The sequence below is a fragment of the Gopherus evgoodei genome, chromosome 2 (assembly GCF_007399415.2).
Source record: "Gopherus evgoodei ecotype Sinaloan lineage chromosome 2, rGopEvg1_v1.p, whole genome shotgun sequence".
Taxonomy (NCBI): Eukaryota; Metazoa; Chordata; order Testudines; family Testudinidae; genus Gopherus; species Gopherus evgoodei.
This window is the reverse complement of record NC_044323.1, coordinates 272,548,752-272,620,840: the sequence shown is the minus strand read 5'-3', so window position 1 is coordinate 272,620,840 and position 72,089 is coordinate 272,548,752. Positions and strand designations below refer to the sequence as shown.

Here is a 72,089-nt window from a genome sequence, read left to right as displayed (position 1 = left end):
CACTATTGACAGTGATTCAGTTGCACATGTCAAATGAGTTAGGTTCCCAGCAGAGATCCTCATGCATCTTCAGCACCAGCACCATTGTTGGCATGCTGAGACTGCGGCCATGTCTGCATTACAATGGCACTGCTACAGAGCTGAAGCTATAGTGTAGACCAGAGGTAGCCAATTGTTTTTCCATCAAGGTCCAAATTTCTTGGTCAAGGTATAGTCAAGGTCCAGATTCCAGAGAAAATAATAAAAAATAACAATAATGATAATAAGTAAATACAAATATTTTTCAATCTGTTCAAAAGCATCTGGTGATCTGGATTTGGCCCACAGTTCGCCTATGATATAGACACTTCCTACATTGATGGAAGAAGGTTTTCCATCAACGTAGGTAATCCACCTTTCCAAGAGGTGGCACCTAGTTTGTCAGAAGAATTCTTCTTTTGACTTAGCTGCATCCACAGTGGGGGTTAGGTCGACCTAACTATACTCCAGAGGGAATTTACAGCCCTGAGTGATGTAGCTAGATGAATCTAAGTTCTAGGTATAGACCAGGCCTGAGTAGGCAAGAAAGTGTACTATCCTGTCCACTTGCAAGTGGTCTCTACAGAACAAATGCAAGGAGGGTATTGTAAGGAAGCTTACATTGTTGCTTTTCTATTGATGACAAGGGGTCTTCAGTCTCTGAGGCAAAAGTGCCAAATTGTTAGCAAGAACTAAAAAGTTATTACGTTTTTTAAAAAAATATCTGCTAAATAGTGATAATGGGGGAGGGAAGTGATATGGTGTAATACATGTTTGTTAAGTTAAGTTTGGTACATCTATATCTCTACATAACTGGGATATTCAAAGCAAACTTGATCAGACTTCAACATTCCTGCAAAAGCATCTCCCTGGGTGGATCCTTATAGTCCAATGGTGTCCCACTGACTTCAGCAAGACTGCAGTGGCATAAGGATCTGCCCATGCAAAGATTCCTTTGCAAGACTGGGGCTTTAGGATGCAACAAATAAACCACTGCAAAAATTCAGATCAGAGAGAATTCAACATTCTGTAATACTCCATTCAAATGATATTGACTCATACAGTAAACAACAAATGTACCACATGAAGTAAAAACTGCACTTACGGCAAGATGAAACAGTGCAAATACTTTGTTTTAAACCAAAACACACCACAGATATACACAACACAACTGCACTGTTTACATTTTGCAATATAAATAGAATTGACAGAACTAAATCTGTGAATATAGGAAACTACAGACCAATAGTACTAAACAATTTGTATTTACTAAGGAATACAACACAATTATAGAAAAGATCAAATCATCACTGCCAGATATGGCTGTAAAGGATTTCACAAGATTGTACTGGAAGGAAACTAAAATAGTTTTTCTTTGAGTTTTGCTTTAAAAATATTAAGACAATCTCACAAAAGTCAAGCTAGGCCCTCATCCTGCAAGAAGCACTGTGTGGCAGATGCTTGAATCTGTGCAGAGACCCAAGGATTCTGCCTACTTGGAGCGTATTGCAGGAGTGGGGCTTTTAATAATAATTAACCATAGGCATTGCAACTTGTAGCTTTTAGCTGCCTTGCATATAACACATTTGTTTACCTTCCACTTCCTCCCTCCTAATTGTTTAGCACCAAAATTCAGTTTTCTGCTAATGATGCATCTATTTCTCACTAAACTGTATAATACTATATAGATAGTAGAATGCTTCTAATTAGCATACAAGTAAAAAACAATCACAGATTATTTCAATTAAAGTAATTCTAATATGAGCTTATCTGCATTTTTAACATTTTTAAAATAGAGTTTATACATAAAAGCCTTTTGGAATTCTGTTGTAGTTTGAAAGACAAGTGTCATTTAATTTGATCTTATACACAAAATTACACAAACTAAACTAGAATGTTGAACCATTAACCTCTTCAAGTGCTATAGTTTCCATCTTCTTAAAGCAAGGGCTGTGCTACAACCATAACAGATAGTGGTTGCAAAGGCAAAAATCTGCAGAAGAAAACAAGATGAATGACACATGAGATTTCTATTACACCAGTGCTCCCCAACTTTTCCCATAACCACATTTTACAAGGAAGCTTCAGAATTTCCCCCCAGTTAACTCAAAAGCCATAATGAAGATTGGTTGTGAACCCCTGTGACACTATCATGACCCTCAGATCGAGCCTACTGCTATGGCTTTGACAACATTGTGTCAAAAGCATCAAATCCTGACATCACTTTGCTACTTTGTAACTACAGTAGATCTTTTACCTAGGTCTTGGTGCAACCCTCTAAAATACTTATTTTTATATCTTGTAATTAAGTTTCTTCTCATTATTAAGGATGAACACAGTCATTTGGCTTTTATTTGTATTTTTATTTAATTTCATTCATCTCCAAGTTAATGCATCTGCCTCCGGCAAACATAAGCTGAGGCAAAAGCTCCCACTAAAACAATATGGCATCAATATTTATTATTTACTTGCAGAAATAAGGAAATGGGCACAATTATTTTTTTTTTGGTCCTTGAAGATAATCAGCCACTGAAATAAGTTACCCAGGGATGTTGTAAAGTTTCTAGCACTTACAGTCTTTAAATAAGGACTGGATGTCTTTCTGTAAGATGTGCTCTAGCTTAATCACAAGTTATTTCGCTGCAGGGATCATAAGATGAAATCTATGTTTGCGTTCATCCTAGAAGTTATACTAGATGGCTCTATGAATTCATTTGTGAAGAACTAGGGAGGATGGAAACTAGAAAGGGATTTTTTTTTTATTAAATTGAAATACTTTCTGATGTGTTCCAGGTCAGAATGATGGAGGCCTAACTCTTCCTCTCTGTACTTGGAGTCACTTAGATTATTATATCCTACCCATACTACACATGCTTTGAGTGAGATGATGAATGTCTGGAAAACAGATGCTAATAACTGCTGGGATTATTACTTTTTAAAAAAGAATCTACACACATGCTTTAATCAATAATATAAACAGCTAGAAGGTCATTGTCTTGACAGCAGATATTTAGCAGGGCTTTAATTTTTCTGTTTTCTCTATGCTGTCTTTATTTAACACTTTCTTGGTTAATGGCAGCAAAAATGAATGTGTGACAAGATGATAATTATTTTCATACACACTAAGTTTAATTAAGACACTTGGGGAACAGCAGTGAAGGAGCTAGGGGACAGTGCTCTTCTGTTTGGCTTTTCTTCCCCATATCCAATCAGCACTGCGAGGGGCCTAGAGACTGGAGCTTCTTCCCCACCTACAGTCTGGAAGAATCCAATGGGGAGCTTCACAAGAGCCCCCCAACCCACTACAGCTCAGCAGAACTATGAGAAAGGCAGGAATTCTGCATACTAAGTGGAACTTTACATCAGATATCTAGGAGCAGTAATGGCTCCTCATAAGTTTCTGGGTAGAATTCAGGATGCTGACCTATTATACAGACCTGACGGATTTGGGACATGGTTAATCTCTATTCCCATGCCATACTGCCACAGCTAGGATCAGCTGGAGCTGCCTTGTTATAACTGGGAGGATGCTGCTTGCAGAGGACTCTCAGTGAGCTTTCTGGACTTTGAAACTAATTCTTCACATCTAGACCCACTGCAGCCTGCATTTGTCTAGCTGCAAAGCTCATCCATATTTTTATTTTTTTGCCTTTCAGAGAGGATGGGCTATGCACTGGAGCAATTTATTTGTTTTATCTTCATAACAGCTGGTAGATATTTATGTCTAGGTGGGCTGAGCAGTCCTTTCTCATTTCTGCATTGTATATTTTAATTTTTATGATGGACACAGAGGTTTTTAACAAGCTTAAATAAACGTCTATGATCCCATGATCTAAACAAGACACTGTTAGAAGGTGTAAAAACTAAGAACAGTATTTCCAATCCCTTGCGCTAAACCCACTGGCACACATCTATGGAAGAGGCAGCACAATTAATAATTGAGCCCTTATTTCCACCGACTAGTATGACTAACTCTAAATGATCCCTTATAAAGAACATTATTCTGTAGTGAAGTAAATACCTACCACACAGTAACAACTTACTGGGGTGGGGGAGAAATAAAAAATTAAATCATCAATATGTGACTATTCTGTGCTGTGTAAAACACAAAAACAGAGTCCCTTTCCCGAAAAGTTAACATTCTAGTTAGCCATTAGATTAGCTGGGTAGCTAAAAAGGGTTAAAACAGACTTCCATCTCTTGATGTACATCTACAAAATACTTACTGAGGCTGCTATGCTTATGTTATACTCTTGAACACCTAGCAACACAGTGACATTTGATGGAAGTCGATAATTATGCAGAGATGTTGTTGCTGCTTGCAGTAAAAAGGCTCCAAAATAAAAGACAAAAGTAGCTGCATGGAAAAGAAAATCCTGAAAAGAAAGTGAGAGATTTAATGTGTGTTGTAACTGACTGGATATGTGCATTCTTCCTAACTAATCTCTTGAGTTCACTGCAAACAAAAGCAAGCTTAGAGGTGCCACATAGAAGACGCTCAGATCATTCATCTAAAATTAATGGCATCAGAGTGTAGTCATATTACAATGAAACACACCATAGTAAGAAACTTTTTTAATTTTTATATCCTAAAAAAGTATACAAAGTGAAACAACTCAGTTATGTTACTCTGCAATACTATAAAAACAAAACAACAAAACCCACACCTTTAAAATAAATATAGCGTGACCTCTTAAATGATCTAGATCAGCAATTATGTTGCCATGTTTTAAGGCACATTTGCAATAAATGGCTATAATAACCCAGAAACTTTGTTACTAAAAAGAAATAACAACTAGAACCACTATTTCAAAGTAGCATGGTGCATACCATATTTATAGTAAAACACAAAACACATCCTATTACTTATATCTCACACACACACTATTTTGTGCACATTTGTGTATACAAACATTTGCTATTTACATTCATTTAAAGAGGTGTTTTAAGTGTTAGTTTTAATTTCTCTCTCCTGAGTTCTGTACATTTCAACTCCAGGCCCTAAGAGTCTGACATTCCAGGCTGAGGGATACAATAAAGCTTTTAAAACCTCTCTAAAATATTTCTATTTCTATTCTGTAAAACTCATAGTGTACAGAATCAGGGTTGATTTGATTTAAATCACTAGTCAGGAAGACTCGATTTAATCATGGATTTCTACATAAAAGTGCATTCTTGTTGGTTGTTATAACCTTAATACATATTCTTCAAACTCAGAGACAGATGTAGGTTTCATTTTTAGAAGGTACATGCTATATATTTTTAAGTGATTTATTTTGAAAACATTTCAGATTAGTTTTACAGCTATATTAGAAAATGAATGATTGTTTGTTCGGTTATTTCATTTACCAAAGGTAATTGAAGCAGATATTTATGAAGTCACTGGGAGGTGAACTATCTCCAATTCAACAGGTTAAGCACTAATATTTGGAGGATTTTCCTACCATGCTGTATTAGGAGGAGAACATCACCAGACAAACAGTTAAATTGGTTTATTTAACTAAAAACAACAACGTTATGTATTTTGGATTTTTTTCTTCAACAGCAAACATAATATTTTAACAAAACATGCATCTGAAATCTGAATTTACTTAAACATTCAAGTTTTTTAAAATCAGGTTTGTGTTAAAATTGTTTTTAACTAATATAGTTAAATGAAATATTAAAAAAAAATTAAATTGATTATGTCAGCCAGGTCAACATGAGAAACTTAAAATATTGGCTTCTGCAGATAACTCAGTCATCTTCACCTTCGTTTTCCTGTTTTTTCATAATCTGGAAAAGAAAAACAAGCTTTCCTGCTTTTTCAGGTCCCAAACGATTTGGAATGAATTAGTCCAAAGGAAGAAAATATTCTTTCTATGACAGCAGAAGAAGCTACTGCTGTTAAAAGTGAGATTATTACTTCAACTGTCTCTGAATCCAAGTGCTTAAGTGACTTCCACCAGTTCACCGGTACGACTTTCTTTCAAACATCATCAGCAAACATATTTCTTGAATGGTTCACCCTTAGCTCTGAAGTTTATTATAGTTGGCATTATGGAGGGATGATTGCTGGATGTCCATGTCATAGCCAACTGCTCTTCTTCAGCAGTTAAGGTTTGACCCTCATACCAATTATGAGAATATTTGCAAGAAAATGAGCTGGAAATAGTGCTTATCCTGCTCCTTTTTTTAATGCTTGTAATTTACTTTGTCATTGCATATTTCTCTTTCTAAGATCTCACTCAGTTCCTTCCAAATTTCAACAGCATCAGCAATAAAACAGCTATTTCCCTGCATTTTGTTCAAGATTACAGAAACAGACTTCAGGGTACTCAGCATGTGTTCAACATTTCTCTTAAGCCCAATGTTGAGAACTTTGGCTGTGACAGGGCCATTTTTTCACGATTTTGTTCACAAGCGATCATCAGATTAGGCCAGTTCTTGATATAATGCTCAAAACAGTTCCATCGCACATCTTGTGGGAGAGTTAGCTTGGTTCCTCCCACTTTTTTCAGAGCAGCTGCTGCAAAGTGGATGTTACAAAAGTATTTTGCAATTTCAACAACATTAGCCGTTATTTCTGGAACACTGAACTCTTTGGCTAGGAGGTACATCAAATGAGCACTGCAACCATATGTTATTAGCTTGGGAACTCTCTTCACTCTCTTATAAATGATTTCTTCTCATCTTGGATGCATTTGCAGCATTGTCTGTGACCAAGCTGCGTACTAGACATTTGAATTTTTTTTCAGTTTGTTCTAGCTTTTACTGCTACTTCTTGTAAGAATTCTGCTGTGTGCATTTCCTGATGTATCAATTGTTTCTGTAAGGAAGACATTTCCTTCTTCTGTTGTCACATAAGTTCATACAACAGGACCATTGTGCACATTGCTCCACCCATCAAGACTCAGGTTAACAATTTTACCCTCTAGACCTTTTGCACACTGCTCAATTTCTCTTTCATACACTTTATCCAGCAATTTGCCTGCAACATCTGCTCTGTTGGGTGGACTGTATCCTAGTGTTAATGACTGAACCATGTTAATGAAGCATGGGTTCTCAATCATACGGAAAGGACAATTTGTTGCATAAGCAAACCAGGCAATTTTCTCATCAATTACCTCTTTTTGTAATCTGCTGGTTCTTATCACAAACTTAGCTATGGTTGTTTCTGGATGATGGAGATTTTTTTTTTGCTACTGGTGATATCCTGTGGCTATGTGACATACATGATGGGACTGAAACAAGTTATTGGCAGATAACTCTGAAACTATGATGGTGATCTTGAAGGTGGATAGTCTTCAGAATCCTGTATGTTGAGGATGGATTCTCCTAAACAAAGTAAGTCAAATGCAGTTATGTAATTATTATTGCCATACTGCTCATTTACTATTACTCATTGCATTCGCTGACACACAGTATTACTTTAAAGGTGAAATTGTAAAAGGAAGTTCTGCCTATTTCAGCTATTTATTTTTTATCACAACTGCATCTAAAATGATAGTACCATAGAGTAATAACTATATTTTTTGCTCAAACATGAGAATTCACGAATAGTCCAGAAGGAAGACAGCCAGTCCTTAAGAAAGAAGTATGAAATAAAAAAAAGTTTACCAACCTGAAGATCCTGCATGTTCAGACATGTTCCTTTCATCATTTTCAATACAGCTTCCTCCTGAGAAGGAATGCGTCCAATGATGTTGTTTCATTTGAGCAACCAGGCGTTGCATTTCTTTGTTGCACTGTTTGCATTTTGCACGCATGCCTATCTTACCCACAGGTAGAGGAACTTCATTAAAATATTTCCAAACTGGGTCTCTTTTACGGCCTACTATCATTATAGATTTTCCCTTCTAGTGAGAGAATGATATGGTAGATCTCAAATCAATGAAAGCTACACTCGGAAAGACCACAAGGCTTCTGGAATATGTTGCTCAGCTTCACTTTTGTTTCTACTGCCTGTCCCTCCCTTCTCACATTTATCGCCAGACTTCTTCTCCTTGTCAGATCTATTCCGCCCCCAACAATCTTCCATTCATTGAACTTTTTGAAACTTTTCATTTTTAGAGAGCGGTAAGGGACTGACTCTATGTACACAAATTTGCAGAGGGACAATAGGGTTGAGGTCTGTTATTTCTCACCTGTATATATTATTTATTTAAAAATATTTTTGCTGTTAACAAGCATGTTATCGTTGGAGACACAAATCCACAGTTGGAGAACTGCAAAACTAAGCATCTCTGATGGTATCTTCTAGACTGAGCACTGAGTCCCATTGGGTAGATAGAAAGATTAACCTAAATAATCTATGCAGAAGTCCCTGGAACCCCATGAACTATTGGGACCCATTTACAAAACTTTTCTTAAACATTACATGAATATATTGTCTCATACTATAGAATTAGAATTATAATCCCTATTCCAAAATGCCCAAATAAATATTTTAAGGTGCCACCAAACTCCTTTTTGTTTTTGTGGATACAGACTAACACGGCTACCCCAATACTGTTCAGTGAGTATCTTAGTCCTAGCTGTACACAGAAGAGATATTTTAAAAAGAGAACTTGCCATTTCCTCCATCCACATGCCGACCACTAACTTACCTGGCAATAGGTACAGTGAAGATACGTATCAACAGTAAAGTTCTAACCAGGACATGATGCCTGTGATACAAAACCTAACTGTTTACTCTTAGGATTTTTAAATAAAAAAGGATAGTGTCCAATTCTCCACTGCCTTACACCTTGCACAATCACATAAATCTTGTGCAAAATGTGTGTAAAATACCACCAGATCAGAATGGAATGGTAGCTTACATCTAGTTTGTGCAGATGTAAATGACTACACAATATGTAGGGCAGCAGAGAATAAAGTCTATGGTCTTTGTCATATCATCTCATTCAGTATAGAGCAAGGGATCTCAAACTGGGGGTCGGGACCCCTCAGGAGGTTCATAAGGTTATTACATGACATGGGGAGGTTGAGAGCTGTCAGACTCCACCTCAAACCCCGCCATGCCTCCAGCATTTATAATGGTGTTCAATATATTAAAAAGTGTTTTTAATTTATAAAGGGGGGGGGGTCGCACTCAGAGGCTTGCTGTGTGAAAGGGGTCAAACAAAAGTTTGAGAATCACTGGGAGCAACGCAGCTTCCTTACTCATGCTGAGTTAGTGTCTTACTCCCACGAATAATCAGACTAGATTGAATAGGGCTAAGCAGGAAGTAAGGAAGGAAGTAAGGAAGCAGGAAGTAAGCTCGGCGTAAGATTGGTAGAATCTTACCCTAAAAGTGCAACTCATTTGCAGTGGAGTTTTGGAGGTTTAAAATGGTTTTAAAATATTTTTCTTTTAAAATAAAAGATATTGAACTCTTCTTATAATTTTCCATGACAAGCAATAATAATTAAAATAATATGCCTGGACTTTTCCCATTTTTGGCCTTCTCAAACCACTAGCCTTAATTAGCCATTCTGAATTCCATGCCAAATTTTAGTTTCTGAAGCATAAGGAATAATACAAAAATCTTTTTCTTCAAACACTTTCCAATACAAGTGTTAGATCAAACAACAACATGGTATACTATCTTTTTATTTAAAAATAAAAAAAAATAAAAAGTTTATGTAACCAGATTAAAAAACCCTTGTTTTTTCAAAAGTCCTCCACAAAATTTGCCATTTGCAATAGATTTCAGCAATGGAGAAGTCATGGTATCTTGCTGAAAAAATCTAGGTCCAGCATACTACAGGACAAATTTAGGTCCAGCAGGTACTATGCTGAACTGTGGCCAAATGGTAATTATCTTTCGGCCATTAGTGATCTGGACTGGATTTTGAGCCAGTGAACTAGGTATAAAAGGTTCATATCCCATTTCTTTGGCCTATTAATCACGGGGAATTTTTAGCAAACGTCATAGGCATGGCTTTCACAGATGATGTGCACCTATTACTATTTTTCTCACATAAGAGAGGTTCCAGCAGCAGCACTCAGTTTATCACAGAGAGGTGTCAAAATTCCTTATCCTACAGATATAAAAATACCCAACAAGCATTTGATAGGACAAAGTCAATAATGTATAATGCATACTTATAAGGAGAATTATGGGATGAATGTTTGTGTACTACTTCGAACATGCAAAAAACCACTATGGCTCCAGTCCAGCAAAGCACTTAATTATGTGCAGAACTTTTAAGTCTGTGATTGGTTCCACTGAAACCAATGACACTATTCACTTGCTTAAAAGTAATGCACATGCTTTATGTGCTTTCCTGCATATTAACTGATGTGACTGCCACTGAACAACACTAACCACCCTCTGGGGAAACTGCAGGGAATTTCACAACATCCAGCTCACAATCCCTGGATCATGACTTTTATTTTGTGTTTAAAGCATTAAAAAGTCATTAACAAACTTAACTTGATTTGTGGTTTAATTCCATTTAAGAGCTGAAGTTGTACTTTGTTTGTATGTATAGTGAAACACTGGTGCTAAAGTCTGTTTGGACAGAATCCAGACTATCACTGCTAATGGACTCATTACACAAGTTTAATCTTTCAAACCCCAAACTTATGAAGTTCTATGACCTTTGATTCAAGATTCGCGCAGATCTAGGGACTCTCAACGCAGTTACTTGGATATCAAGGGAAGCACAACCATGGAGGTTTATACTGAAACATACAAATCTGGCTAAAAGCAGTATGATTGCCAGTAATAAAAATGAACCACATGGAAAAAAGGTTATTTAATGAAGGTGTTGACAAATTAAGAACAACTGCATTTTAATACCATAAAGATTGTTAGAAGGTCTGATTCTTTGTGTATTTTCTCTGCCTGTTATTGCTCACTCAAAAAGTCTCACAATACTAAAAAATAGAATGACACAGAATTGTATTTGACTACTTTTAGGCTGTTAGAAACTCCCCATTCTGAGCATACACCTCACAAGAACACATTTTTTAGGTAATAGCACAGGAGAACACAAACTATAAGTCATTGAGGGATGCACTTGGTAACTTTCCAATAGTTTTAGATAGGCATATAACTTGCATAAAATGGATCAGATTACTGCTGTTTTATTTTTTATTTTTTTAATATGGAGGCATAGCTTGGGAGGACTACTGGTTTCAGCATGTAAAGCTTCATGGTAACTAGCAGAATCTTGCTATGTGATTGCATAAACACTGAGCACTGCATGCTGGGACCTGTAGTTCCACAGGCTGCACCATCAAATTAAAAGAAAAGGGCAGACAAGAGTCTCTGAAGAACTCTGAACTATATTTGTGCTGCAGGCCATGCTTTGGCCATTCATGATGTGAAAGCCAGGCACCAACACTAGCATAACATTTAAGGACCTGATGCAAAGCTCATCAAAATTAATTAGAATTTCTTCAGTAACTTCAATGGGCTTTGGATCAGACCTTAAGAGTCTTATGAAGAGTAAGATCAATTTGTTTCTTCTCGTAAAATCATGCCCACAAGGGAAAAAACTTACCACCTGGTTCCAGTCCACAGCAATTCTGTGTGTATAACTAAAAAGGAACACGCCCAGGAAGAGGATGGACAAAAAACAAGCAGTCACTGACACAAACATCACCCATCCCTGCAGCAGCGGTAGTGGAACTCTAGTGGTAGCTATCAAAATCCAGACGAGTGCTCCAAACAGCTGTAGAAAAAACCAAAACCATGATGAGAATAAAGGCTTAACGCAGAATCTTGGCCAGCCCCTCCGGACTAAGAACTAACAGTTCATTTATTTTTTTTAAAAAGCTTTCAGGTGCAATTTTTGGCACTGGGGTAAAATATTCAAAAAATCCCCTCTTGAAAAGTGACTTAGCTATTCAAGAGGCAAGGTAATTGAAAGTCAATGGGACATAAGCTTTAAATCATTTTTGAAAATGGGATTTAGGTTCCTAAATCACTTCATTGCTTCTAAAGTTTCACTGAAATCTGATTTTGAAGGAAATATAGGACAAGTGAAAATATTATCAAAATGCATTTATCCTAAAATAGACATAAATAAATCTATATCTGTTGCAACTGGTATGCCAAGGATGTAAATGAGATTGAAATCTAAATCTTATACCCATAGATAGTTTTGTTAGCTCCCAGCAGAAACAGATATGAGATAATTATAAATGTATATACAGGACTTATTGTTTATACCCAATAAAAAAGCAACAAACAAGAGTAAAATATAAAAAACTAGCGGAACTATGGTAGTCTCCTGTGTCATGAAAGTCAGGTAAATGAAGAGACAAAGAGTCCTGTAGCACCTTATAGACTAACAGAAGTACTGGAGCACAAGCTTTCGTGGGTGAATACCCACTTCATCAGATGCATATGGTGGGAATTTCCAGAGGCAGGTATAAATATGCAGGCAAGAATCAGTCTAGAGATAATGAGGTTAGTTCAATCAGGGAGGATGAGGCCCTCTTCTAGCAGTTGAGGTGTCGACACCAAGGGAGGAGAAACTGCTTTTGTAGTTGGCAAGCCATTCACAATCTTTTTTTAATCCTGAGCTGATGGTGTCAAATTTGCAAATGAACTGAAGCTCAGCAGTTTCTCTTTGGAGTCTGGTCCTGAAGTTTTTTTGCTGCAGGATGGCTACCTTTAAATCTGCTATTGCATGTCCAGGGAGGTTGAAGTGTTCTCCTACAGGTTTTTGTACATTGCCATTCCTAATAATTAACAATTAACAATTATTATCTGGACATACAATAGCAGATGTAAAGGTAGGCATCCTGCAGCAAAAAAACTATAAGATCTATATAATTACGAGCAGAATTTAGTCCTACAAAGTTGCAGCACACTGATCTTCTCAATTCATGACTTCAATCAAACACAGATCGCTTAAGAGTGATACTTGCTTCCTGAAATGTGTTCCTTTAAGACAGAAAGCCTTAACTTGATTGAAATAGAACTCATCTATTAACTGCACACTGCTCAAAATTTATAGTTACCATTTCCAATTCAACCTTCTCACAGTATAAAGTTGCAGATAAATTTTTCAGACTGCAAGAACTACAACTTCAAAATAATGCCTGCACAGTTTCTTCTGAATCTAGGACCTCAGACCCAATTTTCAGAAGTTGCCTGCATCTGGAATAAGTAGGTCTCCTTTGGTATAAAATGCAACCATCTGTGGATAAAATGAGGCTGATGATGTAAAAGTGTATTGGCAGCCTGCATTCAGTATTCCCATGGATTAGTATTATCAGCCTTCAAGTTACTGGTATTTTCAAGGGCTTCTCTTCAGGTTTTAGTTGTTGTGAGGAAGCAGATTTTCTCCAACTTTTATAGCACTGGAGGCTCAGAACATTATTCAGAGAACAGACATTTAATAGGTAGTAACAAGCACAATCTTTTCTGCAACATCTCACTGCTGAGACTGGTAGCATGGTTATTAATTTAAACATCCACTGTGCTCATGGGCAGGCCCAATATTAGAGAAACACCAAGAATAACCTGAGAACATCAGCACCTGTTACGTAAGCTGGCAAATCCGTCAAGCAGTTAATTTTTGATCATTGCTGATCTGGGCTCCAGTCCTGCAACTGGATCCTTAGATCAGTGTGGAGGCTATTTTGAAAAAAGTCAGAGCCCCGTGTGGAGGGGAAGGCATGTCTATAGGGATCCATTTGAAAGATTGGGGCCGAGGTAAGAATTCAAATCTGTGACTGTAAGAAAGAAGACATTCTGGGTGAAACCCTGGACTGATTGAAATCAATGGGAGTTTGCCATTAACTTCAATGAGGCCAGCATTTCACCTCTAACCTGTTAGTAATCGTGATGCTGATCCTGCAAACTCTTACCCTTGTCCTAATGCTGAGGTCAGGAGTAGTCCCAATGGGACTGGGCATGCCAGTAAGGTTAAGCTTGCATGCTAGAGTTTGAGAGCTCCTAAAACAAATACACTGTATATTTTTACTTCCTTGGACTTCTGAATCTGATCTAAAGGCACAGAGGATCAAGATTGTCTTGATTAAAATAAAGCAGTGTAAAATATATACACAGTGTTCTGTGGCCGCTGCCCCGTAATTAAAACGGTACAGGAGCCAAGATACAGCTATGAAAAACAAAGATCTGTGTGGGGATCAGGAGAACAAACACCTCTGGCGTTGTATGGTGGACAGGATCCCCCTTCCTGGGGAAGCTGTGAGGTGGGAAAACTGGGGATTAGGCAAAATGGAGGCACCTCACACACATTCATTCCCCCAACTGACTGTCCTTCCCCCCACCCGCCCCTTGCAGAAAGTCCAATGCTCCAGTTCTCCCCGCTCCTCCTTCGGGGAATAGCTCCTGGCAGGAGAATGCAGAGTCTGCTCTTGCTTTCCGGTTTCCTGCTCCAGGAGCAGAACCTCAGGATGCTGCCACCACCTTTCCCACCTACAAAATGGCAGGTTAGCAGCGTGGGGGGCCGGTGGCAGGGCTGCGATGCCGCCTGTTCGCAGCAGCCTGGGCTCCCGCACACGGGGAACGGGCAGGTGCGCACCCCCCCGCCGCCGGTTGTGGCTGCAGGACACTGGCCCTGCTGCTCTGGGAACGTCACGGCGGAGGCCAGGCGCCCCGCGCAACAAGTGCTGGGCGGCGGCGGCGGAAGGATTTGAGGCTATGTTGGGAGAAGGGGATTTGCTGCTGGGGGAGGAAGAACTGGGATTCAAGGCAGGAGCGAGGGGAGGGAAAGGAAAGGGAAGGGGGGAGCGGGGCTAGAGGGGGCGGCACTGGGGGGAGGAGAAGAGGCGAGCGGGGAGCCCGTGTCCAGCAGCAGCATTGCCCTCCCCTTGCAGCCCCGGCCCGGTCACTCACGATCTCCAGGCAGATGAAGGCTCCCGAGTAGGTGCGCAGGATGTCCAAGCCTACGGGCAGCGTGATCCTGGGCGCGGGGAAGTAGGCGGTGGGGTTGGGGGGCGGCGGCATGGAGCCCCCCCTGGCCGACATGCTGCCGCGGAGCGAGCCTGGCCCTGACGTGGCGGCAGGTTATGGGGCGGCTGCGCCCAGAGCAGGTGCAGGAAGCGTGCGTGCAGCACCTAAGCGCTGGGCCAGCCCCTGCGCCGGGCGCCGCCCCGTCCCCAGCCCGGGGGCTGCCGCACGCGCCGCCCGCCCCTGGGAGCGGGAAGCCCGGTTCGCTGCCTGCTCCGTGGGCTTCAGGCAGCGTCAGCCCCCTGCCCCTGCCGGTGAGCCCAGACTCGGCCCCGGGGTGTTCCCAACTCAGGGTCAGGCATCCCTGCCTGCCCCTCACCCCTCTGGCCCTTTTCATCAGGCCCCTGTTCTGCGAGCCCCGGTCCCCTCCTGCCACAATCTGAGCCGCTGGCTGCCTTGCAGCCGGTTCGCTTCCAAACCCTGCTAAGGAAACCGCTATACCCGCTCGTGCACCACACGGGTCACTTCCTCGCACTAGTGTGCCCCTGTGACCTGTCCTGATACCAAGTGGCAAGACTAGCTACCACCTGGGGAGGGGGTGGAACCCCCGGCGGGCCAACCTCTATTGCACCCTGGTCTCACAGATACCGTTGGTGGCTCCTGCATGGAGCCTTGAGCATGGGCATGTACTCTTGTAGCCCCTGGCCCCAGGGTGTTCCTGAGACTGCTGAATTGGAATTAATTTGCAAGATGGACACCATTAAATTAGGCTTGAATAAAGTCTGGGCGTGGATGAGTCGTTACAAAAAGTAAAACTATTTCCCCATGTTTATTCCCCCGCCCTCCCACTGTTCCTCACAATTTCTTGTCAACTGCTGCAAATAGACCATTTTGATTACCACTACAAAAAGTTTTTCTCTCTCCTGCTGGTAATAGCTCACCTTAACTGATCACTCTCCTTAGAGTGTGTATGGCCACACCCATTGTTTCATGTTCTCTGTGTGTATATATATCTTCCTACTGTATTTTCCACTGCATGCATCCGATGAAGTGGGCTGTAGCCCACAAAAGCTTATGCTCAAATAAATTTGTTAGTCATTAAGGTGCCACAAGTACTCCAGTCCCTAGACTGTTCCCAACCCAGGGCCAGACACCCCTCCGCCCAACTCCCCATTAGCCCAATTGGCTAGAGACACCCCCATAGCCCACTGGCCCCTGGGATGTTCCCGACCCGCACTTGGGGTAGAGCCCCTCCTGTAGGCCCTCAGTCCCTGGGCTTTTTGCAGTCTGAACCCAGGACCAGATCCCTCCTGCAATCAGACCACCAAAATCATGAGATTGGTTTATAATCATGAGATTTTAAAAATAATTTGGGGTTCTTTTTATTTGCCTTCTCATTACAGAGACTTTAGGGTTCATGGTTTCAAGCTTTATCTGTGCAACCACAGAGGCTTATAACTATACCTTTACATAATCAGCCAGCCAAAACTGAGATTATAATGCAGTCGCTTGACTCCAGGAGTTGGAGTTTTAAGAAAAACATCAAATATCACAAGGGTTATGAAGAAATTATGAGACTTCAACATTAAACGCAGGGACTTTCTTCAGATTTGTTTATAACATGCAGAGGGTTTCCCCTCCAAAGTACAATAAGAAATTGCGTATATACTTTAGTAACATCCAAGTTTAGAAAAGGGTAGCAGGACAAAAGACTATCACTTAAGTTCCAGTAGGGGAAAATGTTGTTAATGAGAGACCAAACTTATAGTCCGAAATACATCTGGAAACGTGCATTCATCATACCGCTTACAATAAACTTTATCATCTCATTTAATTTAGTAAAAGATATCTTCACAGACAAAAGATAAAATAATCATAAAATATTTGTTCTTGTTTGCTGTCTCCATTCAGGATTTTGAGAGTAGGATAGATACTCTGTAGAGATATCTGGGGCATTGTCCCCACTCAGAAAATAGATTGGAGTAAAATGAAATAAACTTCATCCCGCATCTGTGCACCATTCTCAGCTTTTTTTTTTTAAAACAATTACTTTTTCAGACGAAGGATTCATGCCAAGGTAGCTGCTCTGCTTCCTCAGACTACATGATTCACTAATTATACCTCAATTTTTGGGTGACTATGTTGAGGTACCTTGTGTTTGATTTTCAGAAGTGCTAAATATTATAACTTGCCCCGTTACCCTTCTGTATGGACACAAGTCTGTTGTAACAGGGCCCAGCCACTGGGTCCCACATGGTTCTAAACCAATGGCTCTCAATCCTTCCAGACTAATGTACCCTTTTCAGGAGTCTGATTTGTCTTGTGTACCCTGAAGTCACACCTCACTTAAAAACTACTTGCTTACAAAATCAGACATAAAAATACAAAAGTCTCAGTACCGTATTACTGAAAAATTGCTGACTTTCTCATTTTTACCATATAATTATAAAATAAATCAATTGGAATATAAATATTGTACTTTCATTTCGGTGTATAGTATATGGAGCAGTATATTGTCTATATGAAATTTCAGTTTGTACTGACTTTGCTAGTGGTTTTTGGAAGCTGTAATAAAACTAGGCAAATATCCATGGAAGACCTCTTCATCCCCCTTCGATACCTGTGTCCCTATTGTTCTCAACCAGCTGGATCTGGCCTGAGGCTAGTCACTATTTCTAATTCTGGGTCTATAGGGCACATTCCCAAGCTCAGATCACTTGTCTGAGTCCTTCATTGAGACATGAGACTCCACAATTCAGCAGCCGTAGAGCACCAAACCAGTGCCTGAGACCTCTTGAGCCCTCTAGCTGCTTTCATACAGACCCTCAAGTGTCTCAACTGTGGGTGCTCCACCCTTCTAGTTTAAGTCCTTCAGGGACTATGTCGCAAGAAAGCACCTATAGGTTTAGCAAAGGAATTTTATAACCACACTCCCTTAATTCTTAAAAGCACTCAAGAATTATAGATCTTTGACAAATAAAAAAAAAGTCCTGAAATGCCTCTTTTCTTAGTTTGTTTTCACTAGGAGTTGGAGGGTTGTCAGCGTCTCAGGCTGGACAGATCCCGCCTGTCCTTTTCTCTCCTGCATGCCCTATTTCCATTCATAGGTGCCGACTCCGGGGCTGGAGCACCACGGGGAAAAATTGTGAGTGCTCTGCACCCAGCAGCACCCAACCTCCCGTTTGCCCCCCATCTCCTCCTCTCCCCCCAGGCATGCCACGTCCCGCACCTCTGCTTATCTCCCAGCATTTCCCACTTCCTCCTCCCTCCCCCAGCCACTGCCAAACATCTGTTCGCATGCTCTGGGAGGAGGAGGAGGGGGAAGAGGCAGGGCTGGGGTGGGGATTTGGGGAAGGGGTTGGAATGGGAGTGGAGAAGGGGTGGGAAGAGGCAGGGCAGGGTCTTATGGAAGGGGTGGAGTGGGGGCAGGGCTTGGGGCAGAGTGGGGGGTCGAGCACTCACAGAAAAGAGAGGAAGTCGGTGCCTATACTTCCAGTGGCGATGATCAGCCCCCTGCAGAGTTGCACCCCCTTTTAAATAATCTCTCTCTCTCTCTCTTTGCCATGTTTTCCCCTGGGATGTTCCAGACCCTTCCCTCACCTGTGGGTTCCAGTGCAGAAAGTCAATTGTTCCATGGGATAGGGAGCAGAAAGAGAATTGGAGCCAATGGCCATAGATTGTTCTATTGATGGCTTCTCAGGCCATTTCTACACTACAAAATTATGTTGACCTACAGCTGCTGCAGTTATGAAATCACTTGTGTGTGCGCACACCTGGTTCCTTGTGTTGGCGGTACACGTTCTCATCAAGAGCACTTATATCAATTGCAGTGTCAGTGTGTGGCATTGTGGGACATCTCCTGAAAGCCAGTAAAATCAATGTAGGCAATGCAATGTCTGCAGTGACTCTGCATCGATCTAATTACATCGACCGTGACTCTGCGCCACTCGGGGAAATGGCATTAATAAATTGTCATAGAGAGTCACTTACATCATCTGTAGCCAAATGTAAGTGAAGACACTTCCACAGCTTGGTTGATGCAAGGCAGCTTTCATCAACCTAACTGTGTAGTTTTAGACCAGATCATCCTTCTGTGTGGTATCAAGCAACTTTCCTGAGCAGGCACAGTCTGCAGTGTTATATGATAAAATGCCTTAGACAAGTTTAGATGTGTTCATTAAGCCACACAAAATTGAGTCCAAAGTCTGATATAGAATATCCTACCCTGTCACAGAGGGACCCAGAATTTCCACTGAATTTAGGTACCTCATAATTGGGGCATATACAATTTGAGACACTTCTGAAACTATGGTTTTAAATGACTATTTTGTGTCAGGTTTTATCTTCTCTCCATTACTATCATAATGGTCATTCTTTGGCTATAATTTTTCTTTGAATGTTAAGTCCTGGTGAGTCATTGGTTTACTAGTATGCCATAATCCAATAGATTGTGTCACTTGAGCGATGCTATCCATGGGGAGAAGTATGTGTGGGTGGATTTCTTCCTGATCAGCGTATGCTGTGAACTATGTGATTTAATTATCATTATCTTATCCTGCATAAATGGAAATGTTAGTGATTTGGTCATAAAATTATCCAGTTCTTTTATTACTGAGCCACAGAATTGGCCTTTGACCTCCAGCAGCAGCAAATTCTACATGCTGATTATGTGTTAGGTGATATCATTTTTCCTTTCACTTGTTCTGAATATAACATTAATTTCAATCTGCACATTCCTTTAAGCCATGGTCGTAATTAGCAAAGCTCTTCTGAAATCACAGTTGTTTTCTGTATTAATGCCAAAATTTTGCCTTTGGATGCACATGCAGAAGATGTGACTGAGCCCAAATCAGAGTTAGGGGAGGATTTAGCTTAAATCCTAGCTGTTTAAATGGAAATAGGGAATTTATCTTGAAACATCCCAGTTTGGCCATGTAGTATTACATTATTGCTTGTGATAATTTACATACACACAGAGTTTGATGTGTCTTGATTTCTGCTTAAAAGTGTGTTAAATTCTTTAGTAGGTTAGTGCAATAAAATAGTTTAAAATTGAAAATTTAGTTCAGTGACTTAGGCAGATGTTTATGTTGGACATCTCGGTTACTAGTGTTTTCAGGTTAACAACCACCTCTTGGCATCTTATTAGGATGAACTGATGCTGCTATTTCATCTGCCAGGCTACAGAATCAACAAGATGACAGGAGTGTATTGATAACAGTACTTAGCAAGGTCTATCTCTTCAACCATTGTTTTAAAAATATTATGCAAACAAGCTCTAAACTGCTAGATAGCTATTGCCCTCACTATTCATGTATCTTATATTTCAGCATAGTGTAAAGCTCCAGATTGTCATTGAAGTTGAAAATTAGTTGCTGTAGTTTTTAAGATGACAAAATTATTCATAAGGAGTGTGAGCGTGAAGCACCAATTCATACCTATGATTTTCTCTACATCACAATGGCAATGGTTAGTAGTGTGATGGCATTGATAGAATGACACTTTGGTTTTTAAAAGTAGGTTAATTAGTTTATAATTATCCCATATATTGTTGACAACAAAGAGGGAATCCTTTGAATTTTCCATTTTACTGCTTATTTAATTTAAGTTCTTTTAGAACATACGTTAGGCGATGCTAAATAGATTATCTAGAAGATGTAATAAGCATCAATGTTTGAATTAATTAATCATCAGTTATCTAGATTCCCAGTACAACTATGTAGTATGTCCTTTTCTCTTTGACTAGTTATTTACTTATACGTGCACTGAATGTATGTAAAGAGTTGAAATATTTGAGCTTCTGTCTGCAGTAGTTTTCCCAAAATGTGATAGACCCATCATACCAACATGTGGTGCCTCATACCTGTGAATGAGTGTATCACAATGCCATCTGGAAGCTGGCCACCCCTGAATGCAACCGGTCAGCAGCAAACCAATTTGGTATGGGGAGATCAACTGTTGGGACCATTGTCTTGCAAGTGTGTGATGCCATGGAAAGGCTACCGTCGCACCAGTTTATAAGCTTGGTAATGCTCAGGAGGTTATTGATGGCTTCGTAAGCATGGGATTTTCCAAACTGTACTGGGGTAATTGAAGCAACCTATATGCCTATAATTCCCCCCACACACACCCTTCCCATCAAGGCTCAGAATTCATAAACAGAAAAGAGTATTCCTATGGAGTTTCAAGAGCTTGTCGACCACCATGCCAGGTTAATGGATATAAATGTTGGGTGGTCTTGAAGGGTCTAGGATTCTAGAATATTTTGGAACTCAGAATATTTAAGTTAATGGACTGTTTGCCCCTGGGAATGCTATGGACATTAATAGTGTGAACATCGTTCTGGTGATCCTGGGAGACCCAGCTTATCCTCTGCTTCCCTGGCTAATGAAGCCGTTCACAGGTTGCTTGGCCAGAGATAAAGAACTGTGATCAACTCCTTATTAATTAAATTTTAGAAGTTTTTATTATTAAACAATTATGTAACAAACAGAAATGAACCATCAACTGAAACGAAAATGAAAACAGCCTTTAAGTATGAAACAATATATTAAAAAGCAATGATCTCTAGCTCTACAAAGAATGCTTTCATTTAACCAGCGAGGAAACCGTAGCCCCTCTCCAGAGGCCTGGCTCAAGCCTACTCCCTGGTGCTTGCTATTCGGAGTGGCTTTTGCCATCTCCTCACATGGGTCAGTCCTAGGATCTTTATTTTGGCACCTGGTGCCTCCACCCCAAGTGACTCCTCTGTGGTTGGCACACAAAGGGTGCTGTCTCTTGGAGAATAATGACTACTCTGTTCACAAGGAACAAACCCAATATTCTAACAACAAAATACATTCCTACAAGCCCCAACAAATGAAGTACCACACTCAAAAACTAAAGTATAACATAGGAGACTTTATTGAGGATTGGGATTTTTGTCTGTGCAGTTTATGCTACGTGGCTTTGCCTTTGTGCCTTGGAGGCTGGGGGTGGGAATTATGTTTCCAGTCTGGCTTTGCAGTTTTTCTATCCCTGGGAGGTGCAGTTTTTCTATCCCTTGAAGGTGCTTATATAGTGTTGGAAGGGTTAGCAGAATGAATCTGGGGGTGAGATGGCTAGTAATCCCCTCTCCAGCTCCTTTAGGCTGTCCTGACTCTGGATGACATCACACTGAACTGGGTGTCTAGGAGGCAGAGTATGGCCTACTCAAAAAAGAAAAGGGGCAGACCAGTGAGATACGCTGGGAAATTAGTCACCAAGATGGTCTCGCTAGAAGTTCTGCAGGAGTGGAAAGGAGTTGTGAGTTATTCCAGGGATGGGGATGCCCATGAAGCTATTCCTCACAATCTCAGAACAAATACAGAACAATTTCTCAGTCTTAGATTTTACTTTATCTCCCCTGCGGACATGCTGAAAATTCAGAGAAAAATAGGTTTTCTCAATGGTTGCCTGGAGCATTCATTATTACAGTCTGTAAGAATGCATGTTACAGGGGAGTTGTACTCTTCATAGCTTTGCAAGCTTTTACCTCCTCTAAAGTGAGAACACTAACCAAATTTCTTTCCCTGGAACCTATGTCTCAATAACCCTTTGTATGCAGTGTTGTTCTAGCTGTGCTGGTCCCAGGATATTAGAGGGACTAGGAAAGTGAGATAATATCTTTTACTGGACCAACTTCTGCTGGTGAGAGAGAGGCAAGTTTTTGAGCTTAATCAGAGCTCTTCTTCATGTCAATAAACCTTTGCATTTCACATAAAAGAATGTTTTTCTCATTTGAATCTGTCTTGGGAGGGGGTGGGGTAGAGGGCACAGGTGCGCTATTCTGCCACCCCCTTTTTGGAGGTGGCAAGAATTGGGTTTTTTGCAAGTGAAGGTGGCCTTTGCCAAGCAGGACAGCTGAGGGAAGGGGAAAGGAAAATGTGTATATGGGCGTGTGCCTTTCATGGCCTGGGCTTGAAAATAGTAAGTATTCATGGCTTTAGCATGAGATGGAGGCTAATTCCAAAATGGTGACTATTCCAGTTGGGTAAAGGTGTCGAGGCTGAATGGACAGTACGGGCTGATGGGAGGAGGGGACCTCAGACTTGGAAAGGCTTCTATCCACATCTGGCCTACAACAGGTATGGCCAAGGGCACCCAGAACAGAAGCTAGCATGGCAGTGTAGCATAATATAATAATAATACATTAAGACTTAAATAATAATTACAAAAATTATAAAAAATTTAGATGCTGAGGTTCCCTCCATAGGATCAGCCTCCTCAGTCCTGGTCTGGATAGCTGCCTGGGAGTTGAGTTTGGTTGCTGCAAAGCAGGAATTGGGTTCATCTTCATCCTGGATGGCATCAGGGTCCTAAGCCCCAAATAAATCCTGGCTCTCTGGGGAGAGCTCTTCACTGGCCTCCTCGTGCTCATCCCTCAGTGAGTCTTACTGGGAAATCTTGGGGGGAGGCTGTGGAGGGAGAGGCTGATCAGCACGATCCATGAGCTGCCAGGGATGGGCAGTCATGCAGTTTATGTAAAATCCTGTCCAGCTCCCCCCCAAAAGGATGTGGTGTCTCTGGATTTTTTCCTGTTGTCCCTCATTTTACCATCACAAGCTGTTTGCTCTTTCTCTGACACTGTTTAGCATCAGGGCCGTCCTTAGGCATAGGCAGAATAGGCGACAGCATAGGGCCCCACACTGCCTGGGGGCACCACTCTGCAGGCAGCCCAGGCAGTGTAGAAGCAGGGCTGCTGGGTCCCGGAGAGAGCCGAATGCAGCACAGTCTGAGGGACGGGATTGGCTGCTGGGGTCTCTGGGAAGGGGAGGGGGGAGGGTTGGGAAAGGAGCTCACCTGTGAGTGTGACTCTTTCCCCCCGGCTGAGGTCAGGTGAGGCAGGCTCTGTGGCTCTGGAACCAGTATCCTTTGTTGTGCCCCATAACATCCATTCTTCTCCCCCCTGCCCCACGGAGCACCCCCTCCTTTCTCCCTCCTCCCCAGGAGCACCCCTCTCTCTCTCCTCCCTCCCCTCCGTCAGGGCTGGGTTGGGGGAGGTGCTGGGGGTAGGTGGGGGGAGGGCTGGCTGGCTGCCTGCTCAGGAATGAAAGTGAAAGTAACTCACTTCCTGGGCAGGCAGCCAGAATTGGAATGTCTCACAGGGTTTGGCTGGTAGTGGACTGAGCAGGCCAATTGAACCACTCAACCTGCTGTCAGCCTGGGGTTCCATTCACTCGGCCGGCAGCGGGCTGAGCAGGCTGGTGGCGGGCTGAGCAGGGCCGGTGGGGGGTTGAGTGGCTCAGTCTGCTGCCAGTCTGGGGTGCCAGCAGCACTCAGCCTACTGCTACTCCAGGGTTCTGGCTGCCGGCCCCTTGCCAGTCAGGAGCTCAGCCGCCAGCCCCACTCTGCCTCCTGCCAGCCTGGGTGAGCAGAATCCCAGGCTGGTAGCGGGCTGAGGGGGGATTGGCGGCCGGGATCCTGGCTGGCAGGAGTTGGTGGTCAGAACCCCAGACCAGCAGCGGGCTGAGCAGGGCCTGGGATCCTTGTCTAGGGTTCCAGCCACCAGCCCGCTGCCGGTTTGGGGTTTCATTTACTCAGCTGGCAGTGGCCTGAGCAGGACCGGTGGCCAAGACCTCAGATAATAACAATAGTTTATTTATATAATATAGCCATAGAGAGAAACCTTCTTGTGACAAACTGGGAATGTTCTTGATGTTTCCTCTGAATACTGTGTTGGTGCCTCAGTGTCCCCTATGCAGTTCTTAAGTATCTAGGTGGTGGGATAAGGGCATGTGATTGCTGAAGAGCAAAGGGACAGTGCACCTAAATGCCTGGCACTCTGTCTCCTAGCAACTGATGGCCTAGGCCCCTTCTCTGCAAAGGTGCCAGCTGAAGGTGTTGGAGACAAAGGGATCAGGTGACCTCCTGGCCCGGGAAAGGGGCTGAGGAGAGAGGAGGGGCTGGGAGGGGTTGTTAGTCTGGAGCTGGCTGGGGTCAAGGAGTGATGTGCAGATGTGGGGGGTCTGGTTCACTGCCCCCCAGAATGGACCCGGCCGAGGGGTCTGGTTCGCTGTATCTACAAGCTCTGTTTTAGACCTGTTCCTGTCATCGAATAAACCTCTGTTTTACTGGCTGGCTAAGAGTCACATCTGACTGCAAAGTGGGGGTGCAGGACCCCGTGGCTTCCCCAGGACCCCACTGAGGCGGGCTCGCTGTGGGAAGCGCACGGAGGGGCAGAGGATGCTGAATGCTCCAAGGAGAGACCCAGGAGGTGAGCTTCTTGCCCTGAACAAGTCTCCAGGGGAGAGGAGGCTCCCCAAAGTCCTGACTGGCTTTGTGGGGAACAGTTCCAGAGCATCGCCCGGTGACTCCGTGACACTTCTACAAACATTAAAATGTATTACTGGCATGAGAAACCTTAAATTACAGTGAACTTGGCACACCACTTCTGAAAGGTTGCCGACCCCTGGTATAAAGTGACCATATGTTGTACTAAGATTCTCCTGCTTTTTTTTTTTCCCTGTGAGTCAGTATAACTTTTGCCAGCCCAGAAGTTGGGCAGCCAATGTTTTACGTTTTCACAATGTTTTCTCCAACTTTCATAAAGTAAATACATAGTTAATATGAGTTTAAAAGGCCAGGGACACTTCTTTGTGAAGAATCTGTACAGTAGATCATTCCCATAGACGATCCAGAAAATAAATTTGAGGTTGAATTTTTTAATGTTGTGATGGAGAAAGCAGTATCTGCTGTTGATGAAAGGTTTAATACCTTGCAAGTACACCATGAACAGTTTGGATTTTTGTATGACATAACTAAATTCAACGAAATAGGAAAACAAGAGCAACTAATGACAAAGTGCAAGAACCTAGAGAGCCTCCTGAAGCACGGTGATAGTTTTGATTTAAATGGACTTGAACTGTACGAAGAATTGAGTACACTGTCATCAATGTTGCCACATGCAAAATCGGTGATGTACATTGTACAGTTTATTCATACCCGCAAACTTGTTGACATATATCCTAATGTATATATTGCCACTCGTATTCTACTGACAATTCCTGTAACAGTAGCATCAGGAGAACGGAGTTTCTCAAAACTAAAGCTCATTAAAAACTATCTCCACTCTACCATGAGTCAGGAACGCTTAACTGGTCTTGCTATTCTTGCAATCGAACAAGACACAACTTTGTCTTTGTCATACGATGACATTATTACTGATTTTGCAGCCAAAAAAGCCAGAGAGATTGCTTTTAATTAAAAACAAATCTTTGTTTCAATACCTTTTCATATAAATTTCCAATAAATTAAAAAAAATATTATTTGCATCATTCTGTCATATCAGAATTTTTTCTATAGTGCTGCTTCTTTAGTGCTAGTCCATCAGCATTACAGTGTGCTTCATTAAGTTAAACTGGTTTTAATAACGTGAATGTGGCAAGTTTTCCAATACTGTAAGCTTATGTTTGTGTTGCTAAGAGCAGATCAGGCACAGGGGCACCAGTTTAATAATCTCGCCTAGGGCACCATAAATCCTAAGGCCGGCCCTGTTTAGCATCCCAGTCATGGGGCCCTCACAGACAATTGCCTAGCAATTTCAGTGTCTGGCCAAAACACCTAAGCTTTGGCACGTCCTAACCTAAAAGTCATAAAGCTCTGACTCCAGTGACGTGCTTGCCAAAAAATATCGCAGCTCTAACTGCAAACCATAGCAGTACTTAATGATCGGGTCGAAAGTAGTGAGTGTTATCTTATTGGTGAATGTGACAGTCATGAGATAAGACAGCACAACTTATATGTTCAGTGAATTTGCTCTGTATTTCCTGATAGTTGAATATACTATGATAATGCTGGAATTGCAGCTGAAGATTAAAAAAAAAAAGTAACACTAATCACAGGCAGTAATAATAGGAACTTTTATATATCACACTTCATGTTCCAAACACTTTACACATGTTCTGTAAACCTTCCAGCACCCCCAAAATGTATATAGCGCTATTGTAATCTCTTATGTCTCACGTTGCAATGCCTAGAAAGTAAGGCCATCATGGATTGGGCAGGTAAATAATTAAAAAAAACCCCACACACTAAAGCAGAAGTAGGCACCTACATGGCCACAGCTATGGGTCAGACACTGGCCACATTTGCCCACAGTTAGACCTGTATGCACACAGCTTGATTAAAACAAACAGATCATAGTTCAGTGAGTCATTCTATCAGTCCAGGATCCACCTCCCTTTCCTGGTTACTTTCATTTTCTGCAGAAAGATCACAAAAAAGCCCTTTTTAGCTTTCCTGAATTTTTCATTGTCTATCTTAATCCAATTATTATTTTTGTCATCATAAATATACAAGACCACAGCAAACTCAAACTTCTTTTAAAACTTCAGTTTATTTAGCATGTGTCTGATAACTGTGGGCATGTTCCTGATGTCACACCAGAATAAAATCAGGAGTAGCTCCACTGAAGTCAGGGAAGTTAAATCATTGTAAACTGGTGTGAAATCAAAAGCAAGTTCTGTGTCTTTTGCATAGCCAGAAGAAAGCTTTCTAATTGACACTCATCTTTATTTTCTATTCGATATTTAAGAGAACCCTTTACAGAGGTACGCTATGGGCCATATTTTCTTCTCCAAATAAAATGAGTCAGGAAGGTTTTCTAGCAGTCTCTTTAGCTTACCATAAAACTGAATTGTTTCATAGTGGAAAAGAGACATAGGTAGAAAGCCAATGTACCGTGTAAACACAGCAAATCCTGCTTCAGATTGTTAAATTATTCCCTCAATTACTATTGTTGTCACTCAACTGAACGTGAAGATCCAGTTCCCCGCTGATATGCATTGGCACAGCTTCGTTGACTACAATGGAACTATGCCAGTTAACACAAACTGAGATCTGACCTGAAACATGCATTTAAACTGTGAATGATTTAAAAGGCATAAAAGATATTAAAGATCCTGTTTCTTAACTATTGCTTGGGTTGTAAATTAAATGCCAACCTGATGATGACAGTATACCGATATCATGTTTAGATTAGCAGACATCATGGATTACAGTGTGCAAATACCAGGTTATTGAGATTTTTCTATGGGGCAATGATGCCAGCTTTATTTTAATACACATGTGGCCGGGCACTTGGTTTCATTTTAACCTCCTTGCACTGTCTGAATAAAACAGAGTACTTCTGTTGAAGTTTATGGGCCTGATCCAGCTGAACTGTGCTTGGCACAGGACCTCTACAGAGGGTAGAGTAAAATCCATACACCACCTTTTGTGTTTCACTGGTTCTGGGGCTGGCTGGGGACCAGCTCAGTTCCCAGAACAACTGAAAGCGGCCACAGGGCTGCTATAAACCAGTCAGGGATGACTGGAGAACAGCTACAATCTGACCATGTCCCCTTCCCTCTGACTGGCTTCCTATAGACTCTAATTGGCTATGCTACTGCTACACCATCCAGGGATTCCTCTTACATCAAGGTGGTCATCAACTGGCTTTTTAAGATAGCTTTCCTGTCCTTGCAGGAGGACAGGATTAGAACTGGCAAACTGGAGAAATGGTCTGAAATGGATAGGATGACATTCAACAAGGACAAATGCACAAATACAAAATGGGAATCCTAGGAAGGAATACCACCGAAAAGGATCTGGGGGTTATAGTGGGTCACAAACTAAATGTCAGTCAACAATGTAATACAGTTGCAAAAAAGGCGAACATCATTCTGGGATGTATTAGCAGGAGTGTTGTAAGAAGGACAGGAGAGGTAATTCTTCCACTCTACTCCGCACTGATAAGGCCTCAACTGGAGGAGTATTGTGTCCAGTTCTGGGCTCCACACTTTGGAAAAGATGTGGACAAATTGGAGAAAGTCCAGAGAAGAGCAACAAAAATGATTAAAGACCTAGAAAACATGACCTATGAGGAAAGATTTAAAAAATTGGGTTTGTTTAGTTTGGAGAAAAGATGATTTAGGGGAGACATGATAACAGTCTTCAAATACATAAAAGGTTCTTACAAAGAGGATGCTACATAGTTCTTATTAACCATTGTGCAGAAGACAAGAAGTAATGGGCTCAAATTGCAGCAAAGCAGATTTAGGTTAGACATTAGTAAAAACTTCCTAACTGTCCGGATAGTTAAGTACTGGAACAAATTACTTAGGGAAGTTGTGGAATCCCTTTCATTGGGGTTTTTAAAGAACAGGTTAGACAAACACTTGTCAGGGATGGACTCTAGATAATTCTGCCTCAGTGCAGGGAACTGGATTAGATGACCTACCAACATCCCTTTCAGTCTTTGATTTCTATGATTATTTTGCCACCAGTCACATACTGATTAGTCTAATCAAAATATATTTACTTCTGGATTTTACCAGTAGACAGGAACATGTATCTAATGTTCTGATGAACAGTCTATTAATATGAAGTCATTATTGTAGTTTGTATACTTTTTTTAGACTATTTGTTTAATTCAGCAGGGACCTAGCTAGAAATCCAATAGAAGACAAAGCAGCATAATGAGATTGCTCAATTTAATGTGATGAATGAGTTCAGGAAGGAAAAAGCAAGGAGGGGAAAGTTACAGGTATGCCAATCCACAGATGATCTTCAAGGTTTTAAAATAGCCATTAAGTAGTTTTGTGTAAAGGAATGAATCTATATATAAAACTTGCTAAGTTTAAAGGGATAACAAGTATGTATAATCAGCCATTATCTTATTATCTATCTTTTTGTAGGATGGTAAATAATAATTATAGTTACAAACATAATTAAATGAAACATCATATTACGTGCGCACGTGTGTCTGTGTGTGGGGTTACTTTCAGTTTACCATGAACATCGGAGCCCAACCCTAAAGATTTCAGTTACTATTCATTGTCACTGGAGTTTGTGGGATCAGGCCAACAGTCTTCATTAAAAAACAAAATGCTATGAGAAGATTCACCAGTACATTTCAGCTGTTTTATGCTGTTCTGGTGGCACAAAGCAGTCATAAAGCCAGCTTAACTGGATGGTTAATCTTGTATTATAGCTGCCTTGTGCCACAAAACAGCTGGAGTCTCCCAGTATATCTAGCCTAATGCGTTCTTTGGGTTTTATTCACCACTGCATCATTCTAGTTTTACGCCAGTGCAATTCCTCTCATGTGAGTGTTGCTGAACTGTGTAAAATAGAATAATGCAGTGGTGAATCCAGATTCACTGTGTAAAATAGAGTAACGCAGTGGTGAATCCAGATTCACTGCCTGCAGTTCAGCTCTCTTGTGTCTCTGGAGACACATCATCTTTCCTTATTGTGTTGTATTCAATTCATTAAAAAGAAAACATGATGTTGGTGTTAATGCAACATTATAACTAAGAATTTACTAATTTGTATTTCCAGGAGTTACTGTAAATCATCCACCTTCATGCATCTGTAGTATTTTGTGTTACTGAAATTATACCACAATGTATGTGGCAATAAGACAATGAGTTACCGAATCTAGCCCAGGACCGATAACTCATTCTCATTGCACACATACATCTATGGTATAATTTCAGTAACACAAAATACATCCTGCTACATCCTAGCTGCTTTGCAAAATCGCTGCACTGTATGAACCATAATTTTGAATTTCTTGATTTTTTGTGTGTCTGCAGCAGTAACACTGTCATGTTGCATTTAAAGTAACTTTTGCTCTGAATGCATTGTTTTTATAAAATGAAAAGATTAAAAAGAAAATAAATTGGATTTATTTCAGTGTGAAAGTCATAAGATGCCCACCCAGAGGGATCCTTTGAACATTCTTGTATGGATGCAATCTCACAGTGGAATTTAACATATGGAACTGATTCCATTGGGCCAGCGACTTAAGTCCTGGGGCAACTGCAGTGATCTCAGCAGAGTTACATAGAATGTAAAACAGCATAAAATTGGGTTCATTATGTGAGACTCCAGATAGACTCATGCATGAGTACTGCAACTTGGAAGATAGCTGTAAATTTAGGGTCTGATCCTGCAAGTTGTAGCCATGTCTTTTGAATTGATGATCTCCCTCTGTGTGCTCACACCCCTTGCAGGAATGGGCCATAAGTGGAAAGTCACATACAGCACATGAACTTTTATTTCTAATGCAAACCTTTTCAGATATCTAATTAAAGAGTAATACAGGGTTGCAACTTACTTCTGGCCACAAGGGAGTGCTCAGTCTGTCTGCAGCACTCTCCCTCTGTTCTCCATCTTCAGGGCTCCTTCTGAGTTCTATGCAGTCTCTCATGAGTAGAACTATCCTTCACTTGGGGCTGGTTTAATGACTGCAAACAGTCCCACATCGTCCTTAATGGCTCCGACATAAAGTTCTGCATTGCAACCCAACAGTTCACGCTTATGCCTCGCTCTTCTGCCACCCACACAGAGCTCTTCTTCTGCCAGCATCTGTTCTTTACAGTGTCACCACTCCTAGCTATTTCTATCTGGCACTCAGCCGTCTGGCTCTAGCTTCCTTCTCCTACCAGCATCATCTCTGTTCTTCTGAGGGAGAAGCCTGGCTATATACTGCCCCTCTAGAGAGCTCTTCTTGATTGGCTGGAAGAGAGGGTAGCTCTGTCCCACCCAACCCTAGGGCTCCTATTCCCAGACCTTTAAAGTGCAGTGCTCTAGGTTTTTGTCCAATCCAACTGCTTATTCCCCAGGACTGTTCCATCTCCTGGGCCTTTGTTCATTCCAACTTCCTGGAGCGAGGTGTTCTGGCCTCTTCTACTCTTAAAGGGCCAGTATACCCTATTGCCTGAATATAGCACATTTGTTTAGTCTGGAGAAGAGAAGACTGAGGAGGGAAACAATAACTAGGATTGCCAGGTGTCTGGTTTTCAACTGGAAAGTTCAGTCTAAAAGAGACATGTACAGTGTCCAGTCAGAAGTACTCACTGGACACAAAAATTACTGCCCACAGGGGTGCCAGAATGGGGCGGGGGGCAGGCACGGCCTACCGCACCACCGCAGCATGTGTGACCACGGTGCAGCAGTTAGAGAGCTGGGGGCAGCAAGGCTGTGAGCCAGGGGGGTGCCAATCCACACCGCAGGATTGTGTTTAGATCGTGTCCTGTTTTCCACCCTCAACTCTGCTCCCCAGCTCTGCCCCACCCCCTGCTGCAGAAACACTCATCTTTGAGGGAAGCCACTCCAAGGGCTCCAAGTCACGGACCAGAGCCACAACCCGAGACAGGGATCCCATGTGGGTCAGACCCTTCTCCCCAGAGCAGAGGTGACTTTGCAGCACCAGCTCCCACTTCGCCTCCCTCCCTGTGCCACTCAGGCCTGGTCTACACTACACGTTTAAACCAATTTTAGCAGTGTTAAACCGATTTAACGCTGCACCCGTCTACACAATGAGGCCCTTTATATCGATATAAAGGGCTCTTTAAACCGGTTTCTGTACTCCTCCCCAACGAGAGTAGTAGCGCTGAAATCAGTATTACCCTATCGGATTAGGGTTAGTGTGGCCGCAAATCGACGGTATTGGCCTCCGGGCGGTATCCCACAGTGCACCATTGTGACCGCTCTGGACAGCAATCCGAACTCGGATGCAGTGGCCAGGTAGACAGGAAAAGCCCCGCAAACTTTTGAATTTCTTATCCTGTTTGCCCAGTGTGGAGCTCTGATCAGCACGGGTGGCGATGTAGTCCCAAATCCAAAAAGAGTTCCAGCATGGACCGTACGGGAGATACTGGATCTGATCGCTGTATGGGGAGACAAATCTGTTCTATCACAGCTCCGTTACAGAAGACGAAATGACAAAGCATTTGAAAAAATCTCCAGGCTATGATACAGAGTCCTCAGCACAGTGCTGTGTGACAAGCGTAATGGAAAGTCAAAGAATCAAATGGACGCTCATGGAGGGAGGGAGGGGGTACTGAGGACTCCAGCTATCCCACAGTCCCCGCAGTCTCCAAAAAGCATTTGCATTCTTGGCTGAGCTCCCAATGCGTGTAGGGTCAAACACATTGTCCGAGGTGGTTCAGGGTATACGTCATCAATTTACCACCCCTCCCCTCCATGAAAAAAAGGGAAAAAATCATTTCTTAACTTTTTTATATGTCACCCTATGTCTACTGCATGCTGCTGGTAGACGCAGTGCTGCGGCAATGAATAGCAGCATCCTCTCCCCTCCCCTCCCCGGTGGCAGACGGTACCGTACAAAAGGACTGATAGCCATCCTCATCAATCTGTGAGTGCTCCTGGCTGGCCTCAGGTGAGGTCGACCGGGGGCGCCTGGGTAAAAATAGGAATGACTCCCGGTCATTCCTGGTAGATGGTAGAGAACGGCTGGTAACCGTTCTCATCATAGCAACTGGGGGCTGAGTTCCATCAGCCCCTGCCTTTCATGTCTAAAGAAAAGATTCTGTACTGCCTGGACTATCATAGCAGCGCGATGCTGGGCTCCTCTCCCCTTCACTGTTTAATGTCCTGCCTGGACTATCATAGCAGCTGGAGGCTGCCTCCCCCTTATTTTATCTCACTAAAAACTCAGTGTTTCTTATTCCTGCATTCTTTATTACTTCATCACACAAATGGGGGGACACTGCCACGGTAGCCCAGGAAGGTTGGTGACAGAGGGAAGCAACGGGTGGGGTTGTTGCAGGGACACCCCCTAGAATGGCATGCAGCTAATAATTTCTGCAGGATCTGACACAGAGTGGCTGTGCTCTCTTGTTCTCTAGTACACTTGCCCCATATTCTAGACAGGACTGACTCTACCTTTAGATAAACCATAAAGGAGGAATTGACTCAGGGAGTCATTCCCATTTTTGTCTTTGAGCCCCCGGCCAACCTCAGCTAAGGCCAGCCAGGAGCACCCATGACAGCAGCAGACGGTACAGAACGACTGATAACCATCATCTCATCGCCAATTTACAATGGCACAGCAGACAGTACAGAACGACTGGTAACCATCTCTGCTATCTTGCAATGGCAGATGAATGCTGCTGTGTAGCACTGCAGTACCGCCTCTGTCAGTGGCATCCAGTACACATACGGTGAGAGTGACAAAAGGCAAAACGGGCTCCATGGTTGCCATGCTATGGCGTCTGCCAGGGCAATCCAGGAGAAAAGGGCGCGAAATGATTGTCTGCCCTTGCTTTCCCGGAGGAAGGAATGAGTGACGACATTTACCCAGAATCACCCGCGACAATGATTTTTGCACCATCAGGCACTGGGATCTCAACCCAGAATTCCAAGGGGCAGGGGAGACTGCGGGAACTATGGGATAGCTACGAGATAGCTACCCACAGTGCAACGCTCCGGAAATCGATGCTAGCCTCGGTACATGGACGCACACTGCCCAATTAATATGCTTAGTGTGGCTGCATGCACTCAACTTTATACAATCTGTTTTACAAAATCGGTTTATGTAAAATTGGAATAATCCCGTAGTGTAGACGTACCCTCAGATGAGTTCATCCCGGCCCAGGAAAGGGGGACAAGCACCCTTAAATCTCAGGGCATTGCAGAGCCTGGCCTCCAGCTTGCATACATAGTATAGGTAAGGAAGGGCATTTTCCCCATCCCGGCCTGGCTCGCCCAGATAGACTGACAACACCCCCGATGTCCCTTCCCATGATCACTGCCTGCAAATACCACCACCAGCCTGGCCCAGGGCTTGAGGACCAGGGGCACCAGCTCATCAACCCACACAGGATATAGAGTTCGGTTTTAAGAAATTGGGAAGTTGGCAATCCTAACGATAACAGTTTTCAAGCACTTAAAAAGTTACAAGGAGGAGGGTGAAAAATTGTCCTTGTTAAACTCTGAGGATAGGATAAGAAGCAATGGGCTTAAATTGCAGCAAAGGAGGTTTAAGTTGGATATTAGGAAAAACTTCCCGATGGGTATTTAAACACTGAAGGAAATTGCCTAGGGAGATTATGGAATTTCTGTCACTGGATGTTTTTAAGAACAGGTTTGACAAACTTCCTGCCTTGAGAGGAGGGCTCTCTGACCCGATGATCTCGAGGTTCCTTCCAGTGTATACTTCTGTGATTAGAGCCTGATTTTCAGAGGGGATGTCAGGTGTTCAGAGGCTCTGAAAAAACAGGCCGTATGTACATGGCAAGCTTCAGATGGTAACAAAATGCTATTTTTGACTTTTCCAAATGCAGAAAAACTCTGAAAGTTATATAAAGTATGAAAAACACTGTTATTTCACTGTTAGATAACTCAAAAATGGCAAAATGATGACCATATGTTGTGGCAAACCTGCGATTAGTCCACCCTGTATAAAGGATTCAACTTGGGAGAAAATGCCCCAGAAGCTTCAGTTCAGAATTCAGTTTACTGAAATATTTATAAACAACTGAAAACAGGAATTTGCTATGAAAATGCTTCCTCAAGCCTATCTAAAGCATCACTGCTAGGTTATAAAACTCAAAGCCAATCTCAGCTCCGTACACGTTTTTATTTTTCTCTCTATCTCTGCTGATTTCCTCAGTCATTGAGAAGTTGAAAAGTGTTAATTCAAAAGAAAGCAAACAGGTTTGATTTTTTTTTTTTTTTGGTTCCTTTCACAAAACGTAAACCAGTTAGTCTGCATTCTTGTTAGTCTGTCTCCTGGTACAGGGAAGTAAAAACCACATATAGTATGTAAGGAATTGCTGGAGAGGAAAAGGCTGTGGCTTCTCTAACCTTTTTTGAATAATGGATCTCATCTTAACAGAGAGATTGTCTTAACAACACTTCCCTACATGCATTCAACATTTCATGGACCATTTCCCCTTCTAGCTACAATCCATAACAAACCAACAACAACCACATCACTTGCTTACATGGAAAAAATTAGGAAAATATTGAATGTATTTTAAGTGTCTGGAATGCAATAAGTGTTAAGTTCCTTTTTGGAAAGCCTTATTCACTCTGTTACTATTCCTTTAGTCTCCTCTTTCATCTCTTCTGTTCTTCTCTTCCCTCTCCCTGCCCATGCTTTCATTGTCAGGTGCTGATAAGGGTGGCTGTCCTTAGAATATTTTGTAAAGGATTGTGAAGATAGGAAACAATTGATGTTTTCCATCTTTTTCCATAGACTAATATGAAATTTTCACCCTTCCCTACAGGTGTGATCCAGAGCAAAATTCCACACTTCACTGGAGTCCTTCCTGAGGAAGGGGATCAGCACTGGACCTTAAATAAATACTCATGAACAGGGTAGCCTGAACTTTCATGTAAATATATAAGGCAACATTTTTATACAATGGCCTCCATTGTGTTCCTGCAAATAATTATGGTTGTCATTTAGATGTCTAATAATCCCTGTGCTCACCTACTAACACATTTAGATGGATCTAGTTTCACCCACAAATTATTTTGGGTACAAAATTGATGGGGGGGGCAGACTAATGTGCTGAAAGTTTGGCCCATAAATTATGCATAATAGCAAAAAAGTCATCCTATATTTCTGTTATTTAATAGGTTTGTTTGTTTGCCCTGAAATTGTTTATATTGTGTAAATTGCTAAAGGCAACTAGTTGAGTACTCTCATACCCTTCTCCACATAGTCACATCGTCCACCTGAAAATAATTGAATATGGTTATTTATATAACCTACGATAAAGCCGTTTGGCCCAGCCAATTCATGAGTGGCAAAAGAAACCTAAATTCTAACCCTGGGCTAAATTTACTGCCTGACCTTAGGCAAGAGAACTCATTGTGACTCAGATAACCCAGTCTGGAAAACTATGTAAAAAGTGGGAATACACTGAACATTAGATATTACATCTCAGCTGAATTGAGTTATGGAGGTCGACAAAAAAAACAAGAATAAACTGAACTCACAAAAGCATGATTGAAAGACCCTCCTCCACCCACTTTATTTCTTTATCTCCAAGCTAAAAGAAGCCTCACCATTGCTCTCATCTCTACTATCCTGAAATGTGAAATGGGGCAGGATCAAGATTGAATTATGTTCATGGCAGTGCATACTGCTATTTCTTTGGCCACAGAACCAGACATTCCAGGTCAGTCTTAAGATGATCTAATCAGGGGCATAGCAATGCATCTGGCTCAGAAAAATAGAGGATACCATTTTAAAAATTATTTTGTTCCCTGGTACACTAATATTTGTACTGTTACTCTCAGGCCCCCTCAGAGGTCCAGAGAGGCCTGGGCCACTTCTAGCTTTTGTGTCCCCTAGCCACAATAAAAATTAAAAATGATGACATATGAAAACAAAATAAGGCACCAACAAGAGTGAGACATAATTTGAATATTTTTTGATTTAACAAATGCTGTCTATCCTTTTTCTGTGCAAATGCACTAATTATTGAGGAAAAATCTAGCTTCCGTGCAACGTCACAGTTGATATTATGCATGGTGATCCCATTCAAACACTCTTGTGCCATAATTGAATGGTGATATTTCTTTACCTGCTTCAACATACTGAAGGTGCATTCACTTGAAGCTACTGATGCCGGCAAACTGACAAAAATATGCAATGCATTTGTGATATTGAGAAACACCCCAGAGAGTGCAAGTTCTAGTATTTCTTGACACAATTCCTTTGGCTTGCAATCCAATTTAAAGTTCATGGAATATATTCGTTTGAGGAAGATAACCTCATCACTGAGATCTTTTGAGATTTCTTTGTTGTACAGTTGCTGAAATTGTTCAGCTGCAGAAAGTAGATGGTCAATACTTGGTTTGTTGAACTGCTAAAGAAACCCCAAAAGAGTACAAATTAGTCATAGTGACTCAAATCAACGTGTTAAACCTGATTGAATAGTGTCAATGATGACAAGAAAGACATTGAACCTATAATGCTGCTCAGCAACAGATTCAGTAGGTAAGTTGCGATTGGTGGAGAACTCAGATGAAGTGCCAATATTCTGTGCTACTAATTTGGACTCAGTCAGGATCACATCCCATTGTTCACGAATTTGTTGAATGTCAATCGTAAGACTTTCAGTGTTATCCCTCTCAACATCAAGTGTAGCATTGTGGGCTTCAATTACCAGATTAGTTTGGTGGATCATTGTAAGTAGCTTCTTCCACGAAGATGACATCAGAATGCATTCAAATTTGGACATGTGCTTCTGAATAGACTGAAGTTCAGTTCGAGCCTCTGCAGGGAGATTGAGAGATTCAAGCTCATTTAAAGCCTGGTTTAATACCATCTGGTTTAACCCCATCAATTTGTGCAGACCATCTAGTTTTGGGCATCCCATGCAGTGAAACAGGAAGATATTGCTTCAGAATTTCCCATCTTTGTGGACTGCTACTGAAGAGATTGTACATTTGCTGAACAGTTCCAAAGTAAGTAATTGCCTCCTTATATGATTCAGCACAGTCAACACCTACAAGGTTTAGTGAGTGGTTTCCACAGCTGGAGAAAATACAGTTTGAATTATGCTCAAGCAGAACTGCTTGTACACCTTTGTACTTCCCAGCCATATTAGATCCATTGTCATAGGCTTGACCAATGCAGACTTGAAAATCTAACTTAAAACCTTCTAGAATTGCTAGTACTCGAGCAGTAATTTTTTCCCCAGTTTTTCCTCATGAAATTATCAAACAAAATAAACCTTTCTTCAGTTGAAAATTTTGAGCTATCTGTAGTCTGTTTCTTGTGAGAACAATCTGGAGTGGCATCAACAATGATTGAAAGACACTTGGCATTTCGAATCTCATCAAGAATTGTTGTTTGTACGAATGACCCACATAGCTCAGTAAACTGGTTTTGTATGCGTGTGGAGAAATAATGGACTTGCATGTGCTTTTGACTATCTTGTGATTCTCCAACACGTTTAACATGCTCTGATAAAAGTGGGTCATATTTGCTGATCCTTGGATGTATGAATGGGGGGTAATGAGTAGGAGTTCTGGTGTCAACATTTTAACAGGAATGTTGAAAATTGGTGAAGGTGCAGAGAAGAGACACAAAAATGATTCAAAGTCTGGAGAAAATGCCTTACACTGAGCTTAAAGAGCTCAGTGGACTACAGCCTGAAAAAAATCTTTACCAAATCCCCTCTTCTGGCCTTCAGACAACTCCCAGCCTCTCCAAGCTCATCATCAGAAGCAAGCTCCCCACAGACCAGAACCCACCAACTCAAAGCAACACCAGACCCTGCCACAACAACAGATGCCAAACTTGCAGACATTACCCCATTGCTACAATGATAAATACCCACACAATGCACCTTTCAAGATCTCTGGGTCCTACACATATCCATCACAACATGTGGTGTACCGCATCCTGTGCACTATATGCCACACTAATAGCTATGTGGGTGAAAAAATACAATCATTACATTCTTGAATGAATGCTCACAGGAAAATGATAAAAGACAAAAAAAAAATCATATGTGGGCAGACACTTTTCACAAAACGATCACTCTGTATCTGATCTCTTAGTACTCATCCTCAAAGGAAACTTGCACAACAACTTCAAAAGATGAGCCTGGGAACTGAAATTCATAACTTGGCTAGACACTAAAAATCATGGTCTTAATAAAGGCACTGGATTTATGACATATTACAATTTGTAATCCACTAACTCCCTTTTTGTCCTAAGACTGCAGGGATGTTAAAGGGCCATTTCACCTTGAATGGTCCCTAAGAATATGTGTTAACTACTTCTCCTAAACAATTTGTTCCACCTTGTATGTTGCTTTAATGCTCTGAGTACCTTTCTGCAGACCTGAAGAGCTCTGTGTATTTGTTACTTTCCTGACTGCGTTCCTCATCAGCACTCCAGCTCATCCCTTCTGGTATTGCCGATGTCCAGTGATGTTTCTATGTAGATGTCCCTTGACCACCTGATGGCATCTGACCCCATGAGTTGCCACATCAGCTGAGGGTAGCGTTGACCAATTCTGCTTTCTCTCAGCATTCGTTCATTCCTAGGGTCCCATGCACCTAAGGCTCTGACGATCAGTGCATGAGTATGGACTTGGTAACCCTTAGCTCTCAAGGTTTCAGCCAGAGGGGCATATTTCTCTACCTTTCGAGCTTGGGCATCGTGAAGGGCTGGGATCCTGTTCTCAAATGGAACTGTGACATCCACCATGATGATCTTCTTCTGATCCTCGTTGGTGATGATAATGTCCGGTCGCAGTTGGCTGTCAGTTCCAGGGATGGCGGAGTTTACAATAACCTTCCCTATGGGTGGTGGGATGGCTCTAGTCAGGTGATCTTGGATGGCATTGTGTCGCAGCTGCCAAACTCTCGAATGGGGCTTGCAGCTACACAGTAACACATACTTTCTTCATGGATTGTATGTTGTAAATGGACAACCAACCTAATTGTCCCTTAGTAATTGAGAATCTCCACTCATTGATATATTTTGCTTTCCACAACCAAATCTCTGTACAACTTTTCATGAGTCATGTACCGGAGTATTTGGATTCTAATATCTAAACTGTACTGTTAAATCTATTCACCTAAATTTGGGTTATTGCTGATTATGTACTCTATGTATCATATGACTTTTAAAAACAAACTTTGTATTTGTGGATAATTTAAGCACTATACCCAGATGTACAGACACTCTTTTCCCAACCTATGTATTATATAATTTTTGTAACATTAGCTTTAATAAACATTTTAAATCTGAAAGCTCATCTCTTCTACCCACAGAAGTTGGCCCAATAAAAGATATTACCTCACCAACCTTGTCTCACTAAAGAGCTCAATTTATTTAGCTTATCAAAAAGAAGATTGAGAGGTAACTTGATTAAAGCGTACAAATACCTTTAATGGGAGAAATACTAGGTACTGAAGGTCTCTTTTAATTTAGTGGAGAAAAGCAGAATAAGTAGGAATGGCTGAAATCTGAAGCCAGACAAACTTAGATCAGGCACAAGTTTTGTAACAGTGAGGGTGATTAGCCACTGAACCGAACTACCAAGGAAAGTAGTGGATTCTCCATCTTTTGATGTCTTCAGATCAAAACCGGATGCCTTTCTCGAAGATATGCTTTAGCCAAACACAAATTATGTATAAATGAAACAAATTATTGGGCTCTGCTTAGTTTCCCTTCCTTAATTCCCTTCCCCCACCACTCTTAACTCCAGGCTTTCTTCACATTTCCATATTCTAATCTATTCTACATAGATTCTTATACCACCCACAGTGCCTAATATTTGATTGCCTTTGATTGATTCATTAAGTGATATGACTAACAGTGGTTACGTTTCTCTCTCTCTCATATCTCTCCAGGAGGAGAATTGTGTTCAGTGAAGTGTTTCATTTAGATGGGGTATTGTTTTTATTTTTTGTTTATTAAATGTTCGTACTGCTCTGTTGATATTGAATAAGATGTCAAAAAACTGCACTCTGCACTTGTAGTAAAAGATGGTGATCTCTGTGATGGTCTTTCATTTCTCTGGGAGCTAAGTTCCCAGTCCTGGACTGGTCCCTAGGAAAGCAATCTCCTGTATAGATGAGCTTTACCTGTAGTTTCATTGTACCAGAGGAGCTGAGTTGTCAACCATGAAATTAAGCACAGAGCTATGGGCCATCTCCTTTTTTATGCTGGGTCAAGGTTATTGAGTGATTTCAGGATAAGGAGCGAGACCTTGAAGTTGGCTTGATAGAAGAGGGAAATTGTTCCATGTATGACTGTGTGCTGAGCTTCCTCCGACTCCACAATCAAATTCCTCCTTAAAACTCACAGATTTTGCTTAATCCTCCATTGTTGATCAACCATGATTCAGTCTGCTCTCTGCCTCACCTTTTATCCTTTCAGTTGTTTGGTTTATATTGATCCGATCTGGATGGTAAGTAGCTTGGGGAAGTGCAGTGCTCCCATATCATTTGCATGTGTTTTAAAGCTCTAGTGTGCAGTCCTCTGGTGCTACGTAAGTAACTACAATTAATAACACTGCTCTAAAGCTTTCATGAAGCTGGGAAGTAGGTGAGGTGAATTGTAGATAAGATAAAATAGGTTTCAATTGTGTGGTGAAAGGAAATAGTCACAACACGATTCATGACTTCTGAAACCATAAAGGATACATTTATTTAATTGTGGTCTACTTTGAATAGAATTTAATCATTCTACACTTTAAATAATAAGACCAAAAGAATAAATAACACTGGACTGTTTTAAGCACATGCTTAAATCCATCTGTTCAGCAAAACACTTACACACACGACTTCAATGGGACTTGAACACACACTTACAATTGGGCATTATACAAGTGCTTTGCTGAATCAGAGCCTAAGAATATGCATGCTCTCCTCACCCCACCAAATCCTTCTTGTGGTTTCTCTTTAGTTTGCTTTACTGTTCTCCTGCCTTGCCACTTTTGTCTGTAAAACAGGACCATACATGTTATCAGCCCCACCCTTCTAATAAAAATTAGAGTGAAATGTTGTCTCAGTATGTTGAAATATCAGCATGGAGAAACTCAGAGGGTGAGGTGGGATGACTGCAGAGTCAGGCACACAGTACGTAGTGATTAAACAGGAAGAGTTCAAAAATACCTTTACAAGATGTTGTTCTCACTTCCCGTGCAAACAGAAAGCAACAAACATTATGCCTCTCATTTGATCCTGCTCATTCCTTCTTTCACAACATTCTTGCTCACACTAAAAATGAATTAAATGCAAAATATAAGCACATAAAAGCCAGAAAACCCACACCAGTGCTTTCCAAAGCAAATGTAACTTGTCCATTTCCCTCAGTGCCTAGGTGCTATTTTTATTACTGAACATAGTGTTGTTAGTTGTCTTAGTACATGTCATGTGATTGTTATAATGGCTGGGTTTTCTGACTTGTGTACCTTTAAGATCTTATTTGAAATTAAACAAATACAGGCACCTGTTTAGAAGTCTTTTGACTGTGACCAAGAAATGTATTTCATCACTATGGCTGCAAAATCAAATACCAACTGTCAACATGAGTTGAACAGAATAAAAGAATTAAAGGAAATGGAAGGATTTATTGTCTATATGAGATTAATGGCTGAACTGTTTGAGGAAAGATGGGCCAAATAGGCTAAAATGATCATGGGTATAAGTTTTACTATATATACATTAAAGACAGTGTATGTAAAAATCTACAGTAGGTGCACTTCAAGTTCACTCTGGTTCTAGAGACATTTGCAGATCTAGTGGTTGTCCTAAATATCTATTTCCCAAAATCAGGGAATATCTGTGAAATTGTGAATATCTCTGGGACCAGAATAAACATTTTAGGTATTCCCACTGTACTGTAACTAAACTACTCTGAGTCTCAACTCCATTGTTTTCACCTACTTTTTGTCTTGTCAACCTTTCTTTTAATACATTAATAAAATAATTGTATTGCCTTAAATTTTGGTTATCTTTAATAAAAAGTTAGTAACCAAATCTTAACCATAATGTTAACCATAATGTTGTACGAATGCACAGGTAGGATATTTTTACATTTAACTCTTTTTTTTTTCTATAAAGGAAAAAAATACACAAATGTTACTGCCAAATGTTACTTGACCTAAGGTACATTGACTCCAGCTACATTATTCACGTAGCTGGAGTTGCCTAGCCTAGGTCGACTTACCGCAGTAGTACTGACATAGCCTTAGTCTCCTAAGCACCTAAATCACTTTCTAAAATGTTATATCCTACACATCTTTAAAATCTTGGTTAAAATCAAGCCCGATATCCAAATGATCTTGGAGTATTTCCTACAGAGGGTCTTGGAGCCGCCCCAATGATTTCACCAGGAGTACTCAGGGAGGAAGCACCAGCAAGGGTATCAAAATCTGGCCTCTTAGGTAAATGACAAAGTAGAATAATAAATAGCTGGGATCTGATAGCAAAGCCTTTGCTTTCATTGCTGACCACTTGCCCATGCAAGCAGGAGCAGCCCTAGCCAGTAAGCTGACCAGGGCAGAAAACATTTTTGGTGCTCACCTCTCATCCCCCAAGCAACTGAGGAAAAAACCCAATCCAAAAACCAAACCAACAAAACCACAGCCAGCCAATTACTAGGGAAAGAAAAAGGCTGAACAATGCAGTGGTCCAGCACCCCCTGGAGTCCCAGACCCAGCAACCCCTACCTCAGAGCAACTGGGCAGGGAGAGGTGGGGAGCAGGTGGAGTGATGCTCCATACCAGCCAGCATATCCATCCAGCTACCACGGGGACAGTACAGGAGATTTTTCCCAGCTCTTAAAGGGACATTGCACACTACTCCTCCACTCCCTAACACAGCTAGGGAGCTGCAGAAAATATTGTGCGTCCCTGGTGCAGTCTACCAGCTGGTGCTGCCTGTGGAGCAGTGTGGTTGTGCGCCACCCCCAGTGCAGTGCTGGTGTGGCTAAAAGCCACACTTTCTCCCTCGGTGGAGTTTGTGCAACGTTTCAATAAGCTGTTCCACCAGTTACTTTCCCCATTATTCACATACTGTCACTCCAGCAATGGAGTCAGACTCATTCATGCTGGTTCTAAATTTAGCCCAAGAACTTTAAACCCCAAATAAAAATCACTGAAATTCCCCATGAGTTGGGAAGCTAGGAGCCCTCTGCAGGCCTGATTCTGACTCCACGTGCACCAGTATAACTCCACTGACTTAAACATAGTTACTCCTGCTTTACACTGGTGTATGTGAGTGCAGCATCAGGCCCTATCCCTCCTAGCCCTGCCCAGAGCATCACCTCTAATGGATAAATCAGGAGAAATTATAGCAGGTCCAGAAGCTACCCTGCAAGCACTCTGGCATTTTATTTTCTCTTCTTGAATTCACAGACAAAGTAGATAGCCAGATGGCACTCTGAATCATTCCATTCTCCCGTGCTGAGCATTTCCACGCAGTCCTCATGCACAGACGTGTTCTTCGGCTCCCCTTCCTTCCAGTTGCTGTAATTCTGCAGTGGAGTGTTGTCTGCATACATGAACTGCCCTTCCTTTTCCATATCGTTCACCCCAATGAACACGCGGAAGAGGCCGCTCTTGGAGATGTAATCAGCAATCAGTGCATTGGCTGCCTCATCTTTCGGCATTGCCAGCATCCCTCCTCTGATCCTGCAGTGGGTCAAGGCCTCCTTGTAGCTCTTTTCTTCTTGGACTATGTAATAGAATTTCTCATCTGTTTCCCTGATTCCTGCTATTACTTTAGAAAGAAAAACAAACATCCTATTAACGGTCTCTCAAAATGTACATGAGTCTCTCCTTAAACAGAACAACATTGGAAATAGCCCATAAAGCTGGGAAATGGGTTTCCCACAACTGAGTTTCTGGTGATAATGATGAAGGCTTGAACAGGGAATGATATTAATGAGGGTGGCATGCTTCTTATACAAGTGAGGGCAAGGCATAGTGCTCCTCAGTCCTGACTACTCAGCATCTCCCTTGGCATATCAGTTCTGGGCCTCTTTGCAGCCGTGGTTCTCAGATCATGTCCTGCCTGATGGACAAACAAGCCTGGGCAACTAGATAAGATCACCACATTCACTTCACTTGTGACTTAATATAGATGCCAGCACAGCACTCCAGAAAGCAAAGGCGAGAATGCTAACAGCATTAGGGCCCTCTCAGTGCAAGTGGAGGCCAGTGTTTTTGCATGGCTAAAGCTAGGCCTTTGAATTTGGACTGGTTTTCATAGCTGCTGAGTCTCTACAATATCCATTGACTACAAAGGGTGCAGTGGGTGCTCAGCATCTCTGATAACCAGGCCTCTGAGGGTTCAGTCATGCCAGACAAGCACTAGCCTGCACTGTGCATAGTGTGGAGTCCTACCCAGAGCTCCCAGGTGTGCTGGGGCCAAGGGGCCACAATTCTGTCTCTTCAGGGTGTACAGCACATTCCCCAACTGCCTGCTTGGGCAACTCTGACCACAAGTGTGCTTCTTTGGTATCCAGGCTTATCCTCTTTTGGGTATCTGGGTACGTCTACACTACAGGGTAATTTCGAATTAACTTAAACCGGTTTTATAAAACAGATATTATAAAATCGATTCCACACGGCCACACTAGGCACATTAATTCGGCAGTGTGCGTCCACAGTCTGAGGCTAGCATCGATTTCCAGAGCGTTGCACTGTGGGTAGCTAACCAATAATAACAATAACAATAACTTTGATTTGCGGCCACACCAACCCTAAATGGATATGTTAATATCGATTTTAGCATTACTCCTCTCGTTGGGGAAGAGTACAGAAATTGATTTAAAGAGCCCTTTAAATTGATATAAAGTGCATTGTAGTGTGGACGGGTACAGCGTTAAATCGATTTAACGCTGTTAAAATCGGTTTAATTGCTTAGTGTGGACCAGGCCTCTGAGTCCTGAGGGACACGAGGAAAGCGTGAACACTGGGACTCCAATTATACCCAGCTGCTGTGCAGAGCTGGAAGGGGCAGGCAGTTTCTTGTGTCCTCCTTTTCCCTTGCACACCATGGAGCAGACTGGCACACGCTTGTTGCTTGTATAGTCAGGGTAGTCAAAGTGGCTATGAAGTGCTACCATTCTGATTGCTGCCCACGTGAAAGTGACTAGCCCAGGTGGCAGGCGATGGAGAATCAGAGCTGAAGGCCTTTAATGATATTTTTTAACATTTTCCAACAAGAAACTTTGTGCTTTCTCCCCGCCACCCCTCGAGCTTGGGTGCAGCTCCTAGTAAATATCTACAGTCACCTCACTGTCCTCCTTCAAATCCCTCCTTAGCTCTTCTCTGCTGCGATGCCTACTACAAACGTGACAATGGGCAGTGGGTGTGCTGTGGCCCAGTGCTACTCATGCTAGTACCTATCATCTCCTTGGTCCCTGGTGCATCCTTTACTCTTTGTTTGTATCACCCTGTTGTCTATAATCTTACACTTAGATAGGAAGCTCTTTGAGGCCGGGACTGTCTCTTTATATATATTTCCACAGTGCCTAGCACAAGGGGGCCCTGGCCTCTAGGCACTACCTTAATATAACAATAATAATCACTAATGAAAAGGTGGGAACTGTAAAATAAATGATGCTGAAGCTTACCATTTTTGACAAATTTCATGGCTGTCTTGAGTCGAGCAACATTAATATCCAGTTGTCCAACAACTTTGCGATATCTCCCACATTCACAGACTGTGCCTGATACAACACAGAAAACATCTGATTCATCAGCTGGGAATGGAGGGTTGGTACATGGTACTGCCTGACCTGCCAATCTGCTCTCAGACCTTCTAGAAGACTTACTGTTGACGTGTGGCAAGCTAGCATCTCACTATCCCCAGTGCTGCACACACTGATTGATAACACTCTGATTGATCTCACTGGGAACTGGACTGTGCCTCCTTAACATGGGACTGTAACTTTTCATTGATGTTTCGGTTTAGATTTTTCTCACCCACTTAGATATCTCTGATCTTGAAAAAGAACAATTCTTTCCTGGGGTAGGGAAGGTCCATCCCAGATGTAGGAGATTTCATCCCCTTAATCGCCATATCCTCTGCCTCTCATATCTATTCTGTGTTCCAGCCGGAACTTCACCTATCACAGCTGTCCCTATAACTTTATCTCCCTATGGTAGAGAAGTAAAAGCAAGGTAAGTTAACACAGTCACTTGTGGGTTGGGGTTATCCAGAGGAGACCAGCTGGCTTCCCAGCCCACTCTACTCTTGCTCCAGAGAGTTGGGCTGGGGAACTTCTATTAGGTCAGAGAAAGGGATGAACATGCTACAGACGTGGGACATTCCCCCTTTTCAGGCATAGACTCTTCTCTACCAGGGACATAGAAAAGAGCACTGAGCCCTTAAATTGGAAACTTTTTGGAGGAGGGACTATATCAATAAACTCTCTTGTGCACTTATTGTGCAGTAGAAATAACTAACAACCATGACAACTTGAAACCATTGAAGTCTGGGTTGTGTTTGGGCCTGATAAAATATGACCTCTGGGGTGCTGTATATTTTATTTCATTCTTCTGCTGCTCCCAGGAAGAGGAGGGATGCAGTTAATTTCTCACAAGAATCTTTATGGTTTGCACAGCCTAAGCTGCCATTTAGTTAAAAATCTATATTTTGTTTTTTAAAAAAGTCTCGATAAAGAAACAGGGTTTAAATTAAGGGTGGAAAACATTTCATGGATCTTGGTTTTTCTGTGAAACCCCAAACTTACAAAATGTCAGGAAACCCCAGCACCCCAGCAGATTCAACCATCTGTAGTAGAAAGACACAGCTCAGGAAATGTAGTGGTAACTAACATACTATACCTGCTTTTCCCTTCCCTCCAGGCACCCCAGTTAAACCTTTGATTCCTCTGTCACCTGAATGAAGAAAAAAAAATATGTTCCCATATCTCAGGAGAGCATGTTTGAAAAACATGTTGGAAATTTATTTAGTAATGTATTAGCTGTGTGCATTTGGCAGAAGGACACTGATGTGCTGTTCTAGCAGATGTGCCAAATCAAACAATCCATGATTAATTTTGGTGAATGAAAAGGAGAAAACTTTAATAGCTGATCCATTGATAGCTCAGGCCTCTTGTGGGTGGGTGGTGCCTGTTACCCACTCAATTTAAGGGGGAGCTGCACAATGCCCTTTATATGGCTGGATCATGAGATGCTGAAAGCAAGTCAGTGGGAATTCTCTCAGCATCTTGCAGGATTGAGTCCATCTGACACTGGATTACATCATGTAAAATTAAGATACAGGATAAGGCTGGTTTGACAAAACCCAGTGAATTTCCATGGATGCATTAAGCAATGCACACCACTGGCAAACAGCTCTCTAGCTGAGGTTGGTAGGAGACTTCATTTCATTACAGAATAAATCCATAGAAACGTGATATTTTTTATTTTTATTGTGTTTCTCATATTTTGAAAATCATTCAAATGATCCATATCTAACTGGCTGTACTAATACAAAAAGATGAGTGAGCAGCTTTATTTCAAAGCCACTCACAATTGTTTGAAACAGAAAAGTGCCTGACTTTATTTAAAATTCATTTCAGCTCTCTCTGATAGATTAAATAGCACCTTTAGTTCAGAGATCAAACCCTGCTTTTATTAATTCTATCTTGTAGTTTCACACCATGTATTTTTACATTATTTCTTTTCCTTAATATAGTTATATTTTTTTTGGAAGACATCAGGAGCTTATGAACATTTTAATTAAAAATAACTGACGCCCTTTTGTACAGACAGATGGAAATTCTGGAAAATTTCATTAAAGCACCTAATACTCTATAGCGTTAAACCATGAATGGGTTTGGATCTTCTGTTCATATACTGAAGAATATTAATATATCTAGTAAAAGCTAAATTCTATGGGCCAATTAGTGCTCTTAGGCAAGCCAGGGTGTGAATTGACAGTGCTGTACATCAACATCCCTGTATGGACATGACTGCACTGTAGTGGAAGTCCTAAGTGTGACTGATTATTACTACTTGAAAGCATAGTACACTAAGCCACATTCAAAAACTTCCAGTGTTCTGTAGATTCTCACAGTAATGTGCCATGAAGAAGCCCAAAATTACACCAGTGTAAATACATAATAACACTACTGAATTCTTATGTCATGAAAATCAATAATAGACATTGGCCAGCATTTTCAAAAAGTGACTAGTGATTTTGGGCACCACAATTCTCAGGTGTCTTAATGATGCACCTTAAAGGGGCTTAATTTGCAGAAGGCGGATGTTTATTAAAATCAGGCCCATTTAAAGTGTCTCAGATTAGTCACTAAAAAACTGAGGCATGCAAAAACACCAGTCACTGTTTCAAAGATCTTGGCTGTTGTTTGTAATGGCATTAGGAGCCGTATCAAAGAATCACTTACAAATGTTGGTAATAAAGAATGGGATTCTTTGGCATCAGAGACAGTTCCCCCTTTTCTATTTTTAACCTGGGATGCCAAAAATTCTTTCTCACTGTCCTCCCTCATCACAGACATATTGTAAGTTAGCATGATAAAATACATTCATTTCTTGGTTTGGGTATAACCTCAATTTTGTGACAGGAAACCCCTGGAACACCTAAAGCAATAAACTGAACCCTAATACCAGCAGCAATTTCTTCCATCTAGCTTGAATGACCTTTGCTTCTGGAAACAGAAACACATTTTTAATTGTTTGTTTCCTCATTTTCTTCTAAACAGATTGTATAATTCTTTCTTGACCATCAGAGGTGGTGTAAATATAACAGTTACTATGTTAGACAAAGAGCTGGCTTGAGTTAAAAAGTTGGGGTCAGATTTTAAAAGGTATGTAGATATTTAAGTATGCAAGTAGGCACCTAGTGGGATTTTCAAAAGCACCTTGGCAAGTTATTGAAATCAATGGGAGTTAGGCACCTTACATGTTTAGGTGCTTTTGAAAATCTGACTAGATGGCAACCTGCATCGTTAGGTGCCTAAATATCTTTGAAAATCTGTCCCTTGGTGTCACATTCTGCAAATGCTGTATAAATCTGGAGTAATTCCACTGAAGTCAATGGAATGGAGGAGATCTAAGCTACTTTTCTGCTCCTTTGATCTTGCTTGGGAGCCTAAGGGCCAGCTATTCTCAATTACATGGGCTAAAGCAGTCTGCTAGGGACCACTCCATCTTCTACCCATCTCCAGTCTGCTCCTACCCTTGGGAGCACACACTAGCTTTACTCCAGCTGAGTCAGGGGAATCCCCAGCAGAGAGCTAAAGCAGCTCTCCATTCCCCTTGTGCAACTATCTTTATTCAGCCATGTCTCCCATTGAAGCCAATGGGAACTGATGTTAGAAAAGGCTGTAGGTTGAGACTCAGTAATGCAAAGCCAAAAGTTAGACTTGCCTTTTTTTCTTATTTGCTTGCAAAGTCCATATAGTTCTTTCAGATTATTTAAACAAATGTTTTGGTGTTTTTGTGATGATATTGACATAACCTGTGACCATATAGATCATTGTTGCAACCACTGTTATATATTTGCAGCAAATATTGTGAAAAGGTTGTCGTGTAAGGTGTCTGTGGAAAGGTTGTGATTCGCTGATTATGATTATGCTATCTGTATGTGTGTATCATTTTTGTAGTTGAAGTTATTAATATTGGCTTGTATGTACTTAATGTACTTGTATATTAATGTGGTTTGATTCTAAGTAGCATTTGGTCGGCTTCTTGAGAAGGGACTATTCTCAGTAAGTGCCCAATTAAGAAACATTTAACTGACAATGAACTTTGGCAGACGCTAATCCACATCTGAGCTTTCCTGGGAACGTTCAAACTTACATGGAAACAATGGTATCAGCCTGCAAACTGAGTCATGCATGGACATGTGACTTGCCCATGTGACTCCAAGCTCCATCTTGCTGCTGTAATTTTCCAAAGTAAGAACAAAAAGGTGTCCTTCCACCTGGAAGAGACTATAAAAGGCAGCTGCCTCATTTCCATTTTGTCTTCACTCCTGCTTCTTACTGCTGGAGGAACCTTGCTACAAACTGAAGCTCTGAACAAAAGACTGAATGACCCATCCCAGTTGTGGATGTACTCCAGAGATTTGATTTGAACCTGCAATTTATTCCATCACTGCTACAAGCCTGAACCAAGAACTTTGCCATTCTTGTATGTAATTGATTCCATGTAACCAATTTTAGCTCTCATCTATATTTCTTTCTTTTTATGAATAAACCTTTAGATTTTAGATTCTAAAGATTTGGCAACAGTGTGATTTGTGGGTAAGATCTGATTTGTATATTGACCTGGGCCTTGGGCTTGGTCCTTTGGGATCAGGAGAACCTCTTTTTTCTTTTACTGGGGCGTTGATTTTTCATAACCATTCGTCCCATAATGAATGACGCTGGTGGTAATACCGGGAAACTGGAGTGTCTAAGGGAATTGCTTGTATTACTTATGGCTAGCCAGTGGAGTAAAACCAAAGTCCTCTCTGTCTGGCTGGTTTGGTGTGCCTCAAAGGCGGAGAAACCCCAGCCTTGGGCTGTAACTGCCCTGCTCTAAGCAATTTGTCCTGAATTGGTACTCTCAGTTGTGTCCCTCCAGAGGCAACATCGTTACAGTTTTGTTTTTAAAACTAACACAACCAACCACACACTAATAAAGCTGAGTACACAGGTGTTGTACTTTTTGATTGGTTGTTACAAGCCATAGTAAAAATTAAACCTCAGAGCAAATCAGACAGTCATATAGCTGTATCAAATTTCCATTACACTGTGACCAGGGGTAATAAAAGTTCTGTTCCTTTCCTTCCTGCTTAAGTGGAAATTAAACCAAACAATATGAATAAAGAGAGCACATGTATGTTTATTTGATGCATTATGCAGTAACTTATAATTGTATGTGTAAGTTTGAAAACTGAGGGCCTCTTCTGACAGGTCAGACAGGTGTAGTTATATTCTACCTTATATACAAGGGACAGGTTCTCAGATTAAGTAATTGGTGTCAGAACACGAGTCCTAAAATCACTGCCAAATCTAAGTCTTCTGCAAGGAGCTTGCCCATTGCACACCAAGGTGGTTAGCCAGGTCCAGGCATTAGGCATGAATAATAAGCAGCAGAATATTGACTCGTGATCCTCAGCTTTTGAAAGTAAGCGAGTAAAATCCTGGCCTCATTGCAGTCGATGGGAGTTTTGCCATATTGGAGCCAGGATTTCACTCTATGCTTTTTATTCTGTAATCTAAAAGAGATCAGCTTTCTTAGCCTAGCTAGAACATACACACACCAAACTGTATCATGATCCCCAACTAGCTTGTGTAAATATATTTGGAGGACATAAATCAGACATTATTTGAATCTGAATTATTTGTACTTAATATTTGTAATTCTTAAAAACATACAAATCATGTCATAATTGAATATGTACCTTCACCCCCCCAAAAAAAAATATTAACATGAAACACATAAATTACCTTTTCCTCCGATTGGGCCAATTTTCCCAATCATTCCCTGATCCCCACTATCCCCCACTGCTCCTTTGTTTCCTGAAAAGGAAAGCAATGAAAAGAAGGTGAATGGTTTTACCCATTCGCAGGACACTGTTTAATTCTTTAGATGATTTGTTACTTTTTTAAGGTGTGTAAGTGCAATGAAGCTATGTGTGTTACTGGTCCTCTTCTGGGCAAATCCACAGGGGATACGAGTCTGTGACATCCCCTCTTAGAGAGCTTCGTCTCTTTAGCTCCATAGCAGCTCATGCTGTTAGCTCTGGAGGTCCCCAATGTGTTGGTCAAAAATTGGGCTCTCTATCCTTCTTGCCAATCTCTGTAATTGACAAGTTCTTAGCAGGCATCAGAAATGCAATTTTAATGCTGGAAAAAAAGATTTAAAGATTCCCATTGATTTTATGCAGAGGACCGCCTATCTTTTCCCCTCCTGCTTAGTCTCCCTGGCCCAGAATTTTAAATGTATTTAGGGATTTGTCTGCTCAGCATTGCAAGGCCTATGTGTCTGGAGGTATTAGGATGATACTAATGGATGGTTCTGAACTCCTGTACTATGGAATAAACAACATGACATTTCAGAACTTCTTGTATTATTAAACCTCTCAATTGACATGCCCGGTACCATCATCTTTTATACTGAAAATACAGATTAAAACCTATTTTAGTTATTCATATATTAATTATGCTACGCAACAAATCCATAGCCAATAGCTCAGTGGTTCTCAAACTACAGGTCGAGACCCCAAAGAGAGTCATGACCCCATTTTAATGGAGTCACCAGGGCTGGCATTAGACTTGCTGGGAACTGGGGCCAAAGCTGAAGCTTGAGTCCCAGTGCCTGAGGCTGAAGCCTGTGGCTGGGCTCAGGCTACTGGCCCCCTGCCTGAGGCTGAAGTCCTCGGGCTTCAGCCCATCCTGCATGGGGTGATGGGCCTCAGGCGGATTCATGCTTCAGTCCCCCCTCCTGGGGTCATGTCAGAAGGGGGTCAAAGTGCAATGAAGTTTGAGAACCCCTGTCAAGTATTTTTTTGATTTCTTTTACCGGACCAAATTCTGAAGTCCTTACTTGCAGTAAAAGTTAGGATTGCCAAATATGGCCCAGTGTTTTTGCTGCATGTCACTACAGGATTTTTCTGGTCCACAGAGTCCAATGGTAATACACACCTTTATACTTGCCATTGTTTTATGTTACAAATTGGCTGGCTAAATTATGAGCTCCTAGTTTTGTGGGCTCTCCATCTACACATATGACTTTAATGCCACAAAAACATTTAATAAACACATGTTAACTAATCCCTTTCCCTCTGATCTGCTCCAGTCACTATTTTATGATTTGAAGCAATGTCACACATGTTCTTATGTAGACCATGTATATACAGATATAGAGGATGTATTAATTATAACAGCTAGTAAACAGAATTTAAAAAAAATATTCTAGCTATAAAATGTAAAACAATGCTATGGATTAGTGTCCTGATGTACTTAGCCCATTGCCAAATGGGAGAATGAACATGTGTAAGCATCAGTATTGCAAAAACAGCTGATTAAACTATGAGATGGGACACTCAAATAAGCTTTACTCTGAACTCTGTAATTAGCAGCACTTTTCTCTGCCTCAGAATGCTGTCGTACTGTTCATTATCCAAGGAGGGGGTGTGTCTAATAGAGCAGAGTGCTGAGAGGCTTGACTCCAGTCCCAGTTTAGATAGTGACTTGCTGTTTGGCCAGTTCTTACAGATATTGAGTCTCCTACCCTTCATTGATTTCAACGTATGGAAGCAGCCTAACTACTGTTGAGATCTGGGCCCCTATGGATCAGTTTGCTCATCTGTAAATTTGAAAATTCCACAGATATAGGCTTCTGTTGAGATAAATGTCAAGATTTATTGACCTAGAGGTAACTCTTAGCCTAAGTTTCACCTAAGGAGGTATTTGACTCAAGGGACAATAAAACCTTGATATATGTTGAAATATGAAGTCAGGCTATGTCTTGTTACACGTGGCTTTGAATGTTCCTAATCAGAGCTAAATGGAAATCCCTCCATTATAGCCATATAATTTCAGACATGTTGCAGTTTTTCCTCCAGTTTTTCCTCTCATTCACATTCTGAAGAGGAGATGAAATTAGGGCCCAGGTTATTTTTGATGAACTAGCCATGAAGGCAGGAGGTGCATATGTGATCTGATCGGCTAACGATCTTCCATATGCCACAGTTACGATGAACTGCAGTAATAGAAGGAAGCCAGCAATAGAAACTTATTGGCCTGTCACACAACTGTTTGCAGTCAGTCATAAGTTGTGACTTTCTTATGGTATATAAGAGTAATAGTAATACCCATATTAATAGTAATTCTGGCATGTTGTTAGCCTTAATCAGTTCATGTTTAGAAAATATTTTGAGATCTCTTGGTACAGCATTAGTCCAAGACATTATCATTACTAGCAATTGACATATTGTTCTGTTTTATTTGTATTAATATCCCTATATCAATACTATCAAAACTACCACACGTACCTTTTGGTCCTTTGGGGCCTACTTTTCCATGTTTTCCAACCTCTCCTTGATCTCCTTTTTCACCGTCATCCCCTTAAAAAACATAAAATAAAACATCATGCTCCAACTCATACAGTCCAATAAATATTATCATGTGTTTCTCCAAAAGTAAAATTGACTGGCTGACACTACTGGCTTCTTTAGTTGTTATTCTGAAGGTACAGTGGATATATATGGAACAAACCGGCTTCAGGAAATGCTGCAACATATTCTGCTTTGACAAAACCTTCCCATCATAACAATGACATTGACATTCCTTTTTGCCTCTAAACTCTCACCACACAAAAAACAAAATAAAGGCCTGTCCCAAGCAGAGCTATGACTCCAAAAAGGGATAAATACCATAGAGTGCACTAGGGCTTTTGCTGTTTCTTGTGATTTTATGTGGAAGGCATTCAGATACTGCGGTGATGGACAGCAGTATAAAACCTTAAGGTAGACAGATCAATAGCTGTAGAAATTGGAATGCAGCAAACCATAGATCCCAGCAAGTCAACCCATCAGCCCTTGGCACGTGCTGTATGTGTGTCTGAATGTAAAATTTGGGTTTTGCAAATACTCCCACACATGACTCTGAAATTTGTCTGCAGGGAAAGTCCACGGCAGTAAGTTCCTTGAACTTTACTTCCATAGCATATCGATACCCCAAGTAAGACAAAGGCCCCATTGCACACAGGGTGCTGTACATACAATAGTAAGAGACAGCCTTACAGGAAAGCGTTTACACTCTAAGTGGACAAGACAGACAAATGGTGGCACAAATAATCTCATTTCACCGATGGAAACTGGAGGCATTGGATAATTGAGTTGCTCAAGGTCACACAGAGTCTGAAGCAGAAGTAGGCCTTGAACCCAGATCTCCTCAGTCTGGAGTAACAAAAACCAACCAAACAAACAAAACCCCGAAACTAAAACAACAAGCAAAAACTTCTCCTCTGATGTACACAGCTATATATCGTAGCAAATAGAAAAAAATGGAGACTGCCTTGTTATTGATTGAGAGGTCAATAATACAAACAGCAAGTGAGCCAAATGAAAATGTGGGAAAGAAGCTGAGAAGTTGGGCCCTGCTCTGATTTCACATCATTTGTTTCTGAACTACGCCTGATGGTGCCAAAAGAGAAATAAAGTTTGTATGTACTTTATATGAGGCAGGCTTTTTGATTTGGTTCTGTGAATAACTGGTGATATGTAGTTGAGACCAGCTTTGACAGAATGGATGTTAAACTTTGGGACTTTGGTGACTTATGCTGGCAGCCAGACCAGAGCTCATTAGCTCAAAATGAGGAAAATAAAAGGTTGAGTGTCAAGCTGAGATTAAAGCAAGAACATCTGCTAGGAGGGACAGGAACTCCTGGGGATAAACAGCCTGGGAGAAAATATAGCTGAGAAACGTGCTAAACTGTCAGTGAGTGCAGTCAGTAAGTACAGACCGGGCCCATGGATTTGTTTAAATTATTTAATTGCTTACATAGCAGAATAAAGACAAACCCCAACTCACCCGTAAGGGTGGCTGTGCACAAAAACCTGCCATGCATATGCTGGATGGGGAGCTGGATGGGGATTATGCTCATTTACATAAACATTGTTTTGGATATTTAAAACCAGTTGTCACAAAACAAATACAGAAACGCCATGGCCTTCAATTAGCAAATAAGGGACCATTGAAGAACCTTTATCCTGAAGATCTCTGCAGTGATTCTGCAAAGGTGCTTCATAAAGCAGATACATGTCTGGAAGCTAGGCCCTTTAAAAATCCAGATCAGCCTTTGGGTCCAGTCCTGGAATTAGTGGGAATGTTGGCATTATATGTATTGTGGCAGTGTCTAGAGGCCATCAATCAAGCATCAGGGCCCCACTCCACTAGCCACTGTGCACGCATAATAAAAGATGGTCGCTGCTCCATAGAATGCTTGTCATTGTCAGGTACTTTCCCCTAGTCCTCCCAAAGAGTGTACATTGGCCAAACTGGACAATCTCTACGCAAAAGAATAAGTGGACACAAATTAGACATCAAGAATTATAACATTCAAAAACTAGTCGGAAAACACTTCAACCTCCCTGGTCACTCAGTTACAGACCTCAAAGTCTCAATACTCCAACAAAAAACCTTCAAAAACAGACTCCAACGAGAAACTGCAGAATTTAAATTTATTTTACAAACTGGATACCATTAAATTAGGCTTGAATAAAGACTGGGAGTGGATGGTCATTACACAAAGTAAAACCTATTTCCCCATGCTAATTTTCCCCCTACTTTTACTAACACCGTCTGGTCAACTGTTGGAAGTGGGCCATCCTGATTATCACTACGAAAGTTTTTTTCTTCTGCTGATTATAGCCCACCTTAACTGATTACTCTAGTTAAAGTGTGTATGGCAACATCCATTTTTTCATGTCCTCTGTGTACATTTATCTTCCTCCCGTATTTTCCACTGCATGCATTCAATGAAGTGGGTTTTAGCCCATGAAAGCTTATGCTCAAATACATTTGTTAGTCTCTAAGGTGCCACAAGTACTCCTTGTTCTTAAAAGCTGCAACGGTTCCTTCTGTATCAGAGTACCTAATGAGCAGTATGCATTCAGAGTTTTGGGTTGTCAATGGTTTAACTGTGATCTGGTGTATGGTGCACTTGATTGAGTCAGTTCACTAAACTGTGCCTCAGTTTCCCACTCTAGAATATGGGGAAATGATACTTGCCTGCCTTTGTAAAGAGCTTTGAGATTATAACAGTTGAATGTTAATTCTGATTACATTCCATGCCATTCTCCCTGTTAATTATCTCGTAGGTGAGCTGTGTGAAGCAAGGAAGGCCTGGACTAGGAAGTAAGGACAAGTAGAGTGAGGGAATATCTTTTATTGGACCAACTTCTGTTGGAGAGAGAGAGGAGTTTTTGAGCCATACAGAGCTGTTCTTCTGGTCTGGGAAAGGAACTCCCAGCAAAATGCAAGGTCGAACAGATTGTTTAGCATAATAAGTAGTTAGCACATATTGTAAGGGACCATTCAATGTAGAGCAGCTCTGCAGTCATAGGTCAAAACAAGGAACTTAGTGGGTTATGGATTGTTGTACTAAGCCATAAATCCAGTGTCTGTGTTCAGGCCATGGTTTTTACTATCTAGCAAAGTTATGAGTTTAAGTCTCCTGCTTTCCCCCGCTCCTCTTTTGAAAGTATTATAGAGGTTTCCTTTTGAAATGTGAAGTCTTAAGTGATGTTGCCCTCTTGTGGTTTGCCATTGTGTTGGAAGGACTAGGATGGATGCATTTCTTTAAATGAGCAAGTCCCTCGTCATCTCTTGTGATTTAATATGTACAAGCCACCTGCACCTTTTTATCCACTTACATTATTTCAGCCTGTACATTGCAAATGGTATTTATGTTCACATCAGAGAGGGGCTTGAATCACAACTCTGGATTGGGATCAGAACATCCTACTGTTTTCTTTGTACAGCTCTATCAGTGTACATGTTGCTTTACAGAAAAAGAAGACTGAGTCCTTGCCCTGAGGAGCTTACAGTGTAAGGCCTGGCCTGCATTCTGATCTGCTCTTGATAGTATTCAGGGATGGAGGCAAAGGTGGTTGTGTGGTAGGTTCAATTCTATCTCAATTAACAGATTGTTTCCTTTAAACTATGGTTGCCCAGAGGTCAGGGACGGCTCCAGACACCAGCACGCCAAGCATGTGCCTAGGGCGGCAAGCCATGGAGGGCGCTCTGCCGGTTGCCGAGAGGGCGTCAGGCAGGGTGCCTTTGGCGGCATGCCTGCGGAGGGTCCACTGGTCCCGCGGCTTCGGCAGACCTCCCGCAGGCATGCAGCCAAATCCATGGAACCGGGGACTTCCCACAGGCAAGTTGCCAAAGGCAGCCTGCCTGCCGTGGTTGGGGCAGCAAGATACCTAGAGCCGCCCCTGCCAGAGGTGACTTACTTCTACCTCTATGTGTTGGCACGTCAGTGCATCAAGCTGAAGCGTGGTTGTCTTCTGTTCCCTTTTAGTATTCCATCAAATTGATCCACTTGCCATGTGTCACTAATTTAAAATACCAAGCTATTAAAATGAACATACTGAACAAGAAGTTGCTCAGCCTTCTTGCATTTGTGTGAGCCAGGAGAGCAAAAGCTACAAGCACTTAGACCTTTAACAGCCACCAGATCACTTCTACTTGTAACTGACAAGGGAAGAGGTAAAAAAATAAATAAAGAAAACAAAACAGTTCCAAGAAAGTGGCTTGAGCACTACCAATCAGTAGAACTTTTGTGAAATTTAAAGGGGCACTGCCAATAAAGAAATAACAGTTAAAAAGAAAAAAATATCATTTTATTGTTCTCCTCTCTCTCCTATCCCATTCCCAATTAGTAGCTAGAAGCCCCATAATATCCATTCAAAGTTTAAAGAACTCAGTGTATACCCATTGACTTCAGTAGAGTTACTGCTGATTAGGACTGGCTGGAAAACAATCATCCTAGTTTGCAAAGAATTTCAAAGTTTCTGAAAGTTTTGTTTGTTTGTTCCACATCAGGATGAGACACAGCAGGAAATGTGTCTGAGGAAGTGAGAACACCCTTCCCCTCCAATCCTCATTGCACAAAAAAGAGAGAAACACCCCCTCCATTTCTAGAATAGCCCCCCTCCATTTCTAGAATAGCCAACAAGTCCCTGCTTTCTTTCCAGGCAACCCAGCCCATCAGGTTATACCATCTATGTGTCTCAGATTGGAGCTGTTCATTCTGAATACATGATTACATCCTATGGAGCTGTAGAGACTGAAACCTGGATTTCTCACAGCTCTCTTCATCCCCTCCCCCAAATATTTAATTATCTATACAAATAGCACAGCTCCAACAGAAGAGATTGACTCAATAGCCCTGTGGATGGGGCACTTACCTGCAATGTGGGAGACCCAGGCTGAAGCTCTGGCTTCAAATCAGGCACTAGGCCTCCCACATGCCAAGTGAGGATCCTAACTGGGCTATTCCCATCTCTGGCTCTTTGGTTCCACCTGGATAAACCTTTTTCAACAAATTGGTATTTTCCAATGAAAAATTCCTGACCAGCTGTACTCCTGATTTCCATGAGGATCAATACGCCAGATCCATGGCTAGTGTTGACTTTAATAGAGCTATGCTGAGAACCTGGGCCTCTGGGTGGGATTTTCTGGTAAATACTAGAAAAAACATTTAGACATTGGGCCCAATTCTCCTTCTATTTACGTGTGTTTTACAAAGGTGTAACTCTTGGCCTAATTCTCCAGTCACTGCCCTCATGATGTTACTCCATGGACTCATGATTTACATTGATCTGAATGGGGAGTCAAACTAATGTTGTTACACTGATGTAAAACCAGTGTAAGTGATAAGAAAATCCGGCCCTTCATGTTCTGAGTTTATCTATATCACCTCACTCAGGTAGAAATTCTGTAAAAAGACTGCACATATACAACATGCAGCGTACGGCAGAGAGAAAGAGAGCTCTCAACATTCCAAATAAGTAAGAAATTGGATGAAAGTAACTTTTGAAATTATAGGATTTTTTTAGCTCAAACATATGAGGTGCTGACAGGGAACACTGGTTATGGGGTAGGACAGCACATGGGATGTGGTAAGGTCATTTATATATTCAGCAAGAAAAGTGGACAGTGGCAGGTTGGTTTCTGACAGAGTTTGAGATTTTCCAGAAAGAGAATTATGTAAGCTCAGTTAGTAAGGCTGAGAGATGGACAGCAGTACTGGAGACCACAGTAAATGTTACTTTGAAGCACTGACCCATGCCAGAGAGTTTACAAGCAACATTTGTCAGAATAATTAAAGGAAAAGTAAAAAAAAAACCAAAACATTGCTACAGGGAAACTTCCTGTATCCCTCTTCAGATTTCATTCCAGTCCAGATTCTCATCCTGGGCCCAATCCAACTCCCTTTGAAGTTCCAAGAAAGACTATCATGGACTTTATGGGACTTGGATTGAGACCTTAGGGAGCTGGCATGGTCTAGGGTCAGGTCTGCAGAAATTCTGAGCACCTCCACCTCCAAAAGAAGTCAATAGCAGCAGTGCACTTTTGAAAAATCAGCCCCCCGCCCCATGCTTATAGATTGAGACTGGGGGAACTGCAGACTAACTCCAGGCTCTGACTCAGGTTTGAGCCCAACCCCCTCTTCTGTCCACAGACAAATAGTCTGAGTCAGGTCAGCAAGCACTCAGGATCTGGATCCTAGGACCCTGCTAGGGGACTGGGTCAGAGCTCACGTCCCTCTGTGACTCAGGACCAAGCCCTGTCATTTTGCAGTGTGGACACAGCTCAAGCCAGAGACCCGAGTCCAAAAGTCTGCTTAGTGCAATATGGATGCATAAGCACAGCTGTGAGACCAAGGTCCAATAACTGCAAACCCATGTTTACAATGCAGGGTGGACACTCAAGCATAGACTTGGAAACACTAAGTCTACAAACCCAGGTCTCAGAGACCCAGCAATGTAGATATACACTTTTAGTCAAAAGATCTAGGTTATATTTCTGATTTTACCCTGAATCACTGTTTGATCTTGGTCAACTCTCTTGGCCAGATTCTGGTCTCATTTGCAGTGGGGTAGTGTCAAGGTATTTTTCCCCCCGTTTGAACTTTAGCATCCAAAAGTGGGGACCTGCATGGACACTTCTAAGCTTAATTCCTAGCTTAGATCTGATAGCACTGCCACCACCAAAATATAGTGTTTGGCACACTTTCTGTTCCCCCAAAACTTTCCCTGGGGAACCCAAGACCCAAACCCCTTGGGTCTTAAAACCAGGAGAAATAAACCATCCGCCCTCCTTTCCCCCTCCCAGACTTTCCCCTCCCTGGGTTACCTTGAGAGGCTACACTGATCCAAACTCCTTGGATCTTAAAACAGAGAGGAATTAACCTCCCCCTACTCCTTTCCCCCCACCAATCCCTGGTGAGTTCAGACCCAATCCCCTTGGGTCTTAAACAAGGGGAAAAAATCAATCAGGTCCTTAAAAAAGAAAGCTTTTAATTAAAGAAAGAAAAAGTTAAAATTATCTCTGTAAAATCAGGGTGGAAAATGTTTACAGGGTATTCAGCTCATATAGACTAGAGGGACTTCCTCCTTCCCCCAGCCTGAGATTCAAGTTACAGCAAACAGAAGTAAAAAAATCCTTCCAGCAAAATACACATTCACACGTTTAGAAAACAAACATAAGACTAATCCGCCTTTTCTAGCTAGTACTTACTATTTTGAACATGAGACACTGTTTCAGAAAGATTGGAGAAACCTAGGTTGCACATCTGGTCCCTCTTAGCCCCAAGAGCGAACAACCAACAAAACAAACAGCACAAACAAAGACTTCCCTCCACCAAGATTTGAGAGTAACTTGTCCCCCCATTGGTCCTCTGGTCAGGTGTCAGCCAGGTTCACTGAGCTTCTTAACCCTTTACAGGTAAAAGAGACATTAACCCTTAACCATCTGTTTATGACAGGTAGTCATCCAGTTCTGAATTTGGCCCTTATTGCCCCAACTACCCTGGGCATACAATGCTGATAATCTTTAACTTTATAAAGAGTTTAGAGATCCTCTAATGAAAAGCTGTAGAGAAATGTGATGTATTATTTAAAATGATTTGCTACATTAAAACTCTGACATTAAAATGTTAATTTTTGCCCAGATACCAGGTGATAAGGTGCTTCAGAAATAAGATATCTAGGCAGGTCTATATCATTATGCATTTCTGTACAGTAAGAGCAGCCCACAGTGTGGTTTATGGTGGTCTCTAGTACTGCTGCCCATTTCATCCTAAGTAATTGTGTTTATACAATTCTGCTTCTGGAAAGTCTCAGTCTCTGTCAGAAACCAGACCTCCCGCTGTCCTGAGGTTATAAGAGACAAAGTTGGGTAAGTAGTAGAAGTAGGGAAAGGGGGAAATAATAGGGGATTCAAAGAGGAGTTGATGTAATCAGATTGGCACAAAATATGATTTTAGTGGCCTAATTTTATATGGATTAGAGGAGAGCACTGTGGGGGTCAGAAGATACGGAGAAAAGCGTATAACCAGCAACCAGCAAGATAGAAGAGTATAAGGGCCTGAGTGAGAGTTCTAACAGTCTGGACAGAAAGAAAAGGTCAGGTGGTTGAGGAAGAAGTAATAGGATTTGGATGCAAGAGGCATGAGAAAGGAAGGAGACCAAGGTTACCCTTGGTATCATGATGTGTTTAACAGTGACCGAGAATGAGGGGAATGGAAAGGAGGGTTTCAAAGAAAGGCCAGGAGTTCAGTTTTGGCCAGGTTAGGTTTAAGCTGATGGTGTGACATCCAGACTGAGATATGGAACTAGATAGAGTGAGACATCCCAGAAATGGGAAGCAAGATTTATGGGGCCTCAGTTCATAGATGGTAGCTAAAGCTGTATGAAGGGATGGTATCACTCTGAGACGGGGTGCAGGAAAAAGAGGAAAAGGCCAAAGATAGAAATTGTGAGACTGCCTAGGAGAGGGGAGGGAACATTGAAGGAACCATCGGACACAAGAGAACCAAGAGAGGTCAGCATTGTGAAAACTGTGGAGGCTTAAAGTTCCCTACCCATCCCTTGGTGATGATGTGGAGTGTAGGGTGTGAGAGAACAGGCTATTTTGAAAGAAAGAAGAAGCAGAAGCCATCCCAGAAGGTTTCTGTGGAAATTTTTTGGCTCAATGTGTCATAGTAGTTTAGACTTGATTAATACAGATGCTGTCTGGGAAATGTCAGTTACTTTATCTCATCAGATAGAGATGCCAGGAGGGTAAAAAGTGACCTGGTGCACATTGGCTGTAATATGTGTTTTAAGGAACTTTTCTGTACAATGTACTCATGCAAAACTTTTTTCTGTGTAATTTTTACTGATGATTCATAAACAACCACATCAATCTGGAAACCACATTCCACTAATAACAGTATTGATCACAATTTCCAGTTCTAACTGGATGAAACTTGGGTTGTTCAATTCAGAGGTTTGTGCAAATTTTATTCTGGCTTCTTTTTGTATGGGTTTGTATCCATTGGGCTTTGCTTTGGGCTGACGTCGTCGGTGAAACCAAGTGAGAGTCAGCAGGGTTTGCATTGCTTCTGTCTGAGACTATACACGAGGTCCAGTTTTTCCTCTAAAGGACTTTTTCACTTAATTTGCCTACAGTGTGTATAGTTAGGGTAGTCTTCCCCCTTCAGGGGATCAATTGAATCCAGGAATTGGTCTTTGTCTTATAATTTTTAATCCTGAATAATAGCCTAAATTTTCAAAACTGGCTAGCGATGTTGGATATGGGAATTTGCGGGGGGTACAATTTGTGGCACTTTAACCTGATTTTCAGAGTGTTTGCTCAGCCCTTCTAAAAATCAGCTCCCTTTAATGTCTCCCAAATTGGGCCTCCAAAATCACTAATCACTTTGTTAATCTAAGTTTTCAAATTCTTATAGAAATTTTTGCACCAAATACAGAATTCTGTAGTAAGGTTATAATATGCTGTTAAATTTTATTGGTGAGTTTACAGATTCAATAGAGAGGCCATCAATCTTGATGACGTTCTATAGGCTTATTCTGAAGAAATTTTATAGAACCTTGTTAGAATTTATCAGGGATGAAATCTTCTCAGAAAGGTGGGACCAGACTGCAGTAGCATTAGGCCCAAGTTCATCAAAAGAATTAGTAGCCTTCTTTGCAAATCTGAGCTGAGTTTTAGATTGGCGAGGAAACTGGAAACCAGTTTAAGTTTGCCTGCTTTTGTGTGTGTGTGTGTGTGTGTGTGTGTGTGTGTGTGTGTGTGTGTGTGTGTGTGTGTGTGTGTGTGTGTGTGTGTTAGCATGCATGCAAAGGTTGGTCATCTGCTCATATAGTGCTTTTAAAAATAATAACTGATCTGTCTGCACCAACAGTAGAAAAAAGGGTGTGCGAACAGAAAGATGGAGAAAACAAATAGGAATACTAAATTAGTCAGTCCCTAAAACATGCATTGTAGATATCATTCATGACCACTAGAGGTCAGACTTTAATGGCTATTAAGTTATTAATAACAAACAGTTCTGATAGATACTAACTTCTAGGGCTTTATCCTAGAAATTAAAGATGGTAAAGACTTATTAGGCCCCCTAGTCCATCCCTACTGCCCAGGGCAGAATCATTCCCTCAGTACATTGTCGAGCGCTTTGTCCAGTCAACTTTTCATGGCTCCGTTTTGTGTCACTTTCCTGTGAGCCTAATGGCTCTGTGTCGTGAAGGCTTTTTTTCTGATATTCAGCCTATCTTTCCCCTCACTTATTTTTATCCCATTACTCATATCCCTTTGTGCTACCTAAGTAATTAATTTGACACCTCTTGTTCTAAGTGTGAAAAAAGTGACCAATGTTTTGAGCAAATAATTTTTGGGTGAAAACTGGCCCTTTTTGAACAAAGATGGTTTCCACACAGAGCACATGAAAAAATGTAAGTTCTTGCTGCTATTTCCTGTAGGAAATGTGGACTTTAAAAGTAATGCAAATGCACTGTACAACTTCAATTTAATGTGAAGCCATAGGATCTGAGGCACTCGGTGCACCTACAGGCCTCTTACGGTAAAGGTAGATTATGTCACAGGAGATGCACAAAGCCTGTGAGTGGCACAGCTACAGAGTGATTGCCCAGCATATTGTGTGATCTCTCAGCAGAATAAATTATGCTATGATGCCTGCCACTAGATGGTAGAAAGGAGATGGTAGAGGGATTAAATGCGGGCAAATTGGCTAAGAAGCTGGAGAGTTGCCTATTTTCTGAAAACTGGAAAACAGGCTGCACCACAGATACAGCATTTTTAAAAGAAAGATAATGATGATGCTAAAAGCAAGAGAAGCCTTCATTTGAGATACTACAGTTAGAAATACAGTAGGAAAGTTTTGTTGGTGGATTTAGTGCTGTAACAGCTAGAACACCTGGTGTCTGGAGTCCTCTAGTCACAGGACAGGTACAGTGTGGGCAGCAGTACTGCAAACTTTCTCATGCCTTCTTTGGCCAATGTGCCTCATCTCTGACCTTGAGAGGATTCTCTACAGGAAAGGGGGTAGTTCATACATTGTTCCATTCAGTCTTTAGATTCTCATTTGGACTGCAGATGAGGCTGTCATGCCAGTAAAAGCCAGGGTGTGACTTCTAACATGGGCTCTTGTCCACTAGGAACTGGAGTGAGGCCACAGATTCATCTCCCATAGAGAGTAGACTGCTCTCAGATGGTCACTGGTCACCTGTTTGACAGGAGATTTGAAGCAGTGACTTAAGGTGATGAGCTCCATGTTCATTTACTAGCCTTGAGCCATTAAGCCCTTTGAAAATACGAATATTCTAGTTATGAGGAGCATTAAACATCCCCTCAATATACTCCTTTTATTCTTCCCTTCCCCTGGTATCATCATGCCAACCCATTATTCAGGCCAAGAAGCAACAGAGATCGGACATCACAATTGCTGGATTCGCTCATGACCAGGCTTGGGTTACACTGAGTGCTCCTAGTCCCTACTGGATGAGACCAAAGGAACAAGTCTGGGACCTGAACTTATATCCTAGCTCTATTCATGATGTGGTGTCACTAAGCCATGTCTACACTACCACTTATGTTGGCAAAACTTAAAAAACCCATGCCCCTGGGCAACATATTGACATAAGTGGTAGTGTGCACAGCACTATGTTGGCAGGAGAGCTTGTCCTGCCAACACAGATACTGCCTCTAATTGGAGGCGGTTTAATTATGTTGTAGACCAGCTACCTGAGCAATCTTACAGTGGCACAACTGCATCAGTACAGCTGTGCTGCTGTAAGGTCTCTAGTGTAGACATAGCCCACTCAGGCATGTTTTAATTGCAAAGTTTATTGTCAGCCAAACTCTCTCTTCCAAGCATGTGCGCTTCCATTATTCAGATAGTAACTAAACAAACTTGTACCACTTCCTCTGGTTTCAGTGTGTCTTCTTGTGTTTCTACTGCCTCAGCAATGGTTAAACATCAGATTTCAATCTTAAAGAAATGTATGTGATGATTAAAAATGGTACTTCAAGCAATATTCATTTGACTAATCCATCATAAAAACAAATGAGTCTGCAGCAATGGTTTTATGTTGATAAAGTCTCTTTTCTGTTTAAACTATACATCGCTTGCATTTGTTCCCCTATTCTGTGGCCTACAGAGAAATATAACAAATTACTAATAAGGAAGCAGTACTCTGAGATTCAATAGCCATTGCCTGGAATAAATGTTTTAGAACTGCCACTGAAAGATATATATCTTTGTTATGGGTTAAGTTCTTGGCTGATTTACACCCTAGGCAATTCCACTGACTTTGGTTAGGTTACATGGGTTCAGTTGCGTAAGCTGATGCATGGAATTTGGCTTCAGATATTTGTAAAGTGTCTTGAAGGTGAAAGAATGATATGCTAAAGAGTTGATCGAGATCCCGCGGAAGTCAGTGGTGAGGTCCCTATTGACGTCAACAGGAGCTCCTAGATCAAGTCTGATATGTGCTGCAGTGCTCACTATCTATAAGTAGGCATTTATAAACAGTGAGAATTATGATGGTATTCTCCCCTTAAGTGTAGAAACAAGTAGCGCAACCATCAGCTGTCACTTGGTTAATGCTTGCTTTTAAGGGAAGTCACAGTGTTACTATTTTGTATATCAACTGCCTGGGAACACATACGTTGAACAGGAACAATCTAATTTAGCTGAAACAATTTGGACAAGATATTAAGTTTATATTAGTGGTGTTCAAATAATATAGTTTACCAAGTACCCCCTTCTAAGATAGGTAGAGGTGTTGTGTGGGATTGGCACATGGGGTCACGTTTCCCCTGCATATTTCTGCCTACCATTTAGCAACAGCTTCTAGAGGTTTTCAAACTGTGGGGCGTGCCCCCTTGGGGGCATGGAGGAACATTCAGGGGGCAGGCAGTGACTTGAGTTCGAACTTTTTGAGTTGAGCTGCCGTGTGTGATACAATTTTTGGTTGTGTGACCATCTCAGCCCCCAAAACCATCCTTAGGATTTATGAGGCCCTATGCAGTATTATTAAACTGGTGCCCCTATGCTCCACTGAAGGCGGTCCCCAGCCAGTGCTGCTGACCCCAGTATGTCGATGGAGCACAGCCACCACCCCCACCTGCAGACCCCCAGAACCGCCCCCCCCCCCCATTGCTGACACATTGAGTTTGTATGCAGCGGCTCAAGGTAGGCTAGCCTGTCACATGGGGGCTACATCTTGCCAGAGCCCACGGCCCTCCTGCAGCCCCTAGCCAGTCCGGGCTCACCATGAGCATTTGGACAGGAAGTACCAAGCAGTAATAATAACAACAATTATACAAGTGTGCGTGTGTGTGTGCACGTGGCAGAGTGTGTGCATGTGTGTGTGAGAGAGAGTCAGTGCGTCCGAGAGAGACAGAGAGGGAGCCAGTATGTGTGTGTGTGTGACTGTGTGTTGGGGAGCTGTGTGACAGAGTGTGTGTTGGGGAGTGTGAGACTATGTGTGTGCCTGACAATCTGTATTGAGGGACTGTGATTCATGAGAGGCAGAGTGTGTGTGTGTGTGTGTGTGTGTGTGTGTGTGTGTGTGTGTGTGTGTGTGTGTGTGTGTGTTAGGGAAGTATGAGCGACAGTGAGCGCTCTGTCAGTTTAGGCCCCCGGACCCCCGCTGACTCATGTGAAAGTTTCGTTCCTCCTGTCTTGGCCCCGGGTCCGGCCCTTGCTGGAGACCAAATGGCACAGGCAGGCAGGGTCCAGGGAGGGACTCCGCTCCAGTGACTGGCCACAGCACTCTGGACTTCCCAGGGCAGCAGAAACGGAGTCTGGAGCCCTCCGCCGGCCGGCTGAGGAGCGAGTGAGGGAGCAGGTGGGGCTAGGGGCGGGGAGAAGCCCACCAGCCCAGCACAGGGGAGGGGCTGGAGAAGAGAGGATTCCAGCCGCAGCCAGTAAGGGAATGGTGCCCCACATTTTTGGATACCCTACACAACTGTGTATGCTGCGTAGGCCTAAGGATGGCCCTGGTCCCCCTCCCCACCCAACCAAGACAGGCTGGGTGGTCTGCAGAGGTGAGTCAGGACGTGGTGGTGGTGACCCATCTCTGAGCTCTGCCTTGCAGGACTGGCCCAAGTCCCCCCAAACATTCCTCAGTGCCCCATAGGGGGGCATGCCTCACAGTTTAAAATACCTCTGATTCTGAGTTGCACAGCGGCTGCAATTTTAATTGAAAGGAGATTAAATGTTGATTAGATTGCCAAGTCTTACTAAATAAAAGGTGTTGTCCGCCCTCACAGAATTTTTTTAATGTATCTCAGACGACAGCTTGTGTACCCGAGGGGTATGCATACTCCAGTTTGAAAACACTTTATATGAAAGTGCAGGAGTTGGTTCCAGTAACCTTTTTAAAAAATTCCATAATTCTCAAGTCTCCTCACTGCAGCCTTTCTCTTCACTTCCCCTCCATCTTCCTCTACACATTTCATTTGGCTAGATCTGCAATTCTTCAGATCCTTCATCTCCAGCCCACTGCTGATGCACATCCCACACCACAAATCCCTTCCTGGCTCACAATTTCAACTCTGATCAGCTTTGGTATTAACTAGCTCACCTTTTGGTCCAGGTAAAATGGTGTGTGTTGAGCAGACATCAGTTGCAGGTTGATTGTCAACATTGAAACCAAAAATTTGAACTTGAAAAATAAGGAGCACTACTAAAGTTCCACATGTCCTCCACTGTTGTCCTTTCATGCTGCTCATCCTTGCAGTTCCTCAGGAAATGCCTTTCGTTGTTTCAGTCTTGAAAAATACAAGTTGATTCTAAAATAAATGTTTCACTAAATGAGGCAGAGCAAAGACTTGGAAGCTTACACTTGAAAAAAAGCTAAATAAAGTGGGAAAAATGTCACTGATGTGTTCAGTTTTTTGTATCCTGCACAGATGATACATTGTCCAGAATATTTATTTAACAGTGACAGCTGTTTATTCTAATTTATCTTTTAGTTGTGAAATATTTAGCTGCATTTGCCAGAGGAAATGTCTTGGATATATGACGCCATCTGTGTTTTTATTAGCCTTTTCTTTTTACACTTATAATGGGGAAACCCAATACTCCATTCATTCAGAAGAGAAAGACTTTGATTTTCTATCCAAATGAATGTCAATTAATTATAAGATGCTTGTTCTGTGTTATGTAAGGAAATTAATTTATGCTCATTATAACAGGTAAGGGACATATGCCAGCAAAAGCCCACTAAATCCCCCCAAAGCAACAGAATGGTTGTAGCTCTTCTTCAAGGAGAAGTCATAGAACGGGACTTCACACCTCCTGAATGCCACACTGTAGATTCTCTGGTGGCTCCCTGCAGCATGGTGGAAGGGTGAGAGATGAATGTGAGCAAGGAGTCTGTGAACCAAGCTGATCTGCCAGCCAGAATCCACAGGCCATGGCTGCTATTAGCACCTGGAGACTGTTGTAGTGGTTGTTCTGTGGCCTCCCTGGCTTTGTTGATGGACAAGATCCAGAAGGACAACCTTGAGGACTGAAGCCACAGAAGAGGCTTAAAGTTTATGCAATAGCAGTGCAAAATTCTCCACACTGCCTTTAGCCCACGCATCCCATTGCCAGACAGGAGAGATGACAATGGAGTAGTTCAGGCTCCAGGCCCATCCAGTCTTTGTTTTCTCAGCTGCACTGCGAAAGAGGTTTTCAGTTAGTGCTGGTTTTGATTTATGTGACACGGTTCTCCGAGTTTTGCTCCAAGTTTGTGGGTTTGAAGCTCAAACACAGAGACAAAGGGGTGTAAAGCCCCCTGCACAGAGGAACTAGTGTGTGATTCCCTGGAGGAATTCTGGCAATCACAAGAATTCTTCCTGGGACCTCTGTTTACTGTGTGGTCCCACTGCATCTTTTCCCAGAGCAACTCTACCTGAAAAAGGCAGGCTCTAGCTCTTAATTAGATAAAAAACATAGCAACAATGTCAATGAATCATGGCAGGTAGGGAGCAAAGACAGATGGATGCTCATATTAATCTCTAGTGGGACTCTACTAACTTTTGTCCTATTACATCCTGGATGAATAAGGGGAGAGCTGCTCTTGAAGGGGGGCTAATTTGTTGGAGCTGAGTAATTTAGTGCTGGTTACACACACGTTTGTTTGTGCCCATCCTCAGCAAAAACATATTAAAGAGGAGAAATAACTTTCAGATGCTTTCCTCATTATTTAAAGAGAAATTAATTTTATATCCCTACAGGCTTTGACAGACAGACAACATAGCAGCAAGTGTACCCATACAGAAGTGTGCAGTTACACAAGATATTTACTCTTTTTTGATGGCTGGAGGCCTTTGATCTCAAGCACATCGGGGGGAGGGGAGGAAATCTTGGCCATATTGGAAAATTCCCACTGATTCAGCAGAGTGAAGATTTCACCTCTGATAGCCAGGCTTGTCATGGGTTGCCACTTGCCATGCTGTTTCAAACACTCTCCCTCTCTTTATTACAGTGGTGTGCACTGTGCTTTTTAGAAATATAAGAAGACAGATCCTTGTACCAAAGAGCATGCAATCTAAATAAGATGGAAGGCATGAAAACAAATACACCACAGCTAGAGGGGCATGCAGGAAAAATAAGAATTGGGATTGTGGGTAGATAGAGTTCCCTGACGCCGGGCTCAGAGGCTCCGAAGGGGTCCGGGCGAGTCCGCCGGGAGCCCCGGGACTCCCCCCGAGAGTTTGGGAGGCCTCGGTCCTCCATGGAGGGAGCCGGGGGACGCCACACACCCGCCGTCCTCAGGCCAGGCCAGGCCTCCGCTAGGCCGGTGCGGGGGGACTCGGGGCGGTCCTGCCGGCCTGGGGCCGGGCTCAGAGGCTCCGAAGGGGTCCGGGCGAGTCCGCCGGGAGCCCCGGGACTCCCCCCGAGAGTTTGGGAGGCCTCG

At 42.0% G+C, this 72,089-nt stretch overlaps 2 protein-coding genes across 2 annotated transcripts; both read right to left on the bottom strand.

The window, feature by feature from the left end:
• Positions 1 to 1,026: 1,026 nt before the first annotated feature.
• On the bottom strand, positions 1,027 to 15,037 carry MAL2 (mal, T cell differentiation protein 2). Its single transcript, XM_030553744.1, has 4 exons — positions 14,808 to 15,037; positions 11,494 to 11,664; positions 4,245 to 4,394; positions 1,027 to 2,011 (listed from the first exon to the last, which is right to left on the bottom strand). Exons 1-4 carry the CDS (start codon positions 14,937 to 14,939, stop codon positions 1,940 to 1,942), a joined length of 525 nt encoding a protein of 174 aa, XP_030409604.1. The 5' UTR covers positions 14,940 to 15,037; the 3' UTR covers positions 1,027 to 1,939.
• A 26,811-nt stretch (positions 15,038 to 41,848) lies between these two features.
• Positions 41,849 to 69,993, bottom strand: COLEC10 (collectin subfamily member 10). The gene is made up of 6 exons (XM_030553743.1): positions 69,765 to 69,993; positions 55,131 to 55,202; positions 52,582 to 52,653; positions 47,960 to 48,013; positions 46,744 to 46,839; positions 41,849 to 44,882 (listed from the first exon to the last, which is right to left on the bottom strand). The coding sequence occupies exons 1-6, from the start codon at positions 69,910 to 69,912 to the stop codon at positions 44,494 to 44,496; spliced, it is 831 nt and encodes a 276-aa protein (XP_030409603.1). The 5' UTR covers positions 69,913 to 69,993; the 3' UTR covers positions 41,849 to 44,493.
• Between the last annotated feature and the right edge of the window lie 2,096 nt (positions 69,994 to 72,089).

What these genes read in the sequence shown, in the direction of transcription:
- MAL2 (XM_030553744.1), bottom strand. Translation starts at nt 14,939, where the DNA reads ATGTCGGCCAGGGGGGGCTCCATGCCGCCGCCCCCCAACCCCACCGCC. An exon ending in CCTTCATCTGCCTGGAGATC is followed by an intron (nt 11,665 to 14,807) that starts GTGAGTGACCGG and finishes TTTTTTCTACAG; the next exon opens with CTGTTTGGAGCACTCGTCTG. An exon ending in ACATAAGCATAGCAGCCTCA is followed by an intron (nt 2,012 to 4,244) that starts GTAAGTATTTTG and finishes TTTCTTCTGCAG; the next exon opens with ATTTTTGCCTTTGCAACCAC.
- COLEC10 (XM_030553743.1), bottom strand. Translation starts at nt 69,912, where the DNA reads ATGAGCAGCATGAAAGGACAACAGTGGAGGACATGTGGAACTTTAGTA. An exon ending in CATTTTACCTGGACCAAAAG is followed by an intron (nt 55,203 to 69,764) that starts GTGAGCTAGTTA and finishes ATGTTTTTTAAG; the next exon opens with GGGATGACGGTGAAAAAGGA. An exon ending in AGGCCCCAAAGGACCAAAAG is followed by an intron (nt 52,654 to 55,130) that starts GTACGTGTGGTA and finishes TTTCCTTTTCAG; the next exon opens with GAAACAAAGGAGCAGTGGGG.